This window comes from Canis aureus, chromosome 8 (assembly GCF_053574225.1).
Source record: "Canis aureus isolate CA01 chromosome 8, VMU_Caureus_v.1.0, whole genome shotgun sequence".
Lineage (NCBI taxonomy): Eukaryota > Metazoa > Chordata > Mammalia > Carnivora > Canidae > Canis > Canis aureus.
In genome coordinates, this window is record NC_135618.1 from 31,130,311 (window position 1) to 31,202,399 (window position 72,089).

Sequence of the window (72,089 nt, forward strand, 5' to 3'; positions counted from 1 at the left end):
TGCATAAAACATATATATATGTATATATATGCATTTATATATATAAAGTATTTTTTAGATTATTTATTTATTCATGAGAGACACAGAGAAAGAGAAGCAGAGACATAGGCAGAGGGAGAAGAAGGGTCCATGCAGGGAATGATGTGGGACTTGATCCTGGATCCCAGGACCATACCCTGAGCCAAAGGCAGATGCTCAACTGCTGAGCCACCTAGGCATCCCTATAAAGTATTTTTGATGGTGGTAAGTGTAATGGCTAAAAGTAGGCAAGAGAGATCAGGAGTGTAGTATAGGTTGCAGTTTTCTGTGATATTATCAGAAGATATCACTAAGAAGAAAATATTAAAGGAAAACCCCAGGGCAAGTTAAGGAATAAGGTGGAGGCTATCTAAACTGGGAATGAGAGGGAAAGTTCTAGGTTGATGGGGTAACCATTTCAAGTCCCTCTTGTAAGAATATCCCTAGAAAGTTGGCATATACTCAAGGAGGCCAGTATGCAGCTAAATGAGTGAGGCATAAAATACTAGGAAAAGAGAACGTTTGAGAGGGTGGTTTTAGTGGATCATCTACAAGTGTGTGGGTCAACATAAGAACTTTATCTTTGTAATGAGGTGGGATGTCACCAGAAAATTTTGAGCAGAAGAATATGATCTAACTCATGCTAACAAGAAAGGAAAGAAAAAAGAAAGGAAAGGAAAGGAAAGGAAAGGAAAGGAAAGGAAAGGAAAGGAAAGGAAAGGAAAGGAAAGGAAAGGAAAGGAAGAAAAGAAAAAAAGAAAAGAAAAGAAAAGAAGAAAAAAATAAAAGAAGAAAAGAAGAAAAGAAAAGAAAAGAAAAGAAAAGAAAAGAAAAGAAAGAAAAGAAAAGAAAAGAAAAAAGAAAAGAAAAGAAAAAAGAAAGAAAAGAAAAGAAAAGAAAAAAGAAAAGAAAAGAAAAAAGCTTCAGGGCTACCACGTTGAGAACAGAAGAGGAAATGGGGGAAGCGAAAAGATCCATTTTCATGTAGTCACAATGATCCAGTCAAGAAATGAGTATAGTTTGGGCCATAGTGATAGAAGTAGAAGTAATAAGAAATTGCCAGAGTCTGAAGATATTTTAAAATAAAAGGCAAAACAATTTGGAATGCAAAAGAAAAAAAATATGTAAGACTATAGTGACTATAAGATTTATGTGGGCAGCCCGGGGGCCTCAGTGGTTTAGCGCCACCTTCAGCCCAAGGCATGATCCTGGGGTCCCGGGATCAAGTCCCACGTCGGGCTCCCTGCATGGAGCCTGCTTCTCCCTCTGCCTGTGTCTGCCTCCCTCTCTCTCCCTCTCTCTCTCTCTCTCTGCATCTTTCATGAAGAAGCAAATAAAAATCTTAAAAAATAAAAAAAAAAAAGATTTACGTAAAGAAGTGGAACAATGAAACCTCAATCAATTGAGCTAGGGAAAATTGAAGAAGAAACACTTTGCTGTGAGACCTCAATTTTGCAGAGACAATTTTGAACATACTAAATTTTAGATATTCCTAAGACATCCAAGTGATAATATGCAGAGGAGGAAAAACTAGATATGCCATTTAAGAATTTACTGAATGTACCAGAATTGAGATATACATTGTGGAGACATTAATATGTAGATAGTGTCATGATTAATTTTACGTGTGGATTTGACTGGATCACAGGGTACCCAGATATTTGGCTAAATGTTTTTTTCTGAGTGTGTCTGTAACAGTATTTCAGGATGACATCAGCATTTGAATCAGTAGACTAAGTAACGGGGGGTGGGTGGGCACTATCCAATCCATTGAAGTCCTGAATAGAACAAAAAGTTGAGGGAGGGGGAGAATTTACTCTTTCTTTTTGCCTGACTGCATGAGCTGAGACATGGTTTTTCTCCTGCCCCAGGATTGAGACTTAATACCATCAGTGCTCCTGGTTCTCAGGGCTTAGGACTGACTCGTATTTACAGCATTAGTTTTTGTAGCTCTCTGGCTTGAGATGGCAGCTCTTGAAACTTCTGCTTCCATAACCACCTAAGGGTTGAGCTCTATGTACATAATTTTGTTGTGAAATTTGGAAAATGCGGAGAAGCCAGCAAAGGAATTGTGAAGTGTTGACCTGGATAGAAGGATAAACAGAAGTGTCTGGCATTCAGAAAATCAAGTGAAGAAAATGATTCAAGAGTGGGGCAGGGTAAGCAGTTCAAATGCTAGCAGCAACTCAAGATGAAGACTGGGTATGGGCTGGATTTAGACGTAAGGCATTTGATTGGTCTCTAGTTTTAGTTGAACATGAGACTGGATTATGGAAGAAAATTCTCTCTCTCTCTCTCTCTCTGTATATATATATATATATATATATATATATATATATATATATATGTATGTATATGTATACACACATACGTATTTAAGAATTATTTGTGGTATTTGAAGTCAAAGATGTGATAAAATTTCCCAAGAAAATAATTAATCATAATGTGAAATTAAAAAAAAAAAGAATAACTAAATAAAACTAATGCAGTAAGAGGAAGAGAAAGCAAAAGAGGAAAATAAGACCTGAAAAACGTTCCCAGATATATTCATGTGTTCCCTGTGTTTCTCTACTCTTAAGTGTAGCCTCTCTGACTTGGATGGCTTTTATTTCTTCTTTCCTAATTGCTCTGGTTTGGATTTTCAGTACTATGTTGATGGAAGTAGGGACAGTGAGCATTCTTGTCTCCTTCCTGATCTTAGAAAAAAAAAATTTTGTTTTTCACTATTGAGCATGATGTTAGCTGTGGACTTGCCACAGATGGCCTTTATTGTATTGAAGTACATTCCTTCCAGATTTAATTTGTTGAGGATTGTATCATGAAAGAGGGTTTGATTTTGTCAAATCCTGGAGACCCGAGATCGAGTCCCACGTCAGGCTCCCTGCATGGAGCCTGCTTCTCCCTCTGCCTGTGTCTCTGCCTCTCTCTCTCTCTCTCTCTCTCTCTGTGCCTCTCATGAATAAATCAATAAAATCTTTTTTTTTTTAAAAAAAGCAAAAATTCACACATCTATTCCCCTGCACCTTGTTTATCAAAAGTGGATTTTTCTTTGCTTTCTGCCTGCTTCTTTCTTAGGCCAATTGGATTCTATGCCACACTGACAGCCAGGCATTTGGACAGAATTTATATTCAAAATTTTGGGACCACTTCTACAATTTCTTGGTGCCAGAATTCTTGTTTACATTCTTAGCTGAGTTTTGAGTCCTAGACTCTGTGTTCTCTAGTAACTATGGCAGGTAAGCCTGTGGCCTCTTAGACTTTTTCTGCTGTCACAGCCTTGGGAGTTTGAAGGAGTGCTTTCAGTCCAGAAGCTCATAAACTCAGAATTTTTATCTCTCAAATTTTTATGGGATTAAATTATTTAGCTTCTGTTTGATTTTGGATAGATTCCAGCGTTTTTAAGTAGCTTTTATAGAATCAATCAAAACTTTTTTTAATCTATAGGAGAGATTATATAACTACTTCATTTCTCTGCCATTATTGAAAGTTCTCCTGTAAACATATTTGAATGACAGCATATTATTAGAATAAAATAAAAATACATTTCTTACTACTATCCATAAGATGCTGTGTGATTTGGCACCACCATACATTCTCTTACTACTCTTCACTTCTCACTCCACTCATGATGCTGTGGCTTACTTACTGACATTTCAACATTCAAAATACTCTTGTTTTACAACTTTCGTATTTGTTGTTTCTTTAACATAGAATAAGACATTCCCTCAAGTCTTCTAGGTCTCAGCTCCTAAATTATATTATGAGGGGGATTCCCTGTCCACAAATTCACACTTTCTAAATTTTCTTCAGAGCAACTATCATTTGCTTCCATGTTAGGTACTTGTTTTACCTGTGTGTTGTCTGTCTTTGGCTGCTAGAATGGAAAGTCTAAGAGAGTATGGACTTTGCGTGTTTCACCAACAACTATAACAATGCTACGCACTATTTTATTACTCAGGAAATTCTTACTGAATGAACAAATAATTAGTGAAATTGGAAAATACTATATATTTAGCACACTTGATATCTTTTAGAAAATTATTTTCTCTTCCATATAATTTTAGGATTAATGTCTATGAAATAATTTACTTGTGATTTTAATTCCTTCCTTATTGACCTTTATTTTAGGAATGACTATTAAAATATTTCAAAGATTTTCCAACATAACTGAAGTGATAAATATTTTTATTTTACTCTCATTCTTGGTTGAAATGAAAGAAATTGGTGGAATTTCCAATGTCAACCATACTTGCATTATTGGTGGGTTTCTGTAATGTGAGATTATTTGATTATACAACTTGATTTTCTTTACTTATATTCTGTTGATGATTCTTGAATCATTTTTAGTATGTAAAATTATTCTGTTGTTTTAAAGATTTATTCTTAACCCTACCAAATTCTGGAATTGGACGTATGCAATCTTCATACAATGTGTTGAGAAGTTTTTATCTGTTCCTATATCTTACAATTAAAAAAAAATGTTAGTTACTTGTGCTTTCCAAAGATTTTTTTAAAGTTGATATCTTTTAGCAATGCCCACACCCAATGTGTGTCTCACAATCCAAAGATAAAGAACCTCATGCTCTACTGAGCCAGCCAGGCACCCTCACCTAATGCTTTGAAAATAGAACTTACTAATGTAAAAATCTGTGCTTAGCAATTTTCTTTTCAATGAAATACTTTAGGAATATAGAATATTGAAGATTACAATAAGTATCTTTATATCTGCAAAGTAGAATTTATAAATCTTTACATAAACAAGTTGGAGCCCCTTTGGTAGCTCTACTTAATCTAATTCCTTCCCATTTCTCTTCAGAGAAAACTATTATGGGAATTTATTATCATTGCCGTGCAAGTTTGTTCGTTTTTTTTTTTTTTTTACTCATAGCATATATCAATAACCAACATAGAATATTTATATGTATTAATATTTTTGTAGGTAGCATCTCTGTTATATGTCCTTCTGCACTGTATTCCTTTTGTTTATAGATTTTTAAGAATGTCCAGAATGGAATATTCAGTTCTAAAACATGAATTTTACCTGCTTTGTAGCATTACATTGAATATGTATAAATTTGCACATATCACAATGTATTTATCATTTCCTTGTTCTTGAGCATTTCATTGTTTCTAGGTTTTCTACAAAAAAAAAAAAAAATTACCTGCTGTGAGCCATCTTTTACATTTCTTTTGTGCAACTCTGCAAACAATTCTAAGGTTATTTACCCAGGAGGGGAATTATTGAACTGTGATGTGTGAGCATATTCAATTTTTCTGCCAAATTCTTTTTAAGTGCTTATTCCAGTTTATACTCCACACAATGGTATACATGAGTTCATATTGCTCCTCATAATATTGCCAACATTAGTTACAACCACACATTTCCTTTTTTGCCAATCTGTTTGAGATAAAATGAAATTCCCTGTGATTTTCAATTGTATTTCTCTGATTGTCTGTGAGATTTGGCTTCATTTCACACCTTTTTGTTGTTTTTTACTGGCTATTTAAATGTCTGAATTTGTGAATTACCTATTAACTTCTGCACATTTTTTCTGTTATGTGTTACTTTAACATTTGAACACTGATTGGTATTTTGAAATTTTATACATTGCACTTATCTTTTCCCAGTTTTAAATATTTTTTTTTACTTATGGGAACTTTTTAAAAAAGAAATATTGAAAAACTTCACAGCTTTATTGAGTTATAATTTGCATACCATACGATTTCAAGATTTCAAATAATACATGAACTTGTGCAGTTATAACAACAATCCACTTTTCTGAACATTTTATTACTCACCGCAACAAGTACCTGCTTCTACTCATCACCCTTTCTTACCCCTAGGATCAGAAAACCACTAATTTGATTTCTCTATATATAGATTTGCCTTTCCATTAAAATAAATGGGATCATACAATACATTCTCTTTTTTTAAAAGATTTTGTTTATTTATTCATGAGAGACACAGGGAGAGAGTTAAAGAGGGAGAAGCAGGTTCTTCACAGGGAGCCTGATGTGGGACTCCATCCCTGGACCCTGGGGTCACACCCTGAGCCAAAGGCAGATGTTCAACTGCTGAACCACCCAGGCATCCCCAGTGTATTTTCTTTGTGTCTGATTTCTTTCACATAGAATAATATATTTCAAGTTCATCCATGTTGTTGCAAACATCAGTAGTTTGTTCCATTTTGTATGGGTATACTACATTGTGTTTACCCATTCAGTAGTCAATAGACATGGGTAGATTCCAGTTTGGAGTCATTGGAAATAAAGTTACTCTGAAAACAAAAATGTGTGTGGACATGTTTTTATTTCTCTTGAGTAGATACTTGGAAGGAGGATACTGGGCCATATGAAAAGTGTGTGCTTAACTTTTTAAGAAATTGTCAAACTGTTTTCCAAAGCTATTGAACCATTTCCATTCTCACGAATATTATATGAGTTTCAGCCTTGCAAACAAGGTCATGGTCAGGATTTTAAATTTTGAGATTATATTCAGGGTGTAGTGAGATATATATCTATATCTATATCTATATCTAAATCTATCTATATAGATAGATTTAGATATAGATATTCAGTGTGTAGTGAGATATCTATATCTATAGATATAGATATTGATCTGTATTGATATCTATCTATCTATCTATCTATCTATCTATCTATCTATCTATGTATCATTGAGTATCACTTGAGTATCTCAAGCAGGCTCCATGCCCAGCATACATCCTGACATGGGGTTTGATGTCACAACCTGAAATCATGACCTCAGCTGAAATCAAGAGTCAGACACCCAACCAAATAAGCCACCTAGGTGCCCTACATGTGTAGTGATTTATTATTATTGGTTTTATTTTGCATTTCAATAGTGACTGATGTTGAGCATTTATTGATATGTTTATTAGCTATATATATAAATATTTGTATATATGAATTTGGCTAAATGTTTTCAAATATTTTGTCAAATATATACTACATTTTAATGTACATATTTTTAATTTATTATATTTAATTTAAAATACTATATATCAATTACTGTATCTTGGCACCTTATTAAAAATATTGTCTTTTACCTTGAAATCCTTAATCTGAAATTGATTTCTGTGTATATTATCTAGTACAAGTCTGACACTTATTATTTCTAATATGGCTAACCAATTTAGCATCAGATTGGATTTTCCCAAGTTTTTCCCAATGACTTGTGATGCCAGCTCTGATATAAATCAAATTTCTATACATATAGGCATGTTTCTAAGTTTCTAATTCCCCTATTCTCTCAATAACTTTGTCTTGGTATGTAGAAAACTACTATATACTTACTTAATGTAGTTAAAAAATATAAAATTGTATACTACATGATCGATCTTTTTTTAAATTTATTTATTTATTCATGAGAGAGACAGAGAGAGAGAGAGAGACAGAGAGAGAAGCAGAGACACAGGCAGAGGGAGAAGCAGGCTCCATGTAGGGAGCCTGATGTGGTACTTGATTCCAGGACTCCAGGATCTGGCCCAGGGCTGAAGGTGGCGCTAAACTGCTGAGCCACCCGGGCTGCCCTACATGATCTATCTATCATCTATCTATCTTTAAAAATGTGGTGTATCATAAAACAAATCTCTCCATATATACATTTCAAAATTGTTATTCTGGCTTCTTGCTGTTCTATATAAATTAGAGCACCAGCTTTTAAACTTCCATGAAAAAGACTTTTGATATTTTAATTAGAATTACAGAGAATGAATAAATTAAATGCATAGCTTGACTTAGGAGAAAATTGTCATCTTCATGATATTTTGGTTTCCAAGCTATGAATATGACTTTCTTAATGAGTTTGAATAATGTTTTATTTCTTCCATAATGTTTTTTTTTAATTTTTATTTATTTATGATAGTCACACAGAGAGAGAGAGAGAGAGAGAGAGAGAGAGAGAGGCAGAGACATAGGCAGAGGGAGAAGCAGGCTCCATGCACGACGTAGGATTCGATCCGGGGTCTCCAGGATCGCGCCCTGGGCCAAAGGCAGGCGCTAAACCTCTGTGCCACCCAGGGATCCCTTCTTCCATAATGTTTTTGCACACTTTATTTAAAACTAAATCTTTTTGATTTTTGAAGCTATTATAAATGGTATCCCTTATTTTCCTTGCAGTTATATTATTTCAAGAGTTAGATGTCAGTATATAAGAAAACGAATTAACTTATATATATATTGATTTTACCACTGCTAACCTTATGTTTTAGTTCTTATAAATTCCCAGTAAGAGCTTTTGTATTTTCAATGTAAACAAATATATCTTCTGCAAATGATTGCTTTATTTCTTATATTCTAATACCATACAAATTATTATATATATATACATATATATTTACTTTTCCATTGTCTTAATGCATTAGCTAGAACTTCCAGAACAATCTTTATTAAAAATAATGAGTGCTATCCTTCTTGTTCCTTGTTTCTGACTTAAGTTATTCCATAGTGTCTTAATTGGGAAATGGTTTATAATTTTCATTTCTCTTCTTCCTACTGCTTCCTTCACTTCTCTCCTTCCCCTCCTCTTCTCCTTCTCTACCTGCTGGTTCTCCTCTTCTCCTTCCCTCTTGTTCTTTTTATTTGCTTCCTCTTCCTTCTTCACCCTTTTGCTCTTCCTTTCAGAGTTTTCAGCTCCATTTAAAACTTTGCATTGAGGTATAATATAGAGAAATGTGCACATAAGTGTAAAAACTCAGTAAACTTTTATATTCCTAGGCCATTTGTTGGCAATTTCATTAACTATGTTTTTTTTTAAGAGAGTTGTTCCTTGAGTTTTAGTTCCTTTAGTTTTTAAAATTGATGGGTGTGAATTTTTACATTGTATCCCCTTAAAATTAAAGATTTTAACTTTTCCATCTCTCTTTTTGTCCCCAAATATCTTCTATCAGATATGTGTTTTCTCTTTTGTTGTTTTTATTGGGTTTTCTTTCCATTTGTCTCAATTAAACTTGCAGTGTTTGGTACTTTCACTTTTCAAAGAAACTGACTTTTTATTTTACAAAGCAGTCCCATTTCGATTTTTTCCTATTTCATTTATTTCTATTTTCTAGTTACTAATATATCCACTCTATCTACTTTGGACTTGGATTTTTTTTCATGTTTGTAATTTCTTCCTATTTTTATTTACTTGTTTGGTGATTTTTGGTTATAGGACAGTTATTAGCTAATGCTTTTAAGATCTATGTCCTTGAAGGTTAACAGAACATAAGCCAAGAATTGAAGGACACTTGTAACCCTAATTTGTTGACCAAAGTATATTTATCAAAGTTCCACATATATAAAAATTAATTTGTTTTCAAAATTTATTCATTAAATAATGTACTCCAGGTATTTTGAGGATCTGTTGAATGTATGGCAGAAAAGTACATGATCTTTGTCTTTGAAATCAGATTGTTTAGTGGAGGAGATTGGTTTCTAAGGAGATAATAATATAGGTGTCTATGATCGAAGTTATGCATGATATTAGGAAGCTGTGAATTAGTATTATCACATAAAAGGTAACTTTTATGCTTGAGAAAAGGGATCAGGTATTTCGGTCAGAACTATGAAAATTTGACATAAAAACACATTCTATAAGCCTAGTTTAGATGTTAAATGTGAGTAGGAAGAAATGAGTGATGAAGCTATATCTTAGTAAGAAGTAATTCACTTAATGTGAGGCTTGCAGAGAAAATAAAGCCAAAGGACATGAAAGCACCTGCAGAAAGCACCACTTTCTCAAAGTAAGCATTGCAACTCTGAATATTGTATATCTTCTTGACTATCCTGAACATTTCAGAAAGTAACACAATTATGTAGTAAAAATTCAGCAACTATTGCAATTCTCACATCCTAGCATATCACACTAAGGGATAATAAAGCCATTATAGTTAAGTAATGCTTCTATACATTAGAAAATAAATGATCATATGTAGAGTTTAAGTGGAGAAAACACATCAGAATTTAGATGCTGAAGCTTTCTTGACAGAAAAGATTGTTTCTAAAATTTAAACTGGTGAATGATTACCTGGGGTTTTCTTCTTCTCTGAAACAGTTCTCTGTGTCTCAGTACCTCTTCCTTTTCTCTCTTTTTCTCTCAAGCTCTCCCTCTGATTTTCACTGTCAGTGGCCCCATATTGATGGTCTGGGTTATTTCCCCCTTTTTTTATTGTGAAAGCAAGCCTTTTGGTAACTAAACAGTAGTTCCTTTTGCTAAAGCGTAGATATTTCCGTATTAAAGGATTCCAGATTATCCTCTTTTTTTCCTTATATTATGAGCAAAAGACAACTGAATATTAATTCCTAATATATTAAAGATTTCACATAAATTCCATTATTAAAATCAGCAAGTTGCTGTGGGCTTTCCATTGATTTCACGTTATACTAATCGCTATATTCGTATTTAACCATGTAGTGCAGATTCAGTTGCAAATATTCTTAAAATACAAGGAATTTTACATACAATTGAGATAAGATTATAAAAAGAGAATATGTGTATTTTCATGAAAATCACAAAAATATTATATAAAGGCACTTTTCCCACTGAAGTAGGTCCTCATTATAATTTAGATTCCCATATCATAGGTATTTACTGTGAAATGAAAAATCTTGGGGATGATTATTTTGTTTATGTGTGTATTGAGTGCCTACTTTGTGCTGAAAAGTTGGCTGACTGTGTTTAGAACAATTAATAGTATTTTCTCTATTCTGAAGAAATGCGTTGCCCACGGGATATGAAGCTATTTTAAAAGTTAAATGGAATAGAATGAATTAGTTCCATCAATAGATATAAGCATAAATAGAGATATATAAAAAGAGTAGTGGTTCATTTCGTACTAAACACTGTGATGGGCAGTTCCAAATGGAATGGGATGTATTTCCTGTGAACATGGGGGGGTAAAGCTGTGTATAGATAAAAAGGGATTATAAAGAAATGAGTCCCTAATTGTGTGGTGGAAAACATCAGTAGAGATTTCAGGAAGGTTGATATTTAAAATTTTGTAAAAGATGAGGGAGGGCTACTTTTTCTATGTAAATAATATTACTGATACTGAACAGTGCTACTGCTGTTACTTTGGCTTATTTAAAATAGTATGTCTCAACACTTGATTTCCAGGAAACATCTAGATCCTTATCTTGGATACACTTAAATGAGTAATTTGTCCTTCATGAGCTTGAAGTTTTGGCTGTGAATTAGAGATCTGAACAAGTGAAACCACTATGGAAGTGTAAAGATGGACGGAAACGAACATGGGCACACTAATGCTTCAGCAAAGCTTGACTTTAAATTGAACATATTTTTCTCCCCCTCCCCTTCACTTGTTTTTCTGTAGAATCCTTTGTTCTAGGAACTAGGTATCAATATTGATACTTAGTACCGAGGAGCCTGGAGGTCAGGGACCAGAATTAGTCAGGACAGTGCCTTGAAGACACAATGAACATGGCCCACAGCACCTACTGGATTCCTATTGAAACCACCCAGCTCCTATTATTTCCTATAAATCCCCTCAGCCTTTTACCCTGTGTGGTTTTGCAGTTTTGGAGGCATTAGCTTTCTGTAGCTACCTTTGCCTGGCAAAGTAATAAATGATCTTCCTTCTTGATACCTAAACTGACTTCACCTTACATGTTTCAGTTCCAGAGTACAGAGGTTGGTTTTTGACAACACAGGGAAGAATCTGAAATGTATTCATCTTTACAGTTCAATCACATCCTTTGAATTTTTTTTGTGTGTGTGTGTGTTACATATGTCCATGTCACCTTAATTCTCTATTTTAAGCACTTACTTCCATTGCCTTTATGCTTATTCAGTATGGCTCAGAATTTAAAGAGACCATAACCCAAATCTCTCTCTCTCCCCCTCTCCCCTTCTATTACTATCAACCAAATATAACTAAGTGTTGTAGAAAAAAGTTTAACTAGTAATAAAAAGAATTAAAATCTCCTATTAATCTCATAAATTCCAGTTATGTTCATTTTCTAGGTGGTCAAAAAATCCACCTGCACCCGTACTACTCTGCAACACTGCTAAGTGGTTTCAGGAGCTAAATTTCACTTCATTCTTCTCTCTGAGCTCACCAACTTTCTCAGCAAAAATCACCATCAATGGTTTCTTTCTCTTCTGAACGATTACTCACCTGTTTACTGCTATCTTTAGAACTACTTTCTCTCCAGAAATAGCTAGAAGCTACTCTAAAAGCAAAGTAAACTAAAACCCCAAATAAAGCAAGAACTCGACTTAATGATTCTGCAGTTAATTTCCTGTTATAATCTAGGGCAGAGTTTCTCAAACTCGGCACTCTTGACACTTGAGGCTGGATAATTCTTTGCTGTAGCAGTGGCTGTCTTGTGCATTGGAAGGTGTTTAGAAGTATCCCTGGGCTCTATTCACATGATGGCAGTTGTACTCCCCTCACCTCTATTTGTGAGAAAATTGTCTCAGGACATGTCAAATGTCCTCTGTAACTCATAAGGTCGCCAGTTAAAATGCAAGATACCCACTTTAATTTGAATTTCAGATGACAAAAATATATTTTTTTTAAAAAAATGTAAGCATATCTGAAATATTGCATAGATCAGTTATACCAAAAAATGTTTATCTGAAATTCAAATTTAACTATATTTATATTTTTATTTTAATTCTGGCAATTCTATTGAGTTTGAGGGGGTAGGTGGGAGGCCACAGTTGACCCAATTGAGAACCACCAAGATTATATTAAACATCACAATAAAAATAAAATGTTTTAGGCATAGTTTTGGCATTGCCATATGTTTAAAGTATTTAGCTAAATAGGTTATTGTTACTATTGATACAAGAACGAGTTGGGGCAGATGGGGCTAGGCAGGGAAAGATAAGGGAAAGGCCCCAGATTCAGGCTCCTACCCATCCCAAGAAAAGAGAGCTAGGACAGTAAAAACAGAAAAAAATAAACCTGGCTCCCTAGTTCCAAAACATTAGGGAGTATCCCCCTTTGATGACTATCAAGTAATCACAGAAACTCACCGGACTACAAAGACACAGGTCATTAAGGTGTTATCAATAGTCCCTGCTCAAACCACAGAGGCACAAGAATCTCAAGGCCATGGGCTAATGACTAGGCTCACAGAAATCCTAGACATAGAGAAAGGTCATGGAGAAGATATTAACCAGAAGGAAGGGAACACCTTGGTGGGCTCATGACATTTGCAAGAACAGCTTGTTTGTTATTATGGTAATTACAAGTCCACCTTATTTGATCTGACTATAGACATGATAGTGACAAATCCACACTGATAGTAATAAGAAATTTACCAAGTTCCCTGGTCTGTTTCCTACAAAAGACAGACCATACGGGATCCCTGGGTGGCGCAGTGGTTTGGCGCCTGCCTTTGGCCCAGGGCGTGATCCTGGAGACCCGGGATCGAATCCCACATCGGGCTCCCGGTGCATGGAGCCTGCTTCTCCCTCTGCCTGTGTCTCTGCCTCTCTCTCTCTCTCTCTGTGTGTGTGGCTATCATAAATAAATAAAAATTAAAAAAAAAAAAAAAAAAAAAAAAAAAAGACAGACCATAAAAGCCCTCCATGCCAACCCTGTCGGGACCCCTCTCACTTTTGAGAGCTTTCTCTGTTATCTGCTTAATAAACTTCTATCACTTTGCTCACTCTGTTGTCCTCAAGCTTCATTCTTAAACTCGGTGAGACAAGAACCAAGCTCTCCCGTATCACTATTAATATATTTATTTTAGTATCTTCAAACATCTGTGATAGTGGAAAATGAAGTAAAATGTACCACTTAGTTTCATTATGGGGTCTTAGCTCTTGAGGAATTTAGTACTTTGACTAAGAGCTGTAAAGACAAGTGGCTTCATTGACTTCAGTTTTCTGCAGCATTCATTAGGCTGGAGGCAGGCTTTCTTCAGATATAAAAATGATGGATAGAATTCAGAACCTGATAGTTATTCTCATGATACCATAGACATCAGGAATATGCGTTTGCCCTCTGAGTAAAGCCTACACACTTTGCCACATAACCCCCCGAGTGCATAGACGTTGAGCCATTTAATCTGCTCTGGGCTCATGTCGCCTAATCCTGCAGGTGATATAATCATCTTCAGACACTTACAGGTCTCTAGACGACACTGCTAAAGAAGATAAAAAGACAAGGTGAACTTGTGTTTGCCCTCTCATTAAATTTTGCAAGCTGCTATGTTTAAGTTTCTATTTTATGGACCACTTAGGCAACTATTAACCTTTAAAAATGCATTAGCATTTTTATTTCAGACTTTCAAGAAGACACAGATGAAAATAGAAATTAATGGTAGTGGGGAGTTCTGACTTACAAATTGATATTCAGATGTTTGAAACATGTTTTTCCTCTACCACATTAAGAAAGTATTCCAAGGAATCCACCTATTGCAGTTCTTCTTCAAAACTGGCTAGATCTTTTTTTGGTAGGAATTATAGTGTAATGGCAGGAAGCATATCTGGCTTTATTAAACTACAATGTTAGAGAAAAATTACTGATGTTCTATTACTTTAAATTGAAAGACGATGAAGACTTAAATGAGCAGAGAGAGACTCATTTAAACACAATAAAACTGAATCCATTTGCCTTATAAGATGATAATTAAATAGAATTTTATTAGAGCTTTTTAAAATTTCATTTTAAAATTTGCATTGGCTAGAAATCATCTATAACATGGATAATTTAGGCAGATAGTGATTAAAAAAGATAAAATACTATGATTTTGTTCTAACATACTAGTTGTCAAAATGTTCTTTTGCTGGCAGATTTGAGAAAATAAGGTATTTTTAAAATTAACCTTAGAACATTAAAAATGTTTTTAAAAATACAAAAACATTATTCTTAAGGATGCATTTTTGGCCTCACGATTACTTATTTTGCAAATTTGGTACCAATCTATTAGACTTTGGACACTAAAACAGTCATTTATAGCTTTGAAAAGCCCCTTATAAGAACTTTGGAGTTTAACATTAAGAATCTGTAATTTTACATCAGGCTAACAACTGTGCATGGAGCAGGAATGGCATCTGTTTCACTGTGTGCTCACTTTCAGTCAGGTTTTAATGGGCATCGAATGCAGCTTCAAATTTAAAACTAAAATTGTTAGGGGGATCTGGATGGCTTAGTAGGTTAGGTCTGGATCTTGATTTTGGCTCAGGTCACAATCTCAGGGTCATTAGATGGAGCCCCTGTCGAGGCTCTGCGCTGGGTGTGGAACCTGCCTAAGATTCTCTCTCCCTCTCCCTCTGCTTTTCCCTCTGCCTCTGCCCCTCCCCCTGCTTGTGCTCTCTCTCTCACTCTTTCTTTCTTAAATAAATGAAACCTTTAAAATAAATAAATAAATAAATAATAGATAAATAAATAAATAAATAATAAACTTCCTAAATATGCCTACTTACCATGAACATGATCTGTTCTATGTGCTTATGCTACAAAGATGACTAAAACAGGGACCTACTGGCTGAAAGGGTTGGAAAAGAGAGCGGGAATTTGAAAATCTTCCTTCCTTTTGTTTCTACTAATGTGCTCTTGGAACTGTCGCAGGGTGATTTGTTGTATGCTTATGGCTATAGATTCTGTTTTCTTAAGCAAGATGTAAGAAAACTGGAGCCTTTTTCTCTTTGAGCTACTTTCTCCATTAGGAAATGCAATGGCAAAATATGAGACACTGTCGAACCCCATAGTTAAAGCAAAATACAGAGTAAGGAATAACTGCCAAGCAGTGTTTGGGATGGGAAAGCACTAATCCTGAAGTGAGGAAAAATCAGATATTTAAGATAGTTAGTGGAGGTAATGGTTTGTGAGTGGGAAGGGTCCCCAAGACTGTTTGATAGCTTAGCTGTAGAAGCAGCCTGTATTAAGGAAAAAAGTAACTAAAAAAATTGTTTTGCAGATGCATCGTAAGAACGTAAAAGCCCAAGAGAGCTGATGATCATGAGGACTGGACACTAGCTTAGATGGAGCAGGAACCTCCTCTCCCCACCCTTCCCCTTCCCGAGGTCTGGCTAAATGGTTGTGGAAGACCAATGGGAACATGGCTCCGAAGCTCCAGTGTTAAGTGGCAAATGACAACTTGGTTACAGCTGATGAAATTTAAGGCTTATAGAATAAGTGGCTGATGTTGTAAAGTGGAGAAGTGTCGTGATGACATTTTGGATCAACACGTGAGGTATTTTATGTACTTCCTGGAAGCAGAAGACTGGGTTTGTATTATTAAATTCAGGAAACTAATAATTTCTGGCTGTGATATTCTTACTTTCATAATACTGTATACTCTTAGATGCTAATAATTTGGTTACTTTACTTAATTATTTGAAATTTAGAGGATCATTGTGCTAAAATGAGGCCTATAAAACTTAATCTTCTTTTCCTAATAAAGTTGATACAATATTACCTTCTTAAATGAGTTAAAAGCCAGATAAAATCACCACCTATCTTAAATTTTAACAAAAAATACAAGTTTCTTTTGATTTAGAAAACATTTTAGAAAAATTGGAAATTTTATTTTCTTATGTTTAAATATCTGATTTTGAATCTTCAGAGTTTTCCTCAGCTTGTTGGATGCTGGGACATTAGAAACAAAGGCCAGGCAGGGTGGGTTTATGAGGTGATGCATTTTCTTCCTGGAAACTTTTAAACCTTGAACACAAAAACATTCTGAAAATTTATCATTGTTTAGTTTTGGTCCAAACCATTCAATATGGCTTTAATTAGCTTTCAAAGTCTGCAGCACAAAATAGAGTGGTGGCAGAAATAAATTGTTTAAAGGAAAAATACAGACTGTGCTGAAATGCACAGCCTAATCTTCAAGAAATACTATATTCTGAGCACAACATAGTGTTGACTTCATATTGCCTTTGCCTCATTTTGATTTAAAAATGTGTTTCTTCCATTTTCCATAGAATATAAATAGCTTCAAAAATTTAAAGTTAACTTTGAAAATTGTAGTCAACAGTGCTTTTTTCTGCAAGAGTTCACATTTGTTACCTAACGGAATTGTAAACTCTTAAAAGTTTCTTTATCACTTATGTTCTTTGAGATGGTGTTTATTCACAAATTATTGAAAATGGAATACAAAGATGTAAATCTCAAACGGGAAACAGTGCTATTGAGAGGACTGTTGGTCATCTTCACATGAGCTCTAGGGTTATGTCCAACTGTAAACTGTGTTGAAAAGGGCAAATGATACCTGGGTAGGAGGAAGGTTAGTAAAATATAAAATGAAGCAGTTGCTTAGAAAGTAGATTTGAAATAGTCTTAGGAAAATTATAAGGTTTGAATATATTTTTCCCTGGAAATTTATCCTATAGTAATTCTCCCAAGTTAGGTTTGGGATTATAAATCTACATCGGTTATTTCCCAACGATTAATATTAAAGATATCTTCATTTTATTAATATATTAATTTTTATTCTCAGAAAATTTTGTAACTATTATCTCATTTTCCTTTAGTGGAAATTCTCACAAAAGCTGGAAAGTTGGTGTTTTTTTTTTCTTCTTTAGTCACTTGAACACTTGAAACATAAGAACACTTATAAAACTCTATCCGCTGGCTTATTTCCACTGAGAGAAGCAGAGATATTTTCTATTCTTTCTATTTTGTCCTGTGCATGCAAAAAGTTAGTTTTACAAGATGTCAACAACAACAAAAAATGTCTGGATGTGGCAATATAGGAGTTCTGTTTTCTTCTAGGTATGAAGGATATCTTTCCATGGAAACTGCATCATTTTCATTAGCCAGGCAATAGCTGCTCCCTCCAGCCTCTGCAGCTTAAAAGATTTCAGCTTCCAACATCAGAACACAACAACCATTCTGGTTTCCTAAGCTGCCAAGTTGCACAGAGCCCAATCATATGATATTTTAGCCTAAACCCCTTCATCTCAGCAATGCTAGCCTTGTGACCTGAAACTAATTATTTCTTTTTCCCACATCTCACCAGTAAAATAATATTTACCCCATAGAGATTTGTAAGAACTAAATGAGTTAGCATACACAAAGCTTTTAGAACCTGGTAAGAACTCAATTAATAGAAGTTATTGTAATTTTATTATTAGCATTTAATTTGCCGAAGTTATGATCATCTTTAGGAACAATCAGAATGGTAATTGTCATTTTTGTTTCACACATTTACATGCATTGTCTTATGGAATCTCATAACACTTAGTAACTACTAATCCTAACCCCATTTTACAAATGAGAAAACTGAGATCATAGAAAGATTTCTTACAATTCTTTGCATGACTAATAAGTGGTGAAGTTTAACTGCAGAGCCTTGATTCTTTTTTCTTTTTAAGATTTTATTTATTTGTTTATGAGAGACACCACAGAGAGAGGCAGAGACACAGGCAGAGGGAGAAGCAGGCTCCCCGCAGCCCGATGCAGGATTCAATCCCAGGACCCTGGGATCACGACCTGAGCCAAAGGCAGATGCTCAACCACTGAGCCACCCAGGTGCCCCGAGCCATGATTCTTAAATCCATGGAGTTTGACTACAGAGCCATGATTCTTAAGAGTTATAATAGATGACTCCTTATATTTATCATATCAGGTTCTCTCACTTCTTGACTTCCAGGCACATAGTAAGATTATTTTTCTTACATAAATTGTTAAAGGTGCTCATTTCTATATGCATTGATTGAGAGAAAATCTAGTTTGTAGTTCCATATGAGACCATGTCTCTGATCCTCTTGCATTATTCCTAAATTTGTGAAGAGGCAAGCATGCCAACAAACCCAAGTTAGGTTGGATAACTACGTGGCCATGACACCATTAGGCAGCCGGGTGGTTACGTCAGGTTAACGCAGGAACACATAAACTATGGTCTCTACTATTGGGAAACTCAGTTCTTCAACTCACTGAAGAGAAAACTCACTCTCTGTTTTGCCAGTTTTGTCCTCAAGCTACACATTTGTCCTCTTAGAAATAGATGTGTCCCATGTCTTCCTATAGTCCCTTTGTACTTAAATATCTGTTTGACAGTCATGTCATAGTATTTTAGGCTACACATTTTTATGATTCAGTAAAAAATTGATATGCTGCACAACTTGAAACCTTCTGTACTAACATCATTCAGTCTTGATTTTTTTAGGTCCAACTAGTATTAGTATATACTGGTAAAATTAAAGTGTCGCATGCTTTCTTGTTTTAGTGTCATATTGTGATCAGGACTAAGAGAAAGTAAACATGATTAAGGAAATCATTGGTGTGTGCTTCTTTTATTATTACCCGTACTTAAACCCAGGATAAAAATCTTAATATGTCCTTGGAAGAGTGTTTGCTCTCAATGCACAAAGGGCAAAATACATTCCTTTAGAACTGGGAAGCAAAAAGATAAAGCTGCTTCAATGTCATCTCTTACATTAGAACAGAAAGATAGCTTCAATAATTTAGCACTTTTTTTCTAACTTTAAAGCAAAATGGGGTCATGATGCCAGAAAATTGTATTTAAAACTCTATTTACATAGCATATGCAAAGCATATATTTTGAGTTTTATAAATTTACTTCACTTAGAATTCCTGTTTTTGGAATTTTTATTAGATTATCGGTGTTCCATTTCTTCTGCCTACTTGGCGAACTGATGGGTCCCATAAATATTGAACCCCATGAATTGTACTGATTATAGTCTCTGTGCTCAGAATTCTTAGTCTTAATTAAGTGGTGATGCTCATAAATTTCAGACCCTGAATTGTCCAGGAAGCCACAGTTAGAATGTTTATCAGCCAATCAGATCTCTTCATTCTCTCCCTTGTTTTATGAAATGAAATGTGGCTTCTATATAACATTTCTGAATGTGATGGATACAGAGTGGTGTTTAGATTGGCCTTCTTTGTTTTTGTAAGCACTAATATTTTGGAAGATAAATAGTACTGGATGCTTCATTTACTTTGATTGTTTTTAATCTCAAGATACTTTGGAAAATTTATTATGCTATAAAGCTTGAGTTAGCTACAGTTTTTCTGTTCTGATTCAAATAAGCAACAGTCATCAAAACTTCAGTAATTCAGAAACATTGTGTCATGGTTATAGCAACAAAACCATTTCAGAATGAAACTAATTATTGATTATCCCCAGGGCTTCTGAGATCAAGTATGCCTCAGTATAGTTAATTACACCCTCAGCCCTGCAGAGTTTTTGCAATGGCAGGTTCAATTTACTTAGTAAAAGTATTGCTTTGTAAGATTTGCAGATGAGTCAATTAGACAGTCATTAATTGGGTAGCAATTGGAAATGTGGTGTTGCCTAGTTGGGAAATGGGCCACTCTAATAATTAATGTATACTAATGCCAGCATTAATGACCTTGAGCTTTTCCCCATGTATCCAAGGAAAAACAAATTAAAGAACCATTCAAGGAAAAATAGATTTTGCTAAACTGATATGTTTTTTGAGACAGATTCAACCTGCTTATTGAATGTACCAAAAATCTCAAAATTTCTGGGTAATAATAGCTGTCTTTAACTGAATAAAACCAAATACCGGGAGGCTCGTAATTAATTTTCATGGTGTTGTATTTTTTTTAAAGATTTTATGTATGTATGTATGTATGTATGTATGTATTTGAGAGAGAGAGAGAGAGAGAGAGAGAGAGAGAGAGAGAGAACAGAAGCAGGGAGGAGGGGCAGAGGGAGAGGGAGAAGCAGACTTCCCACTGAAGAAGGAGCCTGACTCAGGGCTGGATCCTAGGACCCTGAGATCATAGACCCTTAGCCAAAGGTAGTCACTTAACTGACTGAGCCATAAAGGCAACCCATGGTGTTGTATTTTCAGTATTTTTTTATTAGCTATGTGATTTCTGTCTCTTAAAGGAAGAATTTTCATTGCTATTAGCCTTCGAAATATAATAATTATAACATTTCCCATTAAAAATGAATTATATAAACAGTACTAAGGATCTTATTGAAATAAAGCATCTAATTTCTCAAAGGTTAACTAAAAAATGTAAATGTTCATTTTTCTTTTTGGAGCACATGGTAATTAGAATAATAGAATTATGTTATGTCCTTATTTATGAAACTTATCCCAAATTGTTAATTTACTTTGCTGACTCAATTGTAATCTCTACATTATCACTATTAATTTGAGGCTCTGTGGAAGTAGCATAATCTGATTTTCAAGAAAAATCTTTTTAATTAGTATAGCCATATTCTAAAAGAATCATAAAATCAAAAGCTGAGTTAGGCAAAGAGGAGAATACATCTAGCTAAAAATTTGGCTTGTAAGAATGAATCTTGTTTTTTTTTTTTTTTTCAAAATAGCACACCTTGTGTTTTGAAAACTTTATCCCACTTTCTCTGTGGGATGCAAAAGCATTGTCATTGATATAGGTGATCCAGTGATTTAATAGAAATTTAATATAAATTATACACTTTTACAGGTTAAAAAAAACTAAGAAAGTGTAGATGACAATGAATAATTAGGTCGATATTAATATCATATAAAATATATCTATGCTGCAGGGACACAGAAAAAGACTCAGTCTTCCCCCACAAAGTCAGGCCTGTAGAATTGGTCTGAAAGATTGTCCCTACTTATCTTTCACAATTTCCTGGAGATTTGTTTGTTTGTTTGTTTGTTTTTTTCACTTATGGGATGCTATTCATGACTATAGATTTATAGCAAGCTTGGATTGTTTATCAGCAATACTTCCTAAAGTATTTCGGTTGAAAACTATTTCCGATATTGAGAAATGATAGAAGAAATGTGGTCAGATAAGTCTGAGAAACATTGTATTAAACAAATAAAAAAAAATGTACTTACTGAAGGGCTTTTCTAGGCCACAGGTTAAGAATCTGTAACAGGAGGATATTTTAGGAAGTCTATCAAGAAATGATCTAACCCTGTGACTTTTTGTTTTTATTTCAGTACATCATCTTGTGAAAGTGTTCCACGGGAACTCTTTTGGTGAAAACTAAAGATTAATTTTGAAGGTCTAATTTTAACTGAATGTATAGAATGCAATTCATGACATTGGAATAAGTATCTTTAGAATGTTCAAAATTTTAAATTATGTATGATTACACAATATTTGTTACATCTTAGTAGAAACAAAGTTTAAATTATGAAATGTAATAATAAAATAAACTTTTGTGAATCTACCAGCCAGATTTAGAATGAGAACACTGCCAACACACTATATCTAACAACATGCCTTTCCTATTGCATCCTCTGCCTAAACATGGTGATAGCTATTTCTCTAAATCTAGTGCCGATGTTTTTTTTTTTGGATCTTAAAATATTTTGCTATGTATGTAGATACATCACCAAGTGATGTATTTTGTTTGTATTTTTTGGTTTTATAGAGTATCATATTGTGTAGGAACATTTATAATGTAATTTTTTGCTTATTATTTCTAAATTCTAACTATGTTGTATATCCATAACTCATTCATTTTCATTGTTATACAGATTTCATTTTGAAAATAACTTTATTTATCAATATTTATATCTTTCAAATCATGAATTGTCCACAAATCTAAGAATATTAAAGTCAGGATTATGTTTTGATTTACTTTATATTTTCCTATGTTTTAGAAGTGATTTATTGTGGAGCACAGTTGGTTAAGTGTCCACTCTTGGTTTTGGCTCAGGTTGTGATGATCTCAGGGTTGTAAGATAGAGCCCCTGGAAGGGCTCCGCACTCAGAAGAGTCTGCATGAGACTCTCTCACTGTGTTCCCCCCATTCGTGTTCTCCGTCTCTCTCAAATAAGTAAATAAATCTTTAAAAAATGATTTATTGAATGCGATACCAGATGGGACATCAAAGATACCCTTCTTCAAGGATCCTACAATCTTGTGGGAAATACAAATATACAGATCATCAGTGAGCAAAATGGGATTATTGTCTTGCCTGCAGTACCATGAAGGAAAACTGATTTATTCAGATTTAGAAACATAATTTAGAGCCACACAAAATAAAACAAAAGAAAACAGGGCAAAGGAGACCAGAAGTCCAGGAAGGGGATGTGATTTCAAATAAAATGGTCCAAGCAACCTCACTGAGAAGTATGTGAACAAAAATTTGACAGAGGTATGGATCTGAGTGGTTCATATAGATGGAGGATGAATATCAAAAAGGACAGCAAAAGCCAGTGCAAAGTCCCTAAAGCTAAGGTGCCTGACATGTATATGGGCCGGTTAGACCATGAGACAATAAGAGACTAAGAAGAATAGTAGATGAAGCCACTGAGTTCATTAGCGAAGATCACAGAGGACTTTTAGGTCATTTCAACGACTTTGGCTTTCACTCAGTAAGCAACGGAATCATTTGGAAGGTTTGACCAGAGCAAAGCCATGATCTGACACATTTTAAAATGAACTCTATGGCTGTTGTGTTGGGAATACTGTGAGATCAACAAAGGTAGCCACAAGGGTATAAAAATTTATTGTGGTAATCCAGGTGAGAGTTGTTGGTAAGTCAAACCAGGATGGCAACAGGGGAAGAAACGAGTGGTGGTTTTGATTCTGAATAGATTTTGCATGAATCATCCCACTTTACATTTTAATTAATTTACTTGTTATACTTTCTTTTATTATTTTTTATTGGTTTTACTAGAAATTATAATATACATCCTGATTTATTAAAAACTACTATAAATTAATACTCTTTTAAAAAGATTTTTTATTTTTTTGTTCATGAGAGAACACAGAGAGAGGCAGAGACATAGGCAGAGGGAGAAGCAGGCTTCCTGTGGGGAGCCTGATGCAGGACTTGATCCTGGGACTCTGGACCATGACCTGAGCCAAAGGCAGATGCTCAACCACTGAGCCACCCAGGTGCCTCTAAATTAATATTTGACTACCAACCAGACTTAGAATAAGGATTTAGAACTGTATGTATTCCCTCCCATGCTTCATCTTATTGTATTTATGCATTTTAATTTCATACAAATTTTCAGTGTCTCAAAATATGGAGATTGTTTTAATCAATTCACTTCTTATTTACCCGTATGTCTCCCGTTTAGTAGTTTTCCCTTTTTGCATGGTCGCAGTGTGTTAAGGATAATTTTGCTTTTGTTTTTTTTTTTAAATAACAGCATGTTTGCACATTTTTTTAAAGATTTTATTTATTTATTCATGATAGTCACACAGAGAGAGAGAGAGAGGCAGAGACATAGGCAGAGGGAGAAGCAGGCTCCATGCAGGGAGCCCGATGTGGGATTCGATCCTGGGTCTCCAGGATCGCACCCTGGGCCAAAGGCAGGCGCCAAACCGCTGCGCCACCCAGGGATCCCAATTTTGCTTTTGCCTTAAGAATTACCATTGATATTTCTCTTGTTTAAGTCTGCAGGCAAAAGAGCCGCTCAGTTTTGCTTATCTGCAAACATCTTTACATAGCTATCATTTTGAAGGATTTTCCAAGTGATTCAGAATCTAAGTTGGCAGGTATTTCCTTTCACGTCTTTAAAGAATTCATTCTATTTTTTTTTCAGTTTCTATTGCTCCTATTGATAAGTTACCTTTCAGTTTTTCTCCTTCTGTCTAACAATATCATGCCTTTATTTTTCTTTTGGCTTTTAGAGTTTTTGTTACCAATTTTCAGCAGTTTTATTATATGTAACTAGGTGCAGGGTTTTGGGTTTGTTTTTGTCTTGTTTAATACCTCCTTCTTGCTTTTGGAGAATTTCCTGAGCTTGGAGTTTGGTTTTTTGTTGTTTTTGTTTTTTGTCAGTTGTAAGAATCCCTTGTTACTTTTCTTGTATTGCTCTGCCCCTTCTCTCATTCATCCCATTCAAAGACTGAAATGGCACATATGTTACAACCTTCACTCATGTCTCATACTTGGGTGTTTCTCATGCTTGCTTTTGTTCCCCCCCCCCTTTTTTTTTTTCTGCCTGTGTTTTACTGTAGAGAGCAAAATGGAGTCTCTCATGTCAAGCAGGGGCCTGTGACAAGCAATGATGTAAGCAGTTAAGGTCCTCCAGCCATGAGATATCCCTAGGACCAGCAACAGCTGACACCCCAGAATTGATAATGAGCAGACCCAGAGGAGGTCTACAGGGACCCAAAACTGATTAAATCCCTTTAGAAAGGGGAGGATTTCAGCAGCACACTGTCAGACTCTCCAGACATGACCTCTCTATGTCTGACCACTTAAAACAGGCAACTGCCACCAAGGCTCTTCCCCACTGATCTCCGAATAGAACCGAGATCCGTCACTGTTTGAACAGAAGCGATAAGTGCCAGGAGCTGACCTGGACCAGACCGAGGCCTCATCTCAGTGCACACCCACAGACTGACTTCACACATGGTTCGTTAACTCCCTGCACCCCTTCTGCTATCTTGTTTGCTGTGTGGTTTGTCTTCTGCCCCGCTCTGTGTGCCGTGTTAGAAGCCAAGTTTAATCACACGGTGAAATGTCATTGAGTGTGGAATCCTGAACGTGCTTTATAGTTGTGATTAACTTTGCTTAATGACTGAATAAAGCTGACATAGTGGAAAGACACGCCTGTGTGCGCACCTTCATAGTGTGCTCATGACATTTACATTGAACATTTCTACTCATCTACAATCCAGTTACCAGTTTGATGCGTGTTGAATGCATGGCTAAATCTATGTGGTAAGTTACTTGTCCCATATTGTCATTTTCTGTTTCAAAATATGCATTTAAACTTTAGTACAGAGTCCATTCCTGGTGAAATTCTCCATCCCGTCTTCTACTCTACTCAATCCATTATCACAATAATTTTTTTAATCTCAATAATTTTTAAGTCTGCATAAAACCTCAATATTGGAATGACCTAGAACTACTTTTTTTTCTTGGATTTGACCATTTGTTCCTGTTTCTTAGTTTACTTCGTGTGTGTGTGTGTGTGTGTGTGTGTGTGTGTGTTTCGTTTTTTGTTCTTTGGCTATTAAGTTTTGGCTAAATTCTGGATATTGCACTTGAAAAATTTCAGAGATTCAGGATGACATCATCTTCCTCAAAAATAGATGTAATGTCTGAAGAATTTCTGTCAGGCAGAGGAGAGTGAGATAACTTTGATACAACCAGATTTGATATGATTTGGGGCTAACTTCAGTTATCCTGAGAGCTTGTCTTACCAATTTCCTTTTACTCCTAGAGTTCCTTTGGAACTTTCATATAATAATATGATGTTTCTAAAGTTATCTCCTACTTGGTGAACCCTAAAAAAGTTTTTGCTTTTCATCCTTAGACCCATGAAATTGCCAATTTTGTTTGTTAACTTAGTCCCTTGCTGATTGTAAATTAGCAAATTTCTTGAGGGGAGATGTAATGTCTCCTTTTGTTACAGGATTTTGGTCCCCATGGTTCTTGGTCATACTGCTTTGAAGAATGAAGAGATAGACCAAAGAATGGTGGGCAGCAAAGGAAAGTTTATTGAGCAAGAATATAAAGCTCCTGGAGAGGGAGGGAGACATGAATGGGTTGCCTCTCGAGTTTAGGCGGTTTTATGAGCTCTTTTGTGGAACCATCTAGAGTAATTGGGGTGTGCTGAGTTGTGCCAATCAGGGCTTCGTTCACCTATTTGTCTACCTATTAGGTTACTGTCCAAGTGCTGATGGTCTCTTTTTGCTGACATCTGGGGACTAGGTCTTAACTGCCCCTTGCCCGTGATACTGACAAATGTTTCTGTGGTTAGCTGCCTTTTTTTAGGACATTTTGCAGAAGTCATTTCTGCAAAGGCTACAAAACAGAATGTCAGTGCAATCCTGTCCAAGCTACAAAACAGGATGTCAGTGTTTTTAATTTAGCTGTCTTGACTCCATATTTTCTTGTTACAGACTCTGGTCCTGACTACCTAACTCTAACTCCTAACACTGTTTCCTGAGGATCTTTGCTCCTCCAGCAGATTCTAGCTGACTCAGTTGTTCTCTGATGCCTACAAAATGATGTGTGTATGTGTGTGTGTATGTGTGTGTATTGCATTTTGTTCAGTTTTTAGTTGTTCTTATAAGGAGGGTTGTTTTCTGATATAGGCTACTTCTTCATAGTCAGGAGGAATCATTTGGGGCATGACTTAAGGCAAATCCAACAAGGATTCATATTGATTTGGAAGAAAAATGTAAGAAAAAAATGAAATCAAAGATGATCTCAAGATTTTTGGCTTCAGCTGCTTTCAAGTGAATGGATTTGTCATTAAATGAGGTGTGCTTTAAGTTTTGAGAACAGAACTAATTATGATAACTGAAGCTCAAGAATGGGAGCTGGATAAGAGATAGAAATATAGGAGTCACTAGCCTAAGGATAGAACTTAAAATGTGTGGCCAGAAGGATGTGAGTGTAGATAGACAAGGGGAAAGGAACATGGACCAAATCTCAGGGCATTTCAATAATCAAGATAAGAAGAAAAAGAGGAATTGGCAAAGAGCCTGAGAAAGCGCAATCAGAACCATAAGAGGAAAACCAAGAGAATGTGATGTCCGGGAAGCCAAAAAGAAAATACCTAAGAAAAGAATGAACAACTATATAAAATGCTACTACTAGGTCAAGAATAATGAAAACACCGTCATTGAATTTATTGACGACTTGAAAAAAAAATCTTTCAAGAGAAAAAGAACCTCTATGTGGATTTGGTTTAAGAAAAAATGAAGGGGGTGTTTGGAAGCAATCAGTATAAACAACTATCCTAGGAATTTTGCTCAAAAGGGAAATGAAAAATTATTTCAGTAAAGAGAAAAAAAATAAAGATGAACTAGAAATAAAAATGTTAGTCAAGCTACATGTCAGCCAAAGGGAGAAGTGGTCAAGACATTGTTTTAATAGGCTTTATTTTTAAGTATCTTTATTGTTCAGAGCAATATGGAGCAGAAGATACAGAGATTTCCCATATACTCTCTGACCCCATGCACAGCCTCCCCTATTATCAACATCCCTCATCAGAGAGGTACATTTGTTACCATTGAGGAACCTACACTGATACACAACAATCACCCATGGTTCATAGTTCACATTAGGATTCACTCTTTGTGTTGTGTATTCTATGGGTTTGGTCAAGTGTATAATGACATATAGTCATCATTTAGTACCAAATAGAGTAGTTTCACTGTCTTAAATAGCATCTGTCACTGACGGCAGCCAGTTCACATTTGTCTCACAAGTCTTTGACATCACTGGGACTTGCTATTTATTATTCTTTACATGCCCACTCTTGACTCCTTGTGCTCTTTTCCCCCTCCTTATTCCACTTAGAATCCATGGTCCACTATCATAATCATTGCCTCAGATACAGTCCCTATTTCCTTCCACCATTTCTCTATCATACTTACCAGGAAAAATCTCATCCCTAATTAAACCCAACTTTGCTACCTTTCACCTACACCCTAGAAACTGGCTCTAGCCACAGAAAACACACAACCACAATGTTCGATACATTTTTAATTCTTGACAAGTAAACATAATGTGGAACTTTAGGTTTGCCTAGGGATGCTCGTACACTTGCCCATGGCCTTTCATTCTCAGTCTCTGAGACAACTGTTTCCTTACTTTACTTTCTTCCCTCAAACATGGCATTGAGCTTGCCTTCCTCCCTCCTCACATTTAGTTCGTGATCTTGTTCCTGTTTCATTAGGAGAAGTAGTAGAAATCAGAGCACTTCCACACTCTCCTGCCAGCAATCTCAACCTGCTTCTAGGGGAATGTGATCTATTGTCCCTCATTCCCATGATGAATTTCCCTTGCTCCCAAATATGGATAACCGCCCCCCCTCCATTTGTGTGCTGAATCCCTGCATATCTTTTCTACTCAAGAATATTCCTAGAATTTTACTCCTTAATATCTCTACATCATCAGGGTGTTTTTTTTTCTCACAACTATTTTATTCTCACCATTACTCAAATATTTCTCATCTTAAAGAAAAATCATCCTTTGACCCACACCCCCTGCAACTACTGTTCAAAATGTCTGCTTTTCTTTACACAAAAGCATCTTCAAACAGTTCTCTATATTCATTGTCTGCATTTCTCTCCCTATTCTTTCCTAAATGGCCTCTAGCCTCCTGACCACCACCAACAGGTTTTTTTCAAAGATCAGCCATAACTTAGATTTTGCAGGATTTGATGATTATTTCTCAGCCTCTGGGTTACTTGACCTATCTGCAGCATAGGTCACAATTTGCTGAAGTTTCTCTTTACTTAGCTTCCAGAATCTTACTGTCTTCATTAAACTCCTACTTCATTGGCTGATGATCGTAGGTCCTTTCGATGGTTCTTCTTCATTTCTGACATAATACCCTGGGCTTATTGCTTCTTCTTATCTTCTATAGGCCCTCCTAAATCACTGCATACATCAAGATTTTAAGATCAGGGGTGTTATATTTAAACTTCTCCATGTGATGCCATTGACGATATTGAACTTGCTGCCCCTGCTGGCCAGCTCAGCGCAGAACCACTACTATTCCTGTTAGGCCCACAAGGCTTTTTGCATGGCATGGATAAGTTGCTTGTCTCTTTTGGGAAGCAGTTATATATCCCACTGCGTCCAACACCTTTTCTAAAAAGGAGTTAAATTGGGACAAAGAGCAGACTAAAGAACTGAAAGGAGAAAATGAGTTAATTCCCTCGCTGTCTGAATTTTCATTTTGTTTTACTGAACTATAGAAATGGATATATAAAAGAAATGTCAAGTGGTAAGGAGAATGGAAAGCTCCGCTTAAGGTTCTGAGTTATGAAAATTTTCTTTGGAAGCTGAGAAACATGAGCTTTCTGTTTGCACTTTTTTTGAAGGTAAGATGGTAAGTATACATTACCAGTGATTGTGAAATAGGTTTCAGTAACTCTCCTAGGGAAATGAAAATTTGTATACCTTGGTCACACAGTGGTTGATGTGCTAGTTAGTTTTGTTTATGGCATTGTTCTTATTGTGGCCCAGCTTAAAATATTCAGACTTTCCTGTTCTCCTGGTGGATTTTTTCTACATGGCTTAAAATATTATATGCAATGCTTAATTCTGCAGTAACAGCCAAGCTTTTGCTGACATATGGGATATCTGATATTGTAAATAATTGTATTCAATAGTTAGAGATTTTCATTTTTTGACATTGTCCTTATTCAGCCATGTATACGTGACAAATGTTTGGATAAAATTTTTCCATTTTTATTTTTTAGCTCTTTTCCCTAGCAATACTTTTGCCTTTTTCTTTTACTATGTCTTTCCTGGTTTTATAATAACAGGTGCAGCTGCACAAGCATGCCAATAACACACACACATAGGCCAATGAAGGTGAAAGCTTTTCACAGCACACATGCCCGAATTGTGCTAGTCTCGGTTAGATAGATTTGGCTATTGATGCCACAGGTCACAATGCAATTTAGAAGCAATTAAAAGGTAATGAATGTTCTGAACTGAAACCTCTGCCTGGAAGGCTTTTTTCCAGAGAAAATAGATAGATCTGTGTGTCTCTATTGTCCCCTGCAGTAATATCTTTAAGCAAAATGACAACGTAAAGGGCTACAGACAAATGGGTAAGGTATAATCTTGATTCCTCTTTTCCTGCAATGTTTCTAGAGAGTTACAGATACTTCATTGGTACAATAGCATGAATCATCCTACAGATAGTTATTAGACATCAACTAATTTAAAAGGCAAATTGCTATTGTGAATATCTGTTTTTAAAGGCGCTCTTACTGAAATATGCTTCGTAGTATGGAATAATGACAGTCTTTGATGGTTTGTGAAGAAGTGCACTGGCAGTGTGGATTTGACACTTGGACAATTTACAGGTTCCTGCGTACCTACCTGCAGGATGAATATCCTAACTATTGAGGCAGGATCGCCCATGTACCTAGTTAATGTCCATATTTTTATATTCATGATCTTGTTTTCTTGGTAGTCTTAAGATGAGAACTTCTAGATAATGTTCTGGCCAAGAAAGAATAGATTCTTCTTGAAAAAGAAAATTATGCCACTTTTGGGTGAGTTGCTTTAAAAAGAAAACAATAAAATAACATAAAAGAGCCATTTAAAGGCCACTTCACTAACAAATTGCTTATTTAGAATGGAGAGTCTCCTAAACTGTCATGGTTCTCCAAGTCCCACTCTACATTTTATTCTTTTACTTTGTCATTACCATTAGAACTGCCACTGAGAGAAATCAATAAATATAGACCAAAAAAAAAAAAAAGTGAAATTATTGGTGCCTGTTGCCATTTAAAACATCCCCCAGGGCACCTGGGTGGCACAACTGGTTAAGTATCTGACTCTTGGTTTCCACTCAGATCATGATCATAGGATCGAGCTACTTGTTGGGCTCTGTGCTCAGCACAGTCTCCTGGGGATTCTCTCTTCATCTGCCCTTCCCTCCTAACTCTCTCTCTCTCTTTTTTTTCCCTCTGTCTCTCAAATAAATAAATCTTTAAAAAATGATTTAAAAAATGTCCCCTAGAACTCATGGGATTGACTATTGTATTCTCTCTCACTTTAGGGTCTGTATTTCTTATATATTTGGGACCATTCTTTTATATATATACCTCACAAATGTTCATTTTGACTATACAGTAGTTATTTCAGAAACAAACATGTATAGAGAACCTACTATGTGTCTCCCCTCTGCTAGATGTACAAATAAGGATCGTAACAACCGATGTTTCTGAGGAGTGGGAAGTATAGCAGGAAATACAAAACATTTTAACTCTATCTGCCCTCTTTTAAATTGTGCACACAATCTGTATTAAAAAGTAATCACTTAAGTCTACAATACAATTCAGGGTTTGTTTTTTTTTTTTTTTTTTGTAAATAAAATTCTGTTGAATTTATTGAATCTCATGAAAGCCTAGTGTCAAGCAAATACGTTCTAAATCCCATAGCAAGACTTGCCTTTAATTATCTGGGTAATAGGAATGGAGACTTGCATTCATAAATTCTAAAAATATACACTATACTGTTTTATAGACTAGGCAAATAATTCTTCAAATTTGAATTGGTTATAAAGCATTACTACAAGGTGGAAGGTCTTTCTATGTTTCATTTTTGAACAATTAGCAGGCACTAATGGTCAATAAACCAATCTCATAATCTCATTTATGATTAATGTAGCTAGGAGTTATTTGCCTTTTTCAACCTTGCTATCTGGTTCTTCTGGAACACGTTCATGGTTAACCTCATTTTGCTTTATTCAAGGCAGAGCCATTTCCTTTAAGTTCATATATTTGTCCACATTTAACATACATGGGGTTTTGTTGTTTTGAATACTTGCAAAGTATCTTTCCCCCAGAGAATTTTGAAAAATGAAAACAACACATCTGGCAGTCCCAAAGTGATTTAAATAAAAGCCAAGGCAAGAAAACAAGAAAGGATAATAGGAAAATTATAATAATCAACAAAAAAGAAGTGACAGTCAAAGCAAGATATATACATATATAAGAACAACAGAATTCACAGCATGGCTGAGGTAAAAAGAATTGTGTCAAGAGGAAGGACTGGACAGGTGAGAAGAAATTGCTTGGGCTGACAAATGTTGGGTTACTCATCCATTCATTAAAAAAGTTTTCAGCTTTCCCTTTTAGAATGGTCTCCTTAGTTGGCTAATGGATTGCCATACGAAGAACAATGTAGAGTTAATTTCTCTTTGCCTTTGATAAGAACATGGATAGAATAGTGATTAAGAACATTAACATTTATGATCCTGACACAAATTGGCTCATGACAAGTATTTCAATTCCCCAAATTAACTTTCTTCAAATGAAAATACAGACAATAATACTTATAGCTGATAAGATTGTTGTAGAATTAGAAGAGAAAATGTTAATAAATCACTTAGTTTGTACCCAATAACAATGATTGTTTCTTTGCTCTCATTATTTTCTACCCAGGAAAATATGGCACCTGGAAACTCCCTTTATATACTGGTGTGCTTCACATCTCCTTGCATAAAAATATGATTCCCTAAAACGATGTACTATCCAACTGTCAAGGATATAGTTTTAGATCAATGATAGAGTCAATTTTCATGTATCTCATTTAACCACCTGATTTTGAAGGTCTGGGGAGAACATGTTTTTATCAGCTGACTTCTCTCAAGCTCTCCCAGAGGATAAATTTTTATAGTGGCAATATGTACCTTAAGATAGTGAATAACATTTTTTTTTTAAGATTTTATTATTCAGGAGAGACACAGAGAGAGGCAGAGATATAGGTATAGGGAGAAGCAGGCTCTCCACAGGGAGCCTGAAGTGGGACTTGATCCAAGGACCCTGGGAACAGGACCTGAGCCAAAGGCAGGTGCTCAACCACTGAGCCACCCAGGTGCCCCTGGAACTTTTTAAATGTAGTTTCTATCATTCAAATTACAAGCCCATCAACTGATTTCTATGTACACTTGCAAGAAAATATACATGCCCAGTATCCAAACTTTTATTATTTGTTGAACTAGTCCAATAAAATCATACTTGCTCATGATTTAAAGATAAGTAAGGTACTTAATTTTGGAACTAGTAATACAGAGAATGCTAATTCAATTAATAGAAAAAATAGCCTACATCAATTCTTACCAAAATACTGGCCCTTCACGACATGCAGTAAAAACAGAATCTTTTCCCAATTAATTTTGGAAAATATTGTATAGTCTATTCTGCTTTAGTTTTACAAGGTAAATTAACATATTAAAATCTTTGAAAAGGCCTGAAGTAAAGAAAGCTTCTTTTAACCTTGATTAATATCCTTGATCGCTAGAGAAGGTTGGCTCAGAGATTATTGATCTGTGTTAAATAATTGAGTGTGGTTACCTTCTTTTATCCTCAACACCAAACATTCCTCAACTGATATTATTGTGACTTTGTTAAATGAACATTTATTAAGTAGAGCTCAGGGATGTCAGGGTGTGGACAGCAAAAGGGAAATGAAATAGAGAAATATTATACTCACAGGCCCTCGAGGCGGTACATGCACACTTGAAGGGACCATGTGGAGAGGCCAAGGCCGAGCGCTGACAGAGGGTAGGGCAGGACCTGCAGCACATTCCTGTATTGGGTCCATGTAGAGTGCCCAAGGGGTTCCAGGCTAAAGCTAGATTTGTCAAATCCAACAAAAAGTAGGGGATTTTGGTAAGGCTCCCGGAAGGTTTTATCTGAGGGGCTCATAAGGGAAAGGCCCGGGGAGACTGGAGAGAATGCTCATCACAAGGGCATCGTTGGGAAAGTCAGTATCAAGAATTTACTTTTACTTGTGACTTTGTGGCTGTAATCTAGAGCATGGCTCAGTGGAAGACCTAGTGTCAGTTCAAGGCCCCCGCAGGCCATTTGGCTGCACAAAATGGACTGTGCCAAGGTAACACTGCTGTAAGGCAATTTTACTACTACTAGTCAACAGATGTCCTTTACTGAAGTCCTTCAAATCATTATTTATATACCACTAAGTGAAGATACTATGTCTCTTGAGGATGTCAGTTAAAATGAAAGTATTTACTTGAAAGATTTCTTTCAGCAAGTATTATTACCATTATCATTTTTTTTAGAAGGATACAAAGCCGTCTCAGAATTATACACAAGCCATAAAATACTGATGCATTTACTTTTCCAAGCTGGAAATCTGGGGTTTATATACAAGGTTTTTTTTCCATCATATACAGCATTCCATCAACCTCCACTTTTTACTGATTGTACCTCAGAAATATTTAGTGCTGTGTTGGGGCCAGCTGGTCTGCGCTCAGGGGAGCTGATTGTGTGAGCCTCTTCCCAATTCTGCATTCAGTGATAATTCAGTCTGAAGTTGATAAGGTAGTTTTAAATTGGCCATGCTGGGGGTGTTTGTGTACCACAGAAGCTGTCAAATGGTACAAATCAGGTATTGTTTTGAACTAGTTAAACATACCCCAGCACACCACTGTAAATATATTTGCACTCTGCTTGTCCTTATCATTCTTAAAACTCTGTACTTAGGCTTCCTCGTGTCTTACTGGAATATTGCAATATGGGCCTCATCATTTAAGTATATTCTCTACATAACTATCATATACTCCATAAAACAAATTAATTAATGAATAAAAAGTCTATTTTTTTAAGATTTTATTTATTTATTTGAGATAGAGAGAGAACAAAAGAAAGAGAGCCTAAGTAGGGGGGAGAGAGAGAGGGAGAAGCAGGCTCTCTGCTCAGCAAGGACCTCCTCCACCCCTATGTGAGACTCTGGGTTTATGACCTGAGCCAAAGGCAGATGCTTAACCGATTGAGCCATCCAGATGCTTAACCGATTGAGCCATCCGGGCACCCCAAAACATTTCTTTTCTTTTTTTTTCTGCTTAATTCCTCAGTCTGTTATCTGCAGAAAATATCTAAGCTCCTTAGCAGTGTTAAAAGACCATTTATAATCTGGTAACGCCTTCATTTTCAGTTTTGTAATTTTCTGAACTTCTCCTCATTCCTGAAATGGCCCTGCTTGTCCAGTCAAAATGCTTTCTCACTCATTTCTCCAATAGGTAGGAAGCTCATCTTTTAACACATTTGAAATATCATTTTCATTTCGGCTCTGTTAAGCCTTTCCTGAATAGCCTGACTTGTTATATCTTCCTTCCTTCCTTCCTTCCTCCACGATCTCATATATAATCTTGAAGTCTCAAATAGAACTAATTGCTCTGAATTGTATCTGGGAATGTGGCTGTCCTGTCCATTAGATTCTGAGTTTACTTACACCTTGATAGGTGGGCACCTTCTGGATTTCATGACTCCCAAAGCCAAATACCCTCACTGCTGACTGTAAGAAGCTGGGGAGCAGAGAAGGAATGTTGAGGACAAATTGGACAGACCTTCTCTACAGCTTTGTCTAGTACCAACTCTTTATACCATATGATGACCCGCAGAGCATTTGGAACATCAAATATCCCTTCATAAAATAAGCAATCTCATTTAAGACATCGGCATTTAAACTGAGCTTATGTGAGATTGTGAAGTGAGGGTTATTAAAGCAGAACCCAATTACTTTACCACAGGCAAAACAGTGGACGCTTCTAATGGATTCTTCTAGTCATATGTCATTTGAAAAGCTCATATTTTTAGGAAAAGGTTGGAAAGTGGGTTGAAAGGAAGATCAGAAAAGGATTTCTCTTTTTAATCCAGGATTAATTCTATTATAAGGTGAGGGTATATATGGTGGATATTGATTCATAACCCCTTTTAATGTGATATGACACACATGTTTAAAAGCAATTTATTTTAGCTGCTTCCAAAAGCTGCCTGAAATCCTATTAAGGAAAGCATCTCTGAAGAAATACATCTTACTTGCTGTAAAGGGTTTACAAATACATGTACCTCAGAGTAATCCTGCCTCAACAACAAATGTTATCTCTAATGCAATGTTATGCTGAATAGTCATAAGCTGCTTTACCTCCAATTCTACAAGAAATATATTTGGAGAACACAGTATATCTGTGCCTATGATCCTTTTGACTAAATTGAAAACTGTGTATGGAAGAGCAGAAAGATCATTATCTAAAGTGATGCTCATTCATCCAGAAAATATTTACTCAACATCCATGTTAGGCCAGACACTGTTTCAGGCCCTTAGGATAAAATGATGAGAACAAAGAAGGAGAATTCTTTCTCTCTCTGGGAGACAGATATTAAATAATAGCAGTAAAGATGCACTGTGAAGGAAAACGATGACCCTTTGAGGGCATGAAGAGAAGGAGATGTCATAGGACTGAAACTATTACGATCTGGTGGCCTTTGTAAGGAAATAATGCAAAAGACAAATAAAGTCTCATATAAAGGAAACGGGAAGAAGTACCAGAAAGTAAGAAATTCTGATGCTCAAGTTACGTTATTAACATAACTTACCTCATTACCTACCTCTGGTCTAGTGTATTAACAAAGCAACCTGATTTAGAGAGTTATTCCAGATGGACCAGGGACAGTATCTGAAATGACTCTGATATCTTAAATGACTCTTGATCTGAAATGAAAGACAATAGAATGTGTAGTAGTTGATTGATGAGGTAAGGAAAGGGTAGGGAGAGGAAGGAAACACATTCTAGAATGCACACCGCAGTCAGTGATGCTATGACATTTGAGAACATGATGCCTTCTGGGAACTTAATATTGGACAATTTGATCAGACCATAGAGAATAGAGAGACATGTCCGAGAAGCTGGAAAATTGATAATGGCCAAAACCTAGTTATACTAAGTTATGGCATAATTTTCATCTCCCCACCCTACCCTCAATAGCTGTTTAAAATATAAAGCTTCAAGTATAGGCTCATTAGGGTATCACCTTCAATGGGAGATGATCTTGACTATCACTGGGAGTTAAGTCCCATGGATCTCTACTTTTCCGCTTCTCCTCTTTTCAATCCCCATGAATGTGGACTTGTTTGAATTGCATTATTCTGTTTTATTCCCATGTTTGTATGTGTGTGTAGTAATAACTCTATATTAATTTCATTGGTACTTTTGGGAGAATCATTTCTAGATCAGTGATTCTGAGGCTCATATTTTCTTTATTTTTATCTGAGTTAATGGAGTGTCATTTCATGCTGCAAATTTCAAGAGTGGAACATGATCTTCATTGACAGAACCCCAAGCATTCTGACATGTCCATGTAACGCCACCAAAAAACAAAAATTTAGTTGAGGATGGTGGGGTGAAGAGTCATTAGCAAAAGGCAAGAAAGAATTATTTCAGGCATTGTCATTTTCCCTTAGGGAGAAGTGCAGGGAACCTCACGAGGAACATTAGTGGGGGTGGGGGAAGCAGACGGGGTTAGATCAAGAGGGCCCAAGTGACAAAGTACTTCATCAGTGCTTACAAGAACATTTCTAACTGACCAGTTATGATTACATTTCTGGGGAAGGTTGAAACTGCAAGTAGGTATCAAACCCCAGTTTGGAGACTTGATTTAAGTGACACCATTTTGGGTACATTTTTTTAAAACTCCCTATAAGTACTAATGTTTGAAAAAAAGAAAGGCACAGTTTGTTTCTTCCCATTTATTTTTTTTTAATTTTTTTATGTCTCTTCCCATTTTTTATGTCTCTTTATGTCAGATTATTTTATTTTCATATTTCCAAGAGATAGCCTTTAACTGCTGTGATATCAGGATTACTTTTTGTTTGTTTGCTCAATTCTTAAATATGGGTACTTAAAGCTACCAAACCCGAAAAGGATTTTGGTAAGTTTCAATGGAACTAAATTATTTATTCAGTCATCGTTTCATTCATTCAGTATTTATTGTGAACTTACTGTATTATACTGAATCTAATGCAAAACACATCATATATTTCATATCCCAATAAGAAATAAAAAATAAATGCATACAATTCTAATTTAAGATATTGTTAAGTGTAACATGCACCCAGATTTTAGATATATTAAAATATGAAAAATATATCTTAAAATAGATAAAATATTATAGTATTTATTTCTAGGATATGAAGAGGAATGACTCTCCCTTCTGAAAAGTGCTTTGCTGTACCCTAGTTGCAAACTGAGCCATGTTTCTTCCTTCAAATCCAGAGTGGCAATGAAGAGAATTAAAACAATTAAACAACAATGCAAATCTGCATTAAACAAACAAACAAAAACAGAAAACTTCAGTTTTTCACCTCCTGTATGTCTCCTTTACTACTCATACAGAACACTTTACTTCTGGTCACCAAACCTGTGTGTTTGTGGCGGGGGGGGGGTTCCCCCCACACCCAGCAATTCTCTAACACCAGCTGTGTATTCTACAATTCACCTCATTTCTGACCTTATCTACCTGAAGATAGTATCTGCTCCCACTGGTGAAGATGACAGTCCCTCAAGACTACCCCTATCTTACTTCAGAGAGCCAATCCCAAGTCTAGCTTATCACCTATGCTTCTGACCAATGGGCTATAAACCAGAGGTTCCCAAGATTCCTTCCTCAGGTTTGATTAATTTCCTGGAAAAGCTCACAAAACTAAGGGAAATATGTACTCATATTGAGCAGAAACGGTATGATAAAGGAAAGATGAATAGTCAGATGAAGAGATATATAGAGCAAGGTCTGTGAGATTCCAGGGAACAGGAACTTCTGTCCCTGTGGGGTGGGGTCATCACCATCCCATTGTGGATGTGTTCATCAAACTGAAAGTTCTCTGAACCCTATACTTTTGGGATTTTTAGGGAGATTTCCTCCTGTAGGCATGATCAGTTATTAATTTAATTTCCAGCCTCTCTCCCCTCTCTGGAAGACAAGGGTAGGGCCAAATGTTCCAAGCTTCTAACTATGGTTTGATCTTTTTGATGTCCAGCCAGCCTCCATCCAGGGGCCTACCTGGAGTTGTCTCATTGGACCAAAAGACACTCCTATTGCAGAGGAAATTCCAAGGGATCTAGGAGCCCTGTGTCAGGAAGCAGAGTCAAACATTAGAAGAGAAATCACTCCTGGTGCTCTCATCATTTAAGAAATTACAAGGGTTATAAGAACTCTGTGCCAGGATGAGGGGCAAAGACCAATAGATATATTTCCTAGTATCTCACAAAAACCACTTTTTGAAATTCAAGGACATTTTTTAAAAAAAGCTAACAAGTACACATGCCTTACATGTACATGGCCAAGAATACCTAAATACAGCAGAATTGCCGGAGAAACCGGGAGAGGTAAAGTCAATTCAGTGAGACTAGACAGGACACAGGGAAGATCTTAGAAATCATATCAAATATTCACATGCATTAGGAGATGGCCCAACCTTGAGTGTGAATTGCCTATGACAGGAGTGACCACAAACAGGCAGAGGTTGTGGGTATTATAAGCTGTGAAATAATTAAGTGTCCCAGAAAAAGAAAGAGAAGTCATTTTAAGCCCCCAGATATTTTCCTTGACCTTAACAGGCTCTACTTGCCCAAACACACTTTTTGCCCAAACACACTTCCTAGGAGGTGTCAGAATTACAAAGAAATGCAAAATGATTTTAAGGGAATGCAAAAACTAACAGTCTCTACCAGGCCAGGGTATAGCCTAACCATAACAGAAGCCACAAATCCTTGGAAAGTCTCCTAATTCTGTTTCAAAAGTAAGCAAGGCTCTGCATTCCTTACCTGAATAAGGAGCCAATACCTCATCCAGGTTCTTTTTTTTTTTTGGCTCTTGGAGGGCACTCACTGGCTCTTCCCCTTGTCCAACCTCTGCTCATTATAATGCTAAAGTCTTCACACTAGGAGCAGTGAAAGCTTCATTAACAGAACAAAGGGTGCATGGAAAAGCCTATTTTCTAAGTATACCTGCGCAATTTTATGCTCGCCTTTACTTGCAATGACAAAATTCCCCTTTCTGAATATTCATCCTAAACTTAAATAAAAGGAACCCACTCATGCTTGCTCAGGGAGTCACAGCTTTGGAAGTTATTCCCCCCGATCTCCTTATTTGTTGCAAATAAAGTTTAATTTATGTGACAACTCTTCTTGGTGTAGCTGTAACTCAAGGAACAAACTCATGCCAGCTTGGTTTTAGTATCAGGTAAGCAACGGAGAGTGAAATAAAGCTGGAATGAGAGTGGAAACAAATGTACAAAGTGCCTAGGAAGCATAGAGGTGGCATATTTAGGAAGCTACTTTTTTTTTTTAAGATTTTATTTATTTATTTGAGAGAGAGAGAGAGAGAGAGAGAGAGCATGGGGAATGGGGAGGCAGAGGGAGAAGCAGGGAGGAGAAGAGGGAGGGAGAAGCAGCTCCCACTGAGCGGGGAGCCTGATGTGGGGCTCCATCCTAGGACCCCAGGCCTATGACCCAAGTGGAAGGCAGACGCTTAAGCCACCGAGCCACCCAGGCACTCAAGAAGCTACTTTTTTTTAAAAGAGAGAATTCCTCCTTTGAGAACAGGGGTACTAACCCTTGTCCGTAGGTCAATGGTGATACCTGAGGAAACCTTGGTAAAAGGTATCCTGAGTTAGGTTAGGATCCGAGAATCAGAACCGGTCTGGCCACAGGGAAGAACATTCGTGAAGAAACTATTTCTTAATTCTGCTACCCAGGAGGGAGTCCGTGAGATCACAGAGAAACTGAACAGCCTCCACTGGTTCTTCACACACATCTCAGAATTCTTTATTATTGCTGATATGGTAATATCTACCTTACATATAAATGACAAAAAAAGCCTGAAGACTATTTCTCTTCAAGGATACCCTTAATAAGGGGGGGAAAACACACAACAACAACAACAACAACAACAACAGCAAAAACACTGCAGAGGAGAAAGAAGGAAAATAATTAAATTTTTAAAAGTGGCAAAATACTCCCGAAGAGAAAATCACCCAGAAAAATGTGACACACGAAATTTGTGAGCCACATACCCAATGCTTTTTTCTTATTATTATTTTAATGAGGCAATTATAACTATGAAGAAAGATCACAAAGCGCAAAGGGTTTCCAGAGCCCCACAGGGAAAATATGACCAGGTAACAGAAGACCAGGGCCAAAGAGCAGGTGAGACGAACCTGGTAGAGCAACTTGATCTAGATGTAGGAGAGATGCAATGAAGTACAGGAAGGTTTAAATGGAAACCGTGACCAAAATGAATGACAAATAATATCAAAAGATCCTAGAAAGAAAAAAAGCAATCCATAGAGGAAACTGGCAAAGAAGATGCAACATAGTTATTTGAAATCCTGGGAAAAAAAATAACCAAAACACTGCCACAGAATGAATATTCAAAAATATAAACCAAAAATAATTCCTAAAATAAGAGAGATTATTCCTGTACATTTTACACACACACACACACACACACACACACACACACTATTCCTGTAAAAATTGACCCAGGACAGTAGCATGTCTTAATACATATAAAAATTGTTTGGCCATCCCAGTACAAAAAAAGATCAGGTTATTTCAAGTTCCTTTAAAGAGAACAACCAAGCATTCTAGTTATCCTGCGTCAGTATCTGGTTTATATCTTGTGTACTGTCAAGGTTTTAGTAATCTCTCAAAAAAGTTTCCTTTTAGAAATAAATTGTAAGGGGATCCCTGGGTGGCTCAGCGGTTTAGCGCCTGCCTTCTGCCGGGGGCGTGATCCTGGGATCGAGTCCTGCGTCGGGCTCCCGGCATGGAGCCTGCTTCTCCCTCTGCCTGTGTCTCTGCCTCTCTCTCTCTCTCTATGTCTATCATGAATGGATAAATAAAATCTTAAAAAAAAAAAAGAAAGAAATTGTAAGCTCAAGCTGTATTATTATTCTCAGTACTTTTAATGTCTGCAGAGAGTAGAGACCTATTTCTAAGAAGGTCATTAAAGAACAAGTCAAGTGTTTTTTATTCAACTAAGCTCTCTTTCTAATAGAAAGACTGTATACATTCTGTTCTGAAATTCCAAGAACTCAGGGAATATATTTCCAATGACAACTTCTTAATCAGTCACCTAGATCAAGATCAGCAAAATATGGCCTGCATGCGGTTTCAGGCCCTTCACCCATTTTTGTAAATAGCTGTATTGGAACATCTGTGTACTTATTGCTTATGATTTCTTTTGCACCGCAACGGCAGAGTTAGATACTTGTGACAGACATTGTAGTAGGGCACATAAAACCTAAAATATTTACCATCCAACCTTTACAGAAAAACACTGCTGACCTTTGGTCTGTATAGATAGTTTCACAGTAGAATTTAGGAATCCTTGAAGTGAACCGAAAGCAATCTTTGGGGACACCTGGGTGGCTCAGTGATTAAGCATCTGCCTTTGGCTCAGGGTGTGATCCTGGAGTTCTGGGATCCAGTCCCGCATAGGGCTCCCTGCAGGGAGCCTGCCTTCTCCCTCTGCCTGTGTCTGTGCCTTTCTCTCTGTGTCTCTCATGAATAAATAAATAAAATCTTTTTTTTTTTTTAAAGAAAGCAATCTTTGAAAATATTGTTTGTGAAATAATTTTATTGTGGATAATTTTGAAGAAACAGAATGTTAATTACTAAACAATAACAATTTCTACTTGATTAGTTTATGTGGATGAGCAGAATATATTATTATTTTCTTTTCTTAATTTAGAAGACTGAAGCTCATTTAATTATATTAAAATATTAAACTGTGGTTTTAGCATGATAGGATAGAATGGAATTGATTCCTTGAAATGCAAACTTGGTAAGCCACTTCCTAAGTCTCTAAAAGGTCCAGGTCGTTCCTGCCAAATGATGGAAAGCAATTCTTTTTTTACACTCCCACCAATTGCAGGACAAAGAACAAAACTTTTGCAGCGTTCTCATCACCTGCTGTCTCAGGAGTAGAGACCAGGTTTTTAATAAATATCTCCTACCCAAGCTACTTTATGCTAGTATGAGCTTGCTGAGTCAGCTTCAAATATATGTATTTCATCTAGCCCTTGAATTATGTCTCGGCAACAGTGTATAAGCAATAATTTAACATTCCCAAGTAAATATCTTGAGCATATCTCAATGCCACATTTTCTTGTTATTTTTCTTTCATGTTTATGAGATAGCTACAGAAAACTAAGCTAGCATCTCCTGTTCAAAATCTAGTATTCTTCTATATCTGATTGTAATACATAAAACACATAAGGTGTCAGTATTGCTCATTGGAATAGTGAGCTTTAAGAACTCAGGCAAAAGATGGTAAGAGAATCAAAGAAGTTTCTAATCTAATAAGATAAGTTTGGAACTTCCACAGAAAATAGGAATTTCTGGATAAAATCTAGGGAAATCTGTCTTCTTGAATTTCTGTTAATAAACTCTGGTTTTCCTTTACGGTAGCCTTTTTTGTATGTTTTTGTATACGTATATGTGGCTACTTGGGCTCTGGAATTATTACTCAACTTCTAGGATAACATACAAAAATAATTTAAAATGCTTTTCCATAAGTTTTCAAGATGATCTTACATACAAATCACATTATTCAATTTAGAAATTTAGTTATATTTAACTAATATCTTCATCTTTAAAGTCAATTAAATGTTCTCATATATTTTAAACTATATTATATATTTGAGTACTGATAACCCCTTCTTGAAGTTATTATAAATGAGGTTGATAGCAAAACCCATATTTCTTGAGTTCAAATGAAGTCCTTGCCCACGTCTTGGGTAACTTATTTCAATTTTATCTTCTGTGTGAACCTATACAACTACTTTTATTAATTAACAGAAAGACATAGTGCTGAAAAAACATGTTTTGTTGTTTGTTTTTGTTTTAATTGTAGATGGTGAGAAACTTGGTACTTTAAAATCCCGTAAGGACAGAAAATCTGACTCTTGTCTGAAGGATCTGAGTCACTTTGGGAGAGAAACACTCAATTTCCAAATCATTTTAGAGCTTCCAAAAGAGATTTTAGGACACGATATTTCACAACTTCATAAGTTTGTATTGAGTCAACTTCTCAGCAGAGGTCTGATGGTAACCCAGTTCACATAGCCCAATCTTGTTTTGAAACATCAAAACATCACTCTGTATAGATTTACCTGAACTTGACCCTTCCCCCAAATTCTCTGAGGTGAGATCATCATTTGTAAGTGGAAGATGGAAGGCATCCCATGCTTCCTCTTAATGGGACTTTTTAAAAGATGAATTTCTGTGATATCTTTACTGATTACTTCAACACTTAATTGACTCTACTATATTTAAATTTGATAATTTATTGTTTTTTTTTTAATTTATTGAATTGTTAAAAATTGGAAGGGGCAGTACAATGCTCACCAATATTTTAGATTATGTCCAATTGTATTACTATCATTCTAAAATGAGTTTTCTGTGATGAACTTAACAGATTCATTTAGCATGTTACTTATATATTTGAAAATACAAACGGCACAATTTTATATTCTTCAGATACAGTAAAATAGTAATCGTGTTCATAAAATTTTAACTTGTAAATATAAAAATGATATATGATAAAATTATTACGATAAACTAGGAAAGAAAAAATCTTAATTATATTCTTTAATATAGCAAAGTAATAGTAGCTTAAGTAACAGAAAAGGAGAAACTTAAGTACAAAGTACATTAAATCATGGGACTTATGGGAGAAAAATTGGCACACAGATATACAGCATTCTCACTAACTTATTCATATATTTACTCTGAATAGTATTCCATCAAACTTAAACTCTTAGCATAATACCTTCAGATAAACTAGATTTTTAAGTTATTGCGTAGTGCAAATAACTAATGAAAATTTCTGTGATAATAAATTAAAATCTGTTAATTTAAAAAATATTCAAATTCAAAATAGGTTTTCTTTTAATTTTGTTGATAGTTTCCTTTGCTGTGCAAAATCTTTTTATCTTAATTAAGTCCCAAGAGCTCATTTTTGCTTGTTTCCTTTGCTTCTGGACACATGTCTAGTAAAAAATTGCGGCAGCCAATGTTAAAGAGGTTGCTGTCTGTGTTCTCTTCTAGCATTTAGATGGATTCCTGTCTCACATTAGGTCTTTCATCCATTTTGAGTTTGTTTTTGTACTTGGTGGTCCAGTTTCATTATTTGCATGTTGCTGTCCACTTGCCCCAACACTATTTGTTAAAGAGACTGTCTTTTGTACATTGGATATTCTTTCCTGCTTAGTCAAAGATTAGTTGACCATAGAGTTGAGGGTACATTTCTGGGTTTTCAATTCTGTTCCCTTGATCTATGTGTCTGTTTTTGTGCCAGCACCATACTGTCTTGATGGTTACAGCTTTTTAATACAGCTTGAAGTCTTGAATTGTGATGCTTCCAGCTTTGGTTTTCTTTTTCAATTTGGGATCTCTTCTGGTTCCATACAAACTTTAGAATTGTTTGTTCTAGCTCTGTGAAAAATGTTGATGGTATTTTTATATGAATTGCATTGAATATGTAGATTGCTTTGAGTGGCTTAGACATTTTAACAATATTTGTTCTTCCAATCCATGAGCATTGAACATTTTTCCAATTTTTTGTGTCTTCCTCAATTTCTTTCATGAGTGTTCTATAATTTACTGAGTACAGATACTTTGCCTCTTTGGTTAGATTTATTCCATGGTATCTGGTACAATTGTAAATAGGATCGACTCCTTGATTTCTTTCTTCTGCTTCATTGTATAGAAATGGAACAGACTTCTGTGCATTGATTTTATATCCTGTGACTGTTGAATTCCTGTATCAGTTCTAGCAATTTTTTGGTCGAGTCTTTTGAGTTTCCTATGTAGAGTATCAGGTCGTCAGTGAAGACTGAAAGTTTCACCTCTTCTTTGCCAAATCAGATGCCTTTTATTTCTTTTTATTATCTGATTGCTGTAAGTTGCTGCGGCCTATGTCAAAGAGGTTGGACTTCCAGTACTATGTTGAACAATAATCGTGAGAGTGTTTTTTTTTTTTCAACAGAGAAATAAGGAAACTCATTAAAATGGCTAAAACATAATGATGAGATAAAATAATTATTTTAAATACAAATTTTATGCAGCATTGACAGATACTTGAAAGGTGGTTGTTTTAGGCTGTTATAGAAAAATGCAATGCTCCAAAACATTGCCTGTGTTATAACCACAAGGGTTAACCTGGCATCAGAGGTGTCACAGATTGACTCATTTGAAAGGTCTAGGCTGCTAACTCCTTTGCTTGTTGGAATTGGAACATACATGGGATAAATGGTGAACTCTCCATCCCTTTATCTAAAACTGTGAGCATGTATTTTAATGTTCCCTCTACCTTGCACTGTAAACTGCAGACATCTTTTATGGCATCCTCGAAGCCTGTAAAGTCACTGCTCCAAGTCTTTTTTTTTTTTTTAAGATTTTATTTATTTATTCATGAGAATACACAGAGAGGAGAGAGAAAGAGGCAGAGACACAGGCAGAGGGAGAAGCAGGCTCCATGCAGGGAGCCTGATGTGGGACTCGATCCTGTGACCCCGGGATCACGCCCTGAGCTGTAGGCGGCTCTAAACCGCTGAGCCACCGGGGCTGCCCAACACTACTCTAAGTCTTGAGGTAAGAATTTCATGTAGAGAATTATACTTGGTTCTCTGTGTTACAGTTCCCACTAACCTTAAGGGAAAGAAGTTAAGTGTATTTAAGCCTCTTGAGTAATTCAGTATTAGTACTACAACATGATGATCCCCTAGGAGAGAAAGGAACACATAGCTTATGAAACAGAAGCATCTGTGTTTGCTTCACTTGGCATTAAGTTTATGCTTAAGGCATTTTTATTAAAGTTAGAAAAAAACATCAGTAGGCATTATTTAAAAATATGTTATGCCAAATGCCTGAATTTTTTCAGATTATCTTACAGCATCTGACGTCATTTTCCCCTCTAATTTCAACTTGATTCTTATTAAAAATACATCCATACATGACAAAGTTCTCATTCAAACGTTTAGCTTGATAAGGGTCATTATTTCTTTTTTCAGCTGAATCTCAATACCATGCAGCTCTTCAGAGAGAATTTTGTCTAGCACATTACTTTCCTAGAGCAAGACAACCCTGTAATATCCCTTAACAATCAATTAGATCCGAAACAAAGTCTGATATGGTGTTAATGGCTTCAGACTCTTAGATACTTTGAGTGAACAAGAACTTTAAAGATTTTTCTAGTAGGAATTAAACTTGAAAAGCACAGAAGATTCTTATATCGAATGCATTTAAAAAGGATAGTAGGAAGACTTTTGCTATATAAAGAGTATGACTAAAACTTATATTTTTCATAATTTTTATGTATTAGACATATTTTACATACTTAGTTCATAATTATAAAAAAGTAATATCCACATGTAGTGTACTTAGAATAATGCATTTAGAGCATTTAGTAGAAACTGAAAAAATGAGGTTGATTAATTTTTTTTGACTTTTTATTTTATTTTTAAGATTTTATTTATTTATCAATGAGAGACACACAGAGAGAGAGAGAGAGAGAGAGAGAGGCAGTGACACAGGCAGAGGGAGAAGCAGGCTCCATGCAGGAAGCCTGATGTGGGACCGGATCCCGGGACTCCAGGATCATGCCCTGGGCTGAAGGCAAGGGCTAAACTGCTGAGCCACCCAGGGATCCCTGATTAAAAATTTTTAAAGTAATGATGGATTAGAAAAAATAGAACATGGACCCAACCAAAGTATCTTCAATTTCCCAAAGCAAGAACTGTGTTTATACTCCTTACTCTTGTTCCTTGTTCTTTTCATTGTCATCTATCAATTTTTCCTGTCCCAATGGTGACTATTGGTTTAATTCCTAAATTATTACCTAACATACAGAATAACACCCAGTGCCCGTCACCCATTCACTCCCACCCCCCGCCCTCCTCCCCTTCTACCACCCCTAGTTCGTTTCCCAGAGTTAGCAGTCTTTATGTTCTGTCTCCCTTTCTGATATTTCCCACACATTTCTTCTCCCTTCCCTTATTTTCCCTTTCACTAGAAGTCCCTGACTATATCACTAATGTGATACAACAATACGAATACTTTAATACTTTAGCTTATCAAAACCTCAGAGTGTCACAACCATCTTATGAGGCAGAGAAATACATATGCTATGATTTTAAGGTGGAAAGCAGTGTTGCATAATCATAAATAGAGAAAATGCCTAAGTGGCTTAGGAACAGAAAGCAAATGCATGCATATCAGAGGATGAGGTTGAAGAAGTAAATACGGCTAAACTATAGTCCATGTAAATAATTTAGAATTTTATCCAAAAACAGTGAGAAATTTATAATACAAAATTATATTTTATATTATAAAATTATTATAAAACTCAAAAGTTTTATAATTGCTTGAATTTTTTTGGATTTGCCTGTTTAAAACCTAACTCTAGCTCAAATGTGTAGAAAAAAAATGGTGAGGGCAGACAAAAATGCTAAAATCTAATTTAGTATCTTAGATAAGTCATAGTTTTTATGAAGAGATAATAGTATTAGTACACAGAGAAAAGAGTTCATGGGCCTAAGATATATTTGGGAAACAGAAATTCCTCAGGATACTCTGTACCATAACTACCTATTTACTTGTCTCTTTTCCCCCATAAAATTAGATTTACTCATCATTGAATACCTAATGCCCAGTGTACTTCCTGGCATATTGTAGCTTCTCATGAATGATTTAACCCAAGTTGTGGATCAATAGCCAGAGAGCCACAAAAGAGCCAACAAAGCCACTGACAAACTCAGCTGGATCACATGGTCCTGTCTGCAAGTCCTCAAGATCATAGGTATTAATATTTTCATTAAACGTATTCTTTCTGACTTAAACTTTGAATTTCAAGAACTGAAAAAAAATTTTTTATGCCCAAACCTATTGATTTTGTGTTTGGGAGAGTGGTAGAGTGGTAGAAACGAGTAGTAGGAGTGGTGAGCCCAAAATATAACTTGTATTAAAAACTGTACAAACTACCTATAAACAATTAGATTGAAAATTATTTTAACATAAAAATCTAAATATTTAGAAAAAAAATAAGATGGTAAGTGGATTTAAAATAGTCCCATCTACTCTTTAGATAGATTATTTAACTGATTTAGCACATTACAAGTTATCCTAATCATTCTTCATATCATCATGGTAAAGTTTGTTAGAAATGGCATTGCTCCTAAAAAGCTGTTAGTAATAATATAAACACAAATTTAGACCAAAAAACAAAACCAAAAAACTCATGATTAATATTTTTCAACAATTTTCTGTAGTTCTATAACATTGGCTAAAGGCATAATTAAAAGGCATTTGAGTAACTGCACAGAAATAGGCCTTCCAACTGGTGCTACCAGGATACAAATTCCATCACCTTTTCAACTGAAAAGTAAAGAGTCTATTCTGAGCACTAAAATTGGTTTATTAACTTTTCAGATGCAGGTCTAGATAATTAATGGAAAATAATTTTTAATTAGACAAAAGCAGAAATTGATTTTGTTATATTTAAGGGCTAAATATACTAATAAGAATACTCTTGACTCCCCTTTTCTAAAAAAACTGGTCCGCCTCTGAAAGCATATCAATAATCTTATTCTTTTGAGGCCTACAAGTCTCACCTGTGATGGATTAAATCCAACCCACTCTGTTTTTTTGTTTGTTTGTTTTTTGCTGTTTGTTTGTTTGTTTGTTTTTTGAGTGTTTGTTGTGGGTCAGAGACTATGCTCATGGTAGCCAACACATGATTCCTATCCTTTTGGAGCTCATTGTCCAGTGGAAAACAATATGCAAAGTAATATTTACAACATAATATAAAAGCAGTAATAGAAATGCTTTCTATTATTGCTTTCAATAATAGAAACCAGGCAAACGTCCACTTTCAATGCACCCAGAAATCATGTATAATCTATTACAGAATGTTAGCCATTTGGTTATTACTTTTCTTCAAATATTTTATTTTTAAGTAAGGGCGCCTGGGTGGCTTAATGAGTTAAGGATCCAACTGTTGGTTTCAGCTTAGGTCCTGATCTTATGGGTCATGAGATCAAGTTCCATGCCAGGCTCACTGCTCAGTGGGGATCTGCTTGGATATTCTCTCCCTCTGCCCCTTCTCCCACTCTCTCTCTCTCTCTCTCTCAAACAAATAAATACATTTTTAAAACAAGATTTTTATTTTTAAGTGATCTTCACTCCCAGTATGGGGCTCAAATTTACAACCCAGAGATCAGAGAGCCACATATTCTCCTGACCCAGCTAGCCAGGTACCCCTTGGTTATTATTTTTAACAGAGAATCTATCCCAAATAGAAACTACATCCTATGAAAATTGTAGTCTTTTCAACCTTTTTACTCAGTAACTGAAAGCTGGAAAATTCATCATGACCAAGTCATGCTTTTTCTATCCTTATCAGACTATCTGTTCCCTACTTACAAGACAACAATGGTAAAATGTCCATCTCCCACTGGTGCAGCAAAATGTAACAAATACATAGAAGAAAGGAAAAATATGATAGTAGTTTTAAGTGTTGGCAGCGAATCTGGGCGAAGCTGATACATCCATTGGTATTGAATCTGACAAAAGTATCAATGTATGTTGTTGTATAACAAGTCGAGATGGATGTGTATTATGTGGGACATGATGAAATCACTCAAAGCATTCGTGCTGTCATAACAATGCTAGAGACATAGTAGGTACTACCGACCTTCTCCTGTAAATAAATGTAACTTCTTGCTTTGCCTTAACTGAATCATGTCCTAACAGCATGTCTTCTAAATTGTATAAAGGCATAAGTATGTGAAAATATATGAGAAAGACTTGAGAATTTTCACATGAAATCTATGAATAGTAAAACACTCCTTATGATTGGAAAAAAATAACTTCTACTCCATAATTTGATTTTTGTTTTTTATTAATTTATATTTTTTAACCTACAACAAAAATAAAATCTCTAGAGGAAATTTGTACATAAAAATGTCTTTTATTCAAAAATATAGTCTATTTTAGTTAAATAGTTTAGTAATATCTGTAGTTTTTCTTTTGTCCTGAAAGTCAATGTCTTTTTAACAGCCAAATAATATTTATACAACTGCTCTTCCCTTGATTCTTTCATGAAAGTAAGGTATTTCTTATGGTACTGTGCAGTGAGCAGACAACTAAAAAAAAAAAAAAAAAAAAAGTATAACAGGCATTGAGTGAAGCACCAGTGACCGTGCTCTGGATAGAACTGCGTAATAAAAGTAAAATGCCAGGGAGGCTTTAGAGATCAGCTTCATTACTGAATGTGGAAGAGAAAATTCAACCTTAGTAGTTGAGAATTATTTTCAGAACTACAGATGGCCATCATGCAGCAAATGTCACTCATTTTTATTGTTATACATGCCTTCAAATTTTTTTAAAACCCTGTTAATTATTCATATACCTGGCATACGATTTATTCTTCAACTTAAGAATATTTTATATTTATTGATTTTTACTTTGGTCTTACAAAATATGTGCATATTATATTTGTATGCATCATGTAGCATATAATACAATATAAAATGTGTATATATATATTCACATAGACATATATTTCAGATTTCTGACTTATTTTTCGTTGATTTTATTTTATTTTCTCAGAAGGAAGAAGTCTTGATCAGGGTTGGCAGTATTTTTGGTGTTTCATCAAAGAATGTTGATGTGTATTTTATTTGACAGAGATTGCAACTTTTATCTTCTTCATCCAATAGTCCATGAACACTCCACAAAAAAACAGTGAAAGGCTGAAAGTTGTCATCGTTGTTATATCTCTGCCTTTGTGTTTTGACACTTTTTCTCTCAAATGTTATCAAATCAATACAATCTAATCAGAGTACATTGCCTGTATGACTGTGGTTATAGGTAACATGGCACTATGCACCACCAGATAACGGTGTTACTTATTTGGGAATGCTGAAGAGTATGGTATGTGTCTGTATAATGCTCTTTATACACCTGCAAAGTTCATTTGTTTCTATGTAAAAGAATTAACCATGAAACCTTCATTCTCCAAAACAAACAACATTTATACCTTGAATGTATGAAGTCTGTTTCTTGGCTTCCTATGGTTCAGAATTTAACTTCATTACATTTACTAGCATGAATAAAAAGTAATTTATTTCCTTAAAGTCACTAATTATGTTAACACTAAGAATAGTCTAAAACATGAGATTCACTGTCATACTTTTTGGAGCCAAATCAATTGTAATTACTTAAACTATTATGATAGTACTATGTATGTCTTGATTTTAGGTAAGAACTTCAAAAAACACAATCAGACATAATTATAGCTGTCTCTATTATTTTAAAATTTTGGTCTTTATTATTACATATGTAATCTGACATATATAATGAATGCTTACATAACTTTTCTCTCTACTCCCAAAATATACAAACTTTAAAAAATTGTTTTTCATTCACTACAATGTGTACATTTTTGCATGTCAATAAAGAATGCTTTTAAACTGTTTTAAAGCCCATAAAATATTCTCCATGGAGAAGTGAAATTAGCCATGATTAGAAAAAAAATATATTTATAATATAAACATGGGCTTTACTAGTTTCTTCCTTCCTGTCTTCCTTATTTTTCTGTTTCATTGATTTATAAGAGCATTGTATAAAAGTCAAAAGGAACAAAAGAGTAAACATGAGTACTTTGCCTCATATTCCTTTCCTTTACCCCTAACTTCTTATCTCCAGGGGTTACCACTCTTCAAACTTTCTGTCTGTCCTTTCACAGATACTATAAGCATTCACAAGCATCTATGTGTAAAAAAGAGAATTCCTTTTATTTGGGTAGAATAGCATAAAAATTAAGAACATGGATTATAGAATAAGACTACCTAGACTGGGATCCCTGGGTGGCGCAGCGGTTTGGCGCCTGCCTTTGGCCCAGGGCGCGATCCTGGAGACCCGGGATCGAGTCCTGCGTCGGGCTCCCTGCATGGAGCCTGCTTCTCCCTCTGCCTGTGTCTCTGCCTCTCTCTCTCTCTGTGACTATCATGAATAAATAAATAAAATCTTTAAAAAAAAAAAAAAAAAAAAGACTACCTAGACTTAAAGCCACTTTACAGCTTTTTAAACTTTGGGATAATCACCCAGATTATAATTGGATATTACAGAGGCAAATATATAGCAAAAGTAGTATAGAAGTTTATTAGGCAGTTGGTGGATGAATATATTATTTTAAAATTTGGGGATCCCTTAGTGTTTACCAGCATTTTAAAATTGGTATAGTATGGATTGTTTTCACATTTTTATAAAATGCTCAGTGTTGAATACTACTTTTTATTAATAATTTTGTTATCTTTTTTTAAGGACCTCTCAAATTGTCCTATGATTCTTATCCTACAATTTTTGATTTGTCCCTGCCTACAGGGTATTCAAACTTTGATCTTATACCTATTAACCCCTAATTTATAGATCCACATTTGTAACTTCTCCAGATAATCTACCTTAAGATCTCTGTAGAGATGTTTCAGTCTCCCATAGGCAATGAACAAAGAAAGCAATCTGGAAATCTATATGCTTCTCAAACACATTTTGCCTCACATTTTTCTATTCTCTAGATTGTAGTACTTTTTTTTTTTCTTGATTTGAATCTGGTTAACTTTCACAACTCCTTTCTGACTCTAACTACAAACTTAATTCTCTTCTTTGCTTTAGCTTGATACTACATCCTTTAATCAAAGGAGAGCATGAGATCTGAGGAGCTGGAAAATATGCAAATCTTGACATGAAAAATAGGAAGAACTCTGAAGGAGAATCACTTTCTTAAAGTAAAAAAAAAAAATTATGTCACAGTGAAAACACTTGACCACAAATAAGTTTCACTAACATGACTGTTTTAGAAACCAGATTAATTAGTGGTTTTCAAAGTTTCAAACCTGGGTATCTGAAACAAAAGAACTTCATATGACCATATTAACATACCTCATCTACCTAACTCTATTGAACCACAGTGATTGGAGGTTTAAGGTCACTCTCTCCCTCCTTTTTTTTTTAAGTTCTCCAAGTAAGACACATACACGTGCTCCAATGTTTGTTGTGCAAATGCTGGCCTAGGAATTTCCTGACTATACCATAAGGCATTGAACCTCTGGGATCAGCTTTTTAGTTTGCTAGCAATTTTCTATGATTTGACTTTGCCATTAATGGAACCATGAGGATCCTACTTGACCCAAGTCTAGATGACTTTATTTTCTCTTCTCAATTCTCTAAAACTTATTGAGAAGCTATTATTACTGGATAGCATGCAAAAAAAATTATCGTTATTTTCTTTAGATCCTTACTCCCACTCTGTTATGGGTGGAATTGTGCCTCCTAAAAGAATATGTTGAAGTTTTAAGCTGTTCTCTCTTAGAATGTGACCTGATTTGGAAACAAGATTGTTGCAAATGCAATTAGTTAAGATGGGATCATACTGGTGTAGGGTGGGCCTTTGACACAGTGTTACTGATGTTCTTATTGAAAGAGAAGAAACATGGAGATGGAGACACACAGGGACAAGAGAGACAAGATTAGAGTGACACAACCATAAGCCAAGGAACACCGAAGATTGCTGGCAAACCACCAGAAGCTACAAGAGAAGCAAGGAAGGAGTTTCTTCAACATGTTTCAGAGAGAGAGAATGGCACTGCTGACACCTTGACTTACTATCTCCAGCCTCCAGAACCGTGAGACACTAAATGTCAATTGTGTTAAGCCATCCAAATTTTGGTATTTTGTTATGGCAGCCCTAGGAAACAAATACAAGCTTTCTGAAATAGATTGTAATTTTCATTTTACCCAGGAGAAATTAGGGCTTCAAATGCTTAAGTAAATTATCCAAATTTACCATATTGATGATAAATAGCACTGTCTGGTGCCAAATCCATTATAAGCATTTCTTACTACCTAAAAAATTTTCCAAAAATCTTTTATATAACTCCTGCAAATCTATTGTGATAAAATATGATAAGAAGAGGTATTCTATAAAAGCCTTTGAGTGGAATCTTAGATGCATTCTTCTCTCAACAATAAATAGCATTAGAGTGTTTTTTCTTTCTTTCTTCTTTATAAGAGTGAGAAAGAAAGTACTAACATTCTCTGGTATCTCTAATTGGATGCCATATGTTGAACTCTGTCAACCCAGTACGTCCTGCTGCCCTCTGTGACACCCCTTGAAATCAATGAAAATGCTAAAATTAAATCAGGCTATATGTGCAGAAAGAATCATAAAAGCTGTATAATCCAAATACTCTGGTTAATGACTGAACACATGAAAAGCACAGTAGAACCCTATTTATAAGAATCAATACCAGTCCTCATTTGTAGAGGCAACCTTTAATGCCTTTTCTGTTAACATCAGTTTTGAGGAAATGTTTTATATGCATCATTTTTAGAAACACTCCAGCTGCAGGTTTGAAATAGAAATCAAAACACTCATGGGATTGTTTTGCTATGTATGAATGCAGATACAAAATGATATTTAGAAGGAAAAAAATGAAAGTATATAGTTTAACAAAATGAGTTTCAAAGAACATTCTATTTTACTAGATTCATGCAGTAAAATTCATGTATAAGATAGACACCCTTAAAATGGGACTACTTTTGGGACAATTTTGGGATTTCAATGATTATATGCTGATGTCAATAATGTCATAATAAAATGCCTATGTATGAAAAATACTTGATATAATTAACAATGGCAATATTCAAATATTCCTGATTTCATTTTAACTTATCTAATTGACTATCTTTAATAGAGTAAACTGGGCACATAATTTAGCAGTATTAGTAATCTGTATTCTGGACAGTCCACTGAATATTGAAAGCTTCCTAAAATAACCTGAATACATTTAGTGCCTTGAACACATATCATGTTCTGAAAGAAAATGAAATCCTATGGATAATATAATCATCAAAAGAAAATTTGTGATACAGTTGCCTCATTTTAATTTCATTTTCTGATATAGTTCTAATACTCTTCAGTAACAACTTTGCATCTTCTAGAAATTAATCTTATCAATTTTTATTTAATAGATTCTAAAATGAAAAATGCCAAATGATTAGAAACAACACAAAGTTGCAAGTTCATGTAGAAAGATCAGTGGCACTCAGGGAGCCTTTTAGAGGTCAAATTGGCTTCACCACATGCAGTATGTGAATATTGCACAAGTTATATTTGGCCTTGTTTTCTTACCCTATGACTTACCAGGAGAATGATAACATATTTAAACTAAAACTAACCCAGTTAATGTTACACCTAGAGAACAAATATGGATCATACCCTTTTAACTGAAAAGAAGAAATAGCGTGATAGAACTATATATTATAACCTCATGGAATATGGCAAAATTGCAGACCTGTTTCACAGTACATTGCTTAGTGAAACAGACATATTTTTCCCTTGTGAGTTTTGAATACATGCTTACTGATATATATCCTTGTCTGGTGTATGTCTTTTGCATTACTTGTTTTCTGTTTGATTCTTTTTTTTTTTTGTATATTTTTTTATTAGAGTTCAATTTGCCAAGAAATAGCATAACACCCAGTGCTCATCCCGTCAAATGCCCCCCCTCAGTGCCCGACACCCAGTCACCCCAACTCCCTTGCCCACCTCCCCTTCCACTACTCCTTTGTTCCTTTCCCAGAGTTAGGAGTCTCTCATGTTCCGTCACTCTCTCTGATATTTCCCACTCATTTTCTCTTCTTTCCCCTTTAATCCCTCTCACTATTTCTTATACTCCCCATAAGTGAAATGAGTGAAACCATATAATGTTTGTCCTTCTCCAATTGACTTACTTCACTCAGCATAATACCCTCCAATTCTATCCATGTCAAAGCAAATGGTGGGTATTCGTCTCTTCTGATAGCTGAGGAATATTCCATTGTATACATAGACCACATCTTCTTTATCCATTCATCTGTCGATGGACACCGAGGCTCCTTCCACAGTTTGGCTATCGTGGACATTGCTGCTATAAACATTGGGGTGCAGGTATCCAGGCGTTTCATTGCATCTGTATCTTTGGGGTAAATCTCCAGCAGTGCAATTGCCAGATTGTAGGGCAGATGTATTTTGAACTCTTTGAGGAACCTCCACACAGTTTTCCAGAGTGGCTGCACCAGTTCACATTCCCACCAACAGTGCAAGAGGGTTCCCCCTTCTCCACCTCTTCTCCAACATTTGTTGTTTCCTGTCTTGTTAGTTTTCCCCATTCTCACTGGGGTGAGGTGGGATCTCATTGTGGTTTTGATTTGTATTTCCCTGATGGCAAGTGATGCGGAGCATTTTCTCATGTGCTTGTTGGTCATGTGTATGTCTTCTTTGGTGAAATTTCTGTTCATGTCTTTTGCCCATTTCATGATTGGATTGTTTGTTTCTTGGGTGTTGAGTTTAATAAGTTCTTTATAGATCTTGAATACTAGTTCTTTATCCCATATGTCATTTGCAAATATCTTCTCCCAATCTGTAGGTTGTCTTTTAGCTTTGTTGACTGTTTCTTTTGCTGTGCAGAAGCTTTTTATCTTGATGAAGTCCTAATAGTTCATTTTTGTTTCTGTTTCTCTTGCCTTCATAGATGTATCTTGCAAGAAGCTGCTGTGGCCAAGTCCAAAAAGGGTGTTGCCTATGTTCTCCTCTAGGATTTTGATGGATTTTTGTTTCACATTTAGATCTTTCATCCATTTTGAGTTTATCTTTGTGTATGGTGCAAGAGAATGGTCTAGTTTCATTCTTCTGCATGTGGATGTCCAATTTTCCCAGCACCTTATAGCCAAAGCAACCTGTGATTGTGCCCAAGTGTTTACTATCAAATTCTTTGGACCTGGACAACCCCTTTATGGTCTAACCTAGCTTATGTAACATATTTTTAATTCAAAATTTGTTAAGTGAACTCATGCCAAGTTAAGAGACATGTTAATATCAGCAGTGTGGGCAAAACTCTTGGCCTCTCTGGTTGAGATTGATTCTAAATATGAAGGATGTTTTTGGATTTATAAATTAGTAGACATCTCTTTATGTGGAGCTATAATATGTTCAAAGAATATCTACATTCTCATATTATTGACTTAATCTTACAGGTTGAGAATTATTTTGGTAAATGTCCATAGTCTTAAAAAGATCCACATATTTGGCATATTTATGTGTAAATGTTTTGGCTTAAGTTCTAGGTATTGCTTGAAATAGGGAGTAACTAAACTGAACATAGGGCCAAGTTTACCATGGCAGAGATTCTCTATCACTACATTTAGTGGTGATTATGCTCGTAGGAGAGGACAATGATGCATCTTAAACAGAAGGCTTCACAGGACATTATTATTACAGGATGTGAAGGATTCCTAGTGTAAAATAAATTTTCACTAGCTTCTGTAGCCACTTGGTCCATTTTCTCATTGTAAAATGGTGATATGATGAGGATATTTCAGGAATGATTCAGAGACAGGGATTTTTGTTGTTATTATTTTTTAATTTAAAAACTGTGATTTTATGTTTTAATTTCTATTCATATTCTTTGTGCATTCTCATTTATGTTTGTATTCAAGTTTCTTAGGTTCCCTATATAAATCAAAACAGGTAGCCTAATAAAGCTTTGCCACTATATTGCCAATGAACTTGAGTATATTTCCGAGAGTCATATTTTATCTATGTCAAGCTTCCTTAATAAATGTAACAATTTACTCATAATCATTGGTCAAAAAATTTTACCTCTCAAGAGATGCTCATTTGAGTGGTGGTACCGCAAGTACATAGTGTATTTATAAACCTTGCTAGAGCCACAGTGTCTAAATTTACATAAACATTCAAACAAGGTATGACTTTCACATTGAATTATCTTTGACATCAAGATAATATTGACATAAAAACATTAATTTTAGAATTTATTTATTTGGAAGAGAGCAGGAATGGTAGGGAGAGGGAGAGGCAGAGGAAAAGGGAGAAATAGACTCTGATGAGCAGGGAGCCCAACTCAATCTCAGGACCTTCAGATCGATCATGACCTGAGCTGAAGGCAGATGCTTAACTGACTGAGCCATCCAGGTGTTCAGAATATATTTTCTCTTATCATATATATGTTATAGAATTATCTTTTTATTAGAGGTTTCATTAAATTTCATTTGTATACATTTAAAGTAATAAAAACATCTCTGAAATATCAATGTCGATTTTTACATTAGGCTGTTTATTTAATTTATTAGTGGACACCAAATTATCAGTATGTGTCAATTCATGTTTCTGCGTTTGTCAATATCCCCAAAGAGAATAGTTTTCTGGTATTTTTTGTTAAAGAAGATTCAAGAATTTTACAGTATTAGTTTGATGGAGAAAGAGTATTGGGATATTTTATTTTGAAATTTTCAGTGTGTTATGGGGACCCTGTACATGAATTGAGAGTCTTCTTTAAGTGCTCTAAAGATTCTGAATATATATAGTGAAGGACAGACCCTGGAGGTCCAACAGAGTTCATGCAGATTTTTAGTGCATACTCGATCCTCCTTTTGGGGCATCTGCACTTTTAGAGCTGAAAGTTGCCTAACATTTTGACAATTTAGGGACTCATGTGAAGGTTGGCCTGGTACTTTTTCTTTTCTTTTCTTTTAGATTTATTTATTTTGGAGAGGGAGGCAGAGAAACAGAGGGGCTGCATGAGTGCGGGGAAGGGGCAAAGAGAGAGGGAGAGGGAAAGAATCTCAGACTTCCTGCAGAGCACAGAGCACAAGACAGCTGATCTCATTATGACCCTCAGACTATGCCCTGAGTGGAAATCCAGAGTCAGACACCCTACTGGCTGAGTCACCCCCAGGTGCCCCAAGTTGGCTTGGTTCTATGGTTTATACAATGTGCGGATCTACTTTCATAGGACTTTGCTCTGTCAGTTCAATTGATAATCATCTCTATGCTTTCTTTTCTATTTATTGATAAACTTTTTAATTGAAGTATAATATAAAGATAGAAAAAGATAATATCAAAACTGTTCAGCTCTAGGAATTTCCATAAAGTAAAAACATTCACGTATCCTTCAATCATACCAAGGAAAGCTAACACTGAAATCCTTTGTGCTTCTATTACACTAGCATCTTAGTATTGTCCATTTGTTACAATTAATGAATCAATGACTATACATTATTATCAACTTAAGACTACACTTTATTCATATTTCCTTGTTTATAGAAATGGACTTTTCCATTCAAGACACTATATAATAACTAGTTGTCATGCATCTAAGTTTTCTTGTATGTGGTAGTTTCTTAAAAAACTTTTTCTTTTCTTTCCTTTTCCAAATGATCTTGACAATTTTGAAAAGTACATTCAGGCATTTTGTAGAAAGCCCTTCAGTTGGGATTCGTATGATGTTTTACTCATGATTAGAACAGAGTTACATACTTTTTTGGAGGATGACTACAGAGGTAGAGTGCCCTTCTCATGAATGTATACTAACAAGACTTACCTCTGGCTGAAGTAATGACTGTCAGATTTTCCCATTCTACAGTTATTATTTTTCTCCCCTTTCCACATTGTACTTTTTGGAAGGAAATCACTATGCACCATCCTGCCTAAGGAGTGGGGAATTATGTTCCACCTGCCTGAGGGTATAACTCTTTACTTAAATTATTTGGAATTCTTCTGCATGAGAGTTTTGACTCTTCTCCCTATTCAAATGTTTATTCATTTGTTTTTGATAAAAACAGTATAAACTCATGAGTATTGTTTCATTTTTTGCTATTGAGATTTCTTACACTGACTGCTACATCCTTTTCAGATACTCCCATCACTGTTTTTGTTTATTTGTTTGTTTATTTTTTGTCTGGTTTTAGCAGAGTCTTATTTTTTTGGCACTAAAAGATGCCCCAGGCTAATCTTCTATACTTTCTCCCTTACCCTAGAATCAATCATTTATTTAATGAACTCTGGTTCCTTTTATAGGAGAACAGCGTTGGAAATTAAGTTTTGGGTACTAGGGTGTTACCGAGGTGCTATTTCTGTCGGGCCCTCCCAGCTGACAAAGCAAGGTATAGCAGCTATACACAGATATACCAGATACACACAAATATCCACGTAGTGATTGTTTTACCCTCTTCCCCCTGCTTATTTGTAACGTCCAATTCTAATAGTGAGAAATCTGACTCATTCCACCTATCACTCAGTTACTTAGTTGCTCAGCTTCATGTATAGCAGTACTAGGATTCTGAATTCAACACCCATGGGAAGTCTCTGATAAAGTCTTTACTCTAGAGACTAGGCCTTTAAAACACTCTAGGCATATTTCACAATGATTACTTTTACCATATCCCCACCAAAGTTTCAAGAAGATTGTTCTGGATTTTCACAGAGAGGAGTTGGTAAAAGTTTCTATATTCAGTAATTTATCAAAATGACCATTTTACTGTTTCTACCAGTTTGTAGTAGCTCCAATGGCTTCTGCTGTAGGTAACCAAATCCTGGCCGTGACTGAATTTCCTCTTTCAAATTTCAGTGTGGCAATCTGCCTTTCGCAACCTCAGATTTCTGATGGTCCAAGAAAGGTAAATGTTTTGTTTGTGCAACACTTTATTTTTATAATAACAAGAGGGAAAACTTCCAAGGTCTTTACCTGTCAGAATTGAAAAGTCTCTTTGACATATTGTTTCTCATTGTTTAATATTCATTTCATTTTATGCTTCATTCTGCAATTTAAAAAAAAATATATTTTTATTTTTATTTTTTTACATGTAATACAATTCAACAATTCTTCCTTCTCATTTGTCTAATCTGCCATTTAAGTCCATTTTGTAATTTATGGTAGCTTTTGTTTTCTGTTATATTTCCATTGATTCCTTTTCTTTTTTTTTCCCTGAAATCCTCCATCTTGTCACTTAAATGTCTTAAACATATCAATCTTGCTCATTTGAAAGTCAATATATGACATTTTGAATATCTGGATAACCTTTGCTCCCATCACTATCATTTGTTTTTTCTATTTCTTATCAATTCCTGTTACTTTTATATATCTTGATTGAGAGCCAGGCGTTAAGCTATTGTTGGTTTAATCATGGTGATTTGAATATCTTAATTATATTATCTCCCTTCAGAAATACTTTACTCCTGTTTCTCTTTAGAGGTGGATTGCACACAGAAAATGTTTAACCAGTTAGGGATTGAGATGACTGGAGAAGGTGCTTCAGTCTTTACGATTGCTACATTATTGCCAGCTCTTCTTTACCACTAAGGCATGTTTCTTCCAGTGCCTTAACAGATACCCTTGTCCTACTTGTCACATACAGAACTCCAGTTGTTTGACTCCAGCCCACGAGACTGTGAAGAGCTCTGGCATATTTTTGCCTCTCATTCTTGCCTATTTTAGACTTGACAAGTACCTCAAGGGAAAAGGCACACCCTGTATAGGCTCTGTTCTTTCTGTGATCTTAATTACCTCACATCTTTGCTGTCTTCTGCGCTTTAATTAGACGATTTTTATATATTTTTTCAAATATAAATTTTCTAGTTGTCCTCACTGGGAGAGATGATTTAAGATAAACTTTTCTTCCACTGCCAGGAGCAGAAATACCGTAACAATTTGCACAAGCTGTGGGCCTACCAATTTTATTCAGTAAAAAATATACATAAATAAAATAATATGCAAAATGGTTGTGAGTAAAATAATGAAGTGTAGTCAAATAATTAATTTTAAAACCAGAAATTTATGCAATATAAATATCAATAGAGAAAAAATTGTTTAAAATGTCAGCAAGCTTTGAGGTCTACAAATGCCTAAAGTATCCAAGTGTCCATAAACTTTACTGACAAAACCCATTTGTTAATGTGGAAGTTATGTGAAAACTAGGACACCGCTATTGTTGAACAGCACAAAAATATTTTTAGAGGCCTTGGATGTGACTTTAACAATTCACCTTTTTTTTTTTTTTTTTTTTTACTTGGACATTTTCATTTTTCTAGGGCATTTATCATTTGATTTTCAAAGCAACTGTGATCCCTTCTTAAAAATTTCTCCTGGAAATAATAGTTCTAAGAAGTTCAGAGAATATCTAACCAAAGTGTTCAAAAAATGAAACTGGGCTCCCATAATGTAAATGTCTGCATGTGACATATTTTTATATTATTAAAAAACTGTATAATTTAAGCCATTAGGTTTGTACCAATATATCCTGAAGAATATAATCTCATCTCTCATTTTCAGCCAATGTAAATAATGATAATTGCAATGTGAATGGCAGTACAATCACCATTACAGAAGTCAGAGCAGGCTCCTAACGCCTCAAAGATCGTTTCCCCCACTGTTCTGACAATGGTGTGCATCTTTTGGGGAACAAAGTAGATATTTTTCTAGGCTAATGCCTAAATATTAAATCACAAAATGAGTGTAGATGCCTTGTTAGCAATATGGTATTATGTGACTAGTTTCTGTTATAAATGAAAAATTTTGACCATGGCATTGATTTCTGTCATTTACTCTGTTTCTTTTTCCTTTAACAATTTCCCCTGCCCAGTCCTTTACCTGCCATTCTCAGTGATAGTAATTTGTTATTGATGCTTAAAGCCAAAATAGGATTGGTCAGGATGATTCATGTTCTTTCTTTTTGACTATCCAACTGACAAAAGTCTTCGTCTCAGAGAATGGTATTAGAGCAATGTCCCAAATTGATTTCATGATACCAAACATAACTTGTCCAAATTTGCAGCAATTTTCGCTTGTTATTACCAATTAGTATCCTGCTCACATTTATGCACATAACTTCTATCCTCTACGTATTTAAATTAATAGATTAAACAAAAAAGTCTACTTTGTATAAAATGAAAGATTTTTTTTTAATTTTGTTATTATGTCTTTCTACCCTGTTAACTACAGTTCATTGTGAACACAGAAATATGCATCATCGTTGTACTTTATAAAACTATGTAGCCTATACAATTCTAAGACAGTATTTATATAACCCATAAAAGTTATAGATACCACAAACCCAAAAATCACAATGAAAATTAAAATTTGTGAACTAAATATCAAAATGGAGAGAAAGGAGAATAAAAATGAATGTAAATTTATTTGAACACTTATGCCAAGAAAGAATTTAATTCTGAATTTTTAAGCAACCAAATACAAGAATAAAATACAATGTACTGTAGAGTTTTAATATTCTAATAAAAGCATACCTCCTGAGTGGTGGGTTCATTTTTCTTCCCAGCTCTGAATTCTGAGGGGAATGAGATGACCTACTTTGTATTCTGAACATCAAACCATATATAAAAATGATTCATATTACCTATCTTGCTACAAAAATATATTAAAATATTAAGTACATGACGATTCTTAAATAAACCTTCAATAAATGTTGGATGTATAATAGTATAATAATCCTGAATGGGTAATAATGAAAGAAACTGATATATACTATCCAGAAGTGGAGTTTTGTAATGATTTAATATTGAAGTATGATAACGTATGTCTAAATACTGACATGTAACTATTTCCACTGAGTTTGATAGTGGAGAGAACAGACAATTCAAGACTGAGGTGGGAAAAAGACTTGATGGACAGATACTGTGTTTCTTCAAATGAAAGAAGATATATAATAGATTCACAGAGGGGAAATACTATTTAAAAATATTCCAGTTTAAGATTGCTGAAACAGCTATTATTTCACTAAAAGAAAGCAATACTCCTACACAGTGGTGAGCTGCAGTGATACTTGTGGATATGAGCAATTTTTTTTCTGAAAACTCTACTTTGAGGGTATGATATATTTTCATATAGTCATGATATTCCAAATCTTGCATTTAATTTAGTTTGTTACATTATGGGTTCTTTTAGATTTTTGGCATATGAAGCAACACTAATTTTTACAGCTTTTCCCCTCCAATTCTTGGCTCTGAAGTACAACTGGCAAAAAAAAAAAAAAAAAAGAATCATGAGCTAATTTTAAAAGAAATTGATACCTCTGAATTTCTTCCAATAATAGTTCTGTAAATTCTGAATAAAGAACTGGAATAATCTAATCTTTCAGCAATTTCTGTTTGGATGTAGGGGAAATTTCCTTAGTAGCCACAAAGAAAGAAGCAGGAAAACTATGGGAAACCAGAAGAGAGATGTTGATGAATTCAGAATTTGCTTAAAAATTGGCAAAAAGTTTTGCCCTGTTTTGCTTTAGAGGCTATGGGCATGATTTAGAAGCCTAAAATCTAAGAGCAGAATTTAAGAACACTGTTGTGTAGACAAGCAATGCTAAAGATAGGCAAGTGGAGTTACGTGTGTGGAGCTCAGGTTAACCTGAAGTCAGAGAGAGATCTGAACATCATAACCCCTGGAGTCTTAAAATGAAGTTAAGCATGAGCAGAGGCTTTTCATTAAAACAAACAAATAAACAAAAAGGCCAAGGTTAGATCAAGAGCAGAAATTTAAACTGAATAGCTTGTAGGACCATTTTTGGAGCTGAGGTCAGAAGCTGAGATGGGGAAGATACATTTAAAGAAGTAAATTGCTGAGTAATAAAGCTCATGAAGTGTTGGTTAGAGATCTATAGTTTTCTAAAGTAATGATCTTAGATTCTTGCTTCAGGGCTATGGCTATGACAACTGGGCAGGTACAGCTTTCTGGCATTTTTTAATTGTAAGCCTTAGCCTTTTCTGATCTATTCTATCTCTCTTCCACTCATTTATCATTTCATATAAAAAAAAACTCTTTCTATTGTAAGTTGATATCATCTAAGTTATGAAATTAAAAAATATAATGACTTATGCCAACTTATGCAAATATATTACTTATGCCAACAATATAGCTTCCTGGTGCTCATTAGGGGAAGTAAATTTGGATGACTGTTCTCTTCGTATCTGCTCTGTTCTGTCACCCATTTTTTAATGTCAAATAGTAAAACTTTAGGACTAAGTGTTTCTTCTATATTTCTTCTGAGGGCTTAGTGCAATTGTAGAAATTTTGCTTTGAATTCAATGGATGTTGGTACCATCACACTAATAACAGATGCTTCTCAAATGGGGTGATTGCTTTAAAATGAGCACTTGGACTCATTGTCATTGAAAATTATTCAAAGAAGAAAAACAACCAATACTATGGTTCTAATTGATTCTAATTATAATTAGTTAGATTCAACTTGACTTGTAAATATACTAGTTGAATAATATTGAAGCTAAAAGTTATTTTTAAAGTCATATTTCTAAAAGGTAGGCTGGAAATGACAAAGCTTGCTTTTATTTCATTAGTTAGGACTCCTCAGTTAATATTTGATTTTTTCCTTTGTTTTCTTTTGTATTATATATTTTGTATTGTATCTTTAACTCAAAGGGCTACAACTTATGGATTTTGATTTTTTACCCTTTAATGCATATAATACTAAGTATTTCACTATTTATAAAAGTGTCATTAAAACAGATGGATGTTATTCTAGTTCCTCTTTCTTGTTGCTTTTGACTATTTTTCTATTTTTTCTGTGTCTATAGGACTAAAAGGAAGTCTCATAATCCCAAGCAAAAAAAAAAAAAAAAAAAAAGCTTTCTTAGATACTACTTTCATATATATATTTCATATATATATTTAACCTTAGTACCTAAAATACTATAGGCAATCATCATTTCACAGATAATACATTCAAATTTCTTTGTCATTTACATCAATGATAGTGCTTGTTCACCAGTACTGAAAAGGATGTTGACAATAGGATACAATTAATATAATGGTAATGTTTTCCATTCATAAATATACCAAGATCTGCTCACCCTCATTTGTTCTATTGTGTTGATAATTTACAAGAAATTGGTGCCATTGTAGCATACTGTCAATAGACAGAGGACTGTGGCAATTTTCTTATAGATATTTATATGAACACTGCCCATTCTGTTTTACCAGCAAGAATCGTATAATTGATAACTGTCTGCATTTCTTAACTCGTTAGAATACTTTCAATGTGAAGTAACCTTTGACGTAGATTTCCAATTCCCCTAGAATATTCTTTAAAAATAACTAAAAGAATTAATGACTTCTTGTAGCTTTTACCAAGCAGGGTGTTGCTGGTTGTAGCGATCTTTTCAAGATGATTAAAACAAATTATGGTTCTATAAATAAATAAAGACGCAAACAAAAAATGAAATAAATGGATTTTTTAAAAAAGATTTTATTTATTTATTCATGAGAGACACAGAGAGAGAAGCAGAGACATACGCAGAAGGAGAAGCAGGATCACATCATGAGCTGAAGGCAGATGCTCAACCACTGAGGCACCTGGGCATCCTTAAAAGATTGCTTTAAAGAAATAATACTTTCTCATTGCGATCAGTATATTAGGTCACAGAAATAAGAAGTAACCATTCTAATAATATTCTAGATACTTTTCTTATTTTACTGATTTCCATGGAAAGAACATTTTGTCTGATAAATTTGGAGTCATGTGGATTATAGCTTGTGATTATACTCTTTAATTTAAAACACATTGGCATGTTCCTTTTTATTGCATACTCTGTTATAGACTCCATTCACATACTAACATAATAAATGAGGCTACAGAATATGAATAACATCATTTTAATTATTTGAACTACTAAAAAAGACATTTTAAAGACTACTCAAAATCACCATGTCATGGGTTTGGTATTGTTCAATATATAGTAGTTGTTATGATGTGACAACGAAGACGATATCAAAGGGTTCACATCCTTGTTGACATAACAATATAGAAATTTCCAAGGATAAAGTGACTTGATTTACTCAAGACTTATCTGTTTAATATAAAGAAATGTATTTATCTCATAGTTTTCTTAAATAACTTCTGATAACTGACTTTCTTGATTAATCAACACACTTGTAAGGCATAGTAAAAGCAACACTCATTAAAAGATAAATGCTAAAAAAAAAAAAAAAAAAAAAAAAAAAAAAAGATAAATGCTTGTGAATGTTTAACTATGCTTTATCCTAGTAAAGCCATATGTATTTGATTCGACCATTTTAGTTTTATGCTCACCTAGTTATGCTTGTTTTTAAGCTGTTTAAATTGGGTGTTTTTTAGAGAATTACATTATATATTCCATATATAAACATATATTTATTTTTAAGTATTTAATAAACTTAATTTCATTTTTTCTTCTTTACACTTCATTGTTTCTCTTTCTCTCAAAATCCTAGAATAATGACTAGAATGTAAAAATAAGAAAAAATAAGATTTTATAATCCCCAACATTTAGGGTTTTTTTTCTTTTTTTTTCTTTCTTTTTTTTTTTTTTTTTTTTTTTTAGTTTCAGAGGTAGAGTTTAGTGATTCATCAGTTGCATATAACACCCACTGTTCATTACTTCAGGTGCCCTCCTTAATCCCCATCACCCAGTTACCCCATCCCTCCACCCACCCCCTTCCAGCAACACTCAGTATATTATATGTACATATTATATTAATGTATATAGTATAGCATACAATATGCATCATCTATTATTTAATATAACATATCACTGTATAGTTAAAGTTAAAACATATTTAAAATTTTAAAACAAAACATAAGTAGAAAAAACCACATTTGAATATTATTATAGTAAAGCTAGATTACATTTTCTCAGAAAATACAACTGTATGGTCACTGTCTTACAAAGCAAGCTGACACAATATCCTGAATCTTTTTTATTTCTAGTCCAAACTTCATCTCCTTAAGTTATACTGCTGTTCGTTACTGTAATTGAGGGTGGAGATGACCGATCTAGTTGTTTCATGAAATTGCATGTTTGAATAAACTTCCAAAAACTTTTAATGTTTTGGCAATTTTCACAGCTTTTTCATCATAATTTTGTGAATAGACATTGGTATATTCAGTCAGTAAATTTTATGATATTTATGTAGTAGGAAACAAATTGGATTATTTCATATAAAATACAGACCTTCGTATTTGTTTATATGTATATATTTGTGCTCATATATATGTAGATATTGTCTAACTATATCCACTTATATGCTTTACATAAGGCAGTTTGTTAATAATAGTATAGGTAGTGATAGATACAATGAGTGGTAAGAAGGAAAATAGGTATGATTTATTAAAGTTTCAAAGAAAGTTGCCTCATATTTGGAGTGAAAATATATTTTGTTTAGTCAAGTGCAGTGTTTAAACCTCATGTAATTATTGTAAATCAATATGGTAATTTAGATGAAAATTTAAAATGTAGTTTTATGTACATTTTATACCTTCTATGAACCAGCATTTTGCTGGGTGTTTAGATTACAGGTAGATGGTACATGAATCCTCCTTTAAGGTGCTGATATTGTGCGGAAGAAGATAAATACATAAAGTTATAACAATGCCTACAATATGCTAAAATAATAAGAGGTTGTATAATGTGTGGCAGTAGTTTGCACAAGTTATGGGAAATTTTGGCTGGTTATTGGCATGGTTTTTGAGTGTTTTCTCTTGTTTTAAACTGCATCTCATTTTCAGATACATTAAAATGCAAAAAATAACTTGCAAATTGGGAAAAATGAGGATTGTATTGAAAAAAATGCAAATTTACCATTTTAATGTATACAGTTTTACTATAGAGAAATAAAACAACTATGGAATTAAGTCTACAATCACCAAGTTAAATTTGCTTCATTCTGTGTTAAATAACTTTATATATTATTAGATGGATTTTATTTCAGAAATGAAAGCTTCCTAGGAGTTTTAAAATTCTAATAGAAAAAGTTAAGGCAAATTTCATAAAACAAGTTATATTCCTTTATTTTTACAAGTTATATTCCTTAATTTATATTCATATAAACATATATATTACCCTGCACCTCAAGTAAGTAATCACACACTGCCAACATTTTTCCTTAATTAACATAGGCAACTTAATATTTTACATAGAATAAAATATAGGTTTAAGAAAATTGGATTAAGTGTTAAGTAATATGTTCAATGCACCAAAAAGTTAATACCAGATTATATATCCTAATGCTATATAATTTGTCTTCATTGTTAAAATGTATAATTCTGGCCAAAGTGGTTAATACTTGAGCTCACAATATATCGCAGTAAATTCTGAATTAATAAAATAGCATCTTTCTCCATATTACCTTTAAACATATTGAATAAATCTCTCCTTTACTGTTCGTTGGATTAGGACATTTTCATTGACCATATTATATTATAATGCTTGATTTATTATTAGCTTTAACTTTTCCCAGAAAATCCTGCTTAAAGCCGGAACACTCTGCTAAACTGAATAAAGTCTTTACTGAAAAAGCATTAGAAATTTATAGAGCAGTCCAACAAAATGATTTTGCCTATAGGCTTGCTTTTACAATGGAGTCTTTATAAAAAAAAATGCTTTCTTCTTTTCATGTAAAGATGTGTTTCAAATTACAGACAATGACTTAATACGCATTTTAATTTTGCGTGGGTAACCTACTATTTCTGAAAAAGCTTCTGTAGTCCATGCCCATACCTGAAAAGAATGATCTAGAAAGCTTTGCAGTACTGATTCACTCTTTATTCATTTTATTGTCTCTTTCAGAAGAGATTTTTAAGAAAGAGTTTATGTAGAAATAGACCAGTTCATAAAGTATTGGAAAAGGTGATGAAATGAGCATGAGAATCAGATGATGCTCCGTTTTCTTATTTCTAGTATTTTTCTTAATGACAAAGGAAATCATAGTATATATTTGAGGTTGAGTAAAAATACTAAAATATAGGAAAATATTATGTTTTATATAATTTGGCATCTGTACAAGTGATTATACACACAAATTCATATATATAATTTATTATATTTGCCTTTTGAAAATGTCCCTGAATATTCCATGTCCTTTGAAGTCTGCATGCACTTGCTTCACTGTTACTTAATCCAATTTAATTTTTCTCCTTCTCTTTCCATTGAGATTCAACACATTTTTAACGTTCACCTCAGATATAGGCCTCATCTGAAGTTTCCATTGGCCTCTAATCGATATTAATTTTTCCATTTGACTCAATTCCTCCTGAATTTTTAAAAATATCTCTATTGATCTTGGTTCAGTACCCTGTTTTCCTTACCATATTTAATATTGAAGTCAAAGGGCCACAGTCACATACAATAGACACTGAATAAATATTTGTTGGAATTAAATCAAACCAATACCCTTATCTTATTTTACAGATAAAAAACTAAATTCCAAAGGCATGCAATTGATTTGTATTTTAACTAGGAACATAAATAAAACTTAGGAGTTTTAGCCTTGTATTCATCTTTTTCTTACACTGGGGACAAGAAATGTGTTGCTTTTGTTACTAGTATACCCTGCTTGAAAATAATATTTAATAGAAGAAATGCTTTCTTTCAAAAAGTTTTCTAAATTGAGATTCTATATCCAGAGGCCTTAGATTATATCAGAGCTATAACAATGAAATGGGTTAGCAATAAAATTAATAATTGACCAATGAACAGAAAGCATAACTTGCTCTGGAATCAAGTTTACATATTTCTGTAAAGGAGAAAAGTGATATAATTTGATCTGGAGAATTTCAGAGTATTTCTGCCTTTCTTTGCCTCTAGTTTTGCCTTATTTTACTGCCATTAACATCTCTGACTCATGCTCTTTGGACCAAGCAAGATGAATGATCAGAATTAATTAAATCAGTTTTCTCTCTTAGGTATTTCAAAATGAAAGAGATAAGTTGAATTACCATCTTTGGTGAGGTTCTGTAGAAAAGACAGAGATTTACATGCACATACTTTATTGAGAGTGTAATCACAGGAGTAAGGGAGTGAGGGAATTAAACAAATCTATAATTTTAGTTGCAGTGAGTCCAGCTTCCTCAGAATTTCATAGTGATTTCTGGAAGAAGAATTGCACTCTTGGGCAAGAGGGCTGTCCTTTTCACACATGTGTCAGTCAGTCATTGGTGGAAGGCCTTCCCTGGGTGGCGTGTTTTACCTCATGGG